General features: G+C 46.2%; 2 protein-coding genes and 2 long non-coding RNA genes across 11 annotated transcripts in view; 2 read left to right on the top strand and 2 right to left on the bottom strand.

The window, feature by feature from the left end:
* Positions 1–27,409: 27,409 nt before the first annotated feature.
* LOC112973404 lies at positions 27,410–38,804 on the bottom strand. The gene is made up of 3 exons (XR_003255962.1): positions 38,678–38,804; positions 37,763–37,886; positions 27,410–27,539 (listed from the first exon to the last, which is right to left on the bottom strand). It is a non-coding gene; the product is annotated as an uncharacterized LOC112973404 (long non-coding RNA).
* Positions 38,805–39,225: 421 nt separating this feature from the next.
* On the top strand, positions 39,226–50,929 carry CCDC167 (coiled-coil domain containing 167). Its single transcript, XM_026081288.1, has 4 exons — positions 39,226–39,418; positions 46,843–46,937; positions 49,612–49,664; positions 50,084–50,929. Exons 1-4 carry the CDS (start codon positions 39,260–39,262, stop codon positions 50,185–50,187), a joined length of 411 nt encoding a protein of 136 aa, XP_025937073.1. The 5' UTR covers positions 39,226–39,259; the 3' UTR covers positions 50,188–50,929.
* On the top strand, positions 41,551–46,834 carry LOC112973420. Its single transcript, XR_003255969.1, has 3 exons — positions 41,551–43,066; positions 43,712–43,845; positions 44,316–46,834. It is a non-coding gene; the product is annotated as an uncharacterized LOC112973420 (long non-coding RNA).
* A 1,989-nt stretch (positions 50,930–52,918) lies between the features above and the next one.
* CMTR1 (cap methyltransferase 1) overlaps positions 52,919–70,663 on the bottom strand; it is a 47,484-nt gene continuing 29,739 nt past the window's right edge. For 2 of the 8 annotated variants that reach the window (XM_026081277.1, XM_026081280.1), the window contains exons 11-30: positions 70,503–70,595; positions 69,678–69,749; positions 68,921–69,015; positions 68,745–68,838; positions 68,342–68,540; positions 66,135–66,253; positions 65,786–65,882; positions 64,429–64,561; positions 63,640–63,819; positions 63,160–63,216; positions 62,175–62,232; positions 61,407–61,475; positions 61,101–61,232; positions 60,555–60,713; positions 59,743–59,834; positions 59,175–59,243; positions 57,769–57,816; positions 57,002–57,114; positions 56,335–56,443; positions 52,919–54,455 (exon numbers count right to left, since the gene is read on the bottom strand). In XM_026081277.1, coding sequence (XP_025937062.1) covers positions 54,323–54,455; positions 56,335–56,443; positions 57,002–57,114; positions 57,769–57,816; positions 59,175–59,243; positions 59,743–59,834; positions 60,555–60,713; positions 61,101–61,232; positions 61,407–61,475; positions 62,175–62,232; positions 63,160–63,216; positions 63,640–63,819; positions 64,429–64,561; positions 65,786–65,882; positions 66,135–66,253; positions 68,342–68,540; positions 68,745–68,838; positions 68,921–69,015; positions 69,678–69,749; positions 70,503–70,595 — 2,121 coding nt within the window. In that variant the 3' untranslated portion in view covers positions 52,919–54,322. The other 6 variants (XR_003255964.1, XM_026081281.1, XM_026081279.1 and 3 more) reach the window with 6 other exon arrangements.

Genomic DNA, 70,663 nt, shown 5'->3' with positions numbered 1-70,663 from the left:
CCCACTCACCAGCCAAGATGAAGAGGTGGCAGGGCCAAGGACAAGTATAGATGTGGTGCTTGACTCCAGACCCATCTTGATCACCAGAAAGCTGTTTTCCTCTCTGTCATCCCCAGCAAACAAGCCTATTCACTGTCATATTCTCTCTCTGCTCTTTATCAGGCTTCAGGAATGGTTTCTTCCACCCCATCTTTTTATCCCTGTTGAGATGCATGCAGGAGTCCTCTGAACATATATCTGGAGGTTCTCCACTATCCTTGGCCAACCAGACAGCAAATCCAAGCAGCACTCCCTACCTTTGCTGGAAGCTGTCTCTAGAGATGGGGGAGAAGAGAAAGAAAACAGAACTAGCTGTTGTCCAGCCTGTTGTCTCTGAGTCAACATTGATGTAAAGGTGCTTTCCCTCCATTGTAGGTGTCCAGTCCCACACATTAATAGTTTAGGATGAAGGAAAAAAAATTTGAGACTGTATAGAAGGCTGTGCTAGGACAGACTGAACATCTATCTAGCTGGATATCCCAGCTCCAGCAGTAGCCAGGATTGCACTGGGAAGAGCAAAAGACCAGGGCAGCATATAACGGCACTTTCTTTATATAGTCCAGCAATTTTGGTTCAGAAAACTCCTAAACCAGATGTACTGTCTTTATATTTAAAAGACCTCTCTGGTTTTTGTTTCCCTGAATGTGTCCAATCACTTTTTGGACCCATATAAATTTTGGTAACTTAACATCCTCTGGCGAGGAGTCCCACAGCTTCACAGTTCCACTCATCTTCACTACTTTGGGTCAGTTTAGAGGAAAACAGATATTTTCACCTTCTTACAACTGCATAGGATCTGTAGGCCTCTGATGGATGAGTGAGACCACGGGGATTGTTCTTGAGTTGTTTCAAAGGGAAGGAAGGACTGATATCAAACAGTCAGGGGTGTAAGAAGACCACTAATTGCATGTGTACATCTAGTGGGTATGCTGACTTTGAAGAATGTCACTTTGATTGCATGGCCTCCTAGAACAGGGAGGGATCTGAAGGATGGTATTCAAAAGAGTCATGGCCAAAGCAGAGACCTCTGCTGCCCCTACAGTCAGTGCAGGATTAGAAGGAGAATTCAAGTTTTGCAAAAAATGCCAAGGGAGCTACATTACCATGCAACAGCCATGCCAAATTGGAGCATGATTCTTAGCTTAAAGTTTCATTTTTAACAACCAAATAAGAGCACAAAGTGCAAAGCGAGATTATTAAAACTTTCCAGTAAACCAAAGGGAGGGGAATTCCTGAAAATAGCTTCAGATCGCTCTCATTTTTTGGAAATGTCTGTACAACATGACCTGTGTGATTTAACTTAATACCTGTCACTGTCTTAAAGCTAGAGGCCTTAATGAAACTGAGCCAGGCACACGATCCTTGTCCTTTTTTGTGTTTGTATCTGCTGCTACAATAAAAACAGCTTTGCTTTCACCTTTCTACTTTTTAATCACATCATGCTGCCCCTTCCCTAGAAGGAGGAAAGAGGGGGTTGTGTCTCCTAGAAGAAGATGGAGCAATGGATGCTGAAGTTTGGAGGTGAGCACAACCCAAACGAGCTTAGCCACTGGCCGGGTGTTTGCTTGGTCAGGGGAAACAGATGAGGTGAGAAGTTTGTACATTGCTGGGCACAAGCAGAGCCATAGTGTTAAAAGCCCTCACCACAGAAATCAGCATGACAGTCTCCTAATAGCTAAATCCCTCCAATGCTACAGCCGTGCATCAGTGCAGCTCAGGGGGTCTCCAAGAGTGGTTCACTAGATAGAGAAGTTTTTAGGATCGGTCTCTAAAAGGTCAGTGTCCTATATAATAACAGCAGCTATGCTGGTGTTGGTACCCCAGGGCAGTGGTTGAGTGTTGGGGGTCTCCAGCAAATGCACAGTATACGCAAGGCACAGGAGCTGCCTACCCCGCAAGTGTTACCAGAGATCCCACTATTGTTCTTCAGGTTTTTAAAATCCATCCAGTGTTTTCCTGGAGTGCTGGCTGTGTCCCAGCTGCATGCCTTTTTCTTCCTTTGCTCAGATAAAGACTTGCACTCCAGTCGCTGGAGGCAGATGGGTTTCCAGTCACTTGTCTTCCCAGTAGGCAATAAAGCCAGACTTCTAGAAAGACGGAGTTGCAGGGTAAAATATCAGGAGTATCTCATCCCCCTGAGCTGGACTTGGTAGCAAGTAATAGCTGGGAGGACTCCACACTGACTTTGGCCTGCATAAGCTTTTCCCAACCCCCTGGAAGCCRGGTCCCAGAAATGGGTCTGGAACAGCCCTGCAAACACCAGGGGATTCACAGCTACAAACACTGCTTGTGGGCACATGAAGTGCAGAATAACTCAAATTAGCCCCCAGCAGATTTTCGGTGTAGACATACTTCCAGCTGAGATGACACAAAAAGGTCAGTTTCAGAGCAGTGTGTTTGAGTCACCCCTAATACTGTTTTGTTTGAAGTATTTCTTTTCTTTGCACAAAGGTTCAGAGCTGCCTGTTTCAAATGCCATTTGACTCTCAAACCAACTTCAGGATACCCTGGTTTCTAATCCGAGCTGCTTGGTCACACCAAGCCCTTCCCCTGAGAGACCCAGGGCAGAGGCTCCGCGGCGGCACAGAGAACCATGCTGGTATTTGAAGCGTAGCACTTCTGTAGCCTTGCTTTCCACCAAATGGTTGAGAAGTTTTTTATTTAAAGTTGGTTTCTATTGCCAAAGGCCCTGCTGTCTGGGTTGTTAGAGAATATTTCTCAAGTACCTACTGAAGCAGCAATCTCTGACATGCTGCCAAGACCTTATCTTTGCCAATTCTTTTAGATGGGGCTTGATTTTCCTCTCACTTACACCTGCTTCACAGCAGGGTAAATCCACTATAAAGGCTCCTCATTTACACCAGTGAAAGGAAGAGAAGAATCAAGGTTATCTCCTGCAGGAAGGATGCACATAAAATACTGAATGCACAATGTGCTATAAAAACAGTCCCCCAAATGCTCCACCATCTCAGCACAGAAACTCCTCTCTCAAATGTTGTTTTTAATAAAAACCTTACAGGAAGGAAACTGCCTTCCTGAGCCATCATGCACGGAGACTCATGAGGACTGTTGGGTTGGATCGTGACAGTATAAACTGGTTTATTGCCAGAACAAGCAACAGATGCCAGGAGTGTGACACGGAGCAAATATTTGGCAGTTTGTTCAAACATTCTGACAGCAGCAGGCATTTTAGACTCTGACAGATAAGAAATTGGCCAGTAAAATGCATTGATGGAGTATGTGGGCTGCGGAGTCTGCCCTGCCACCTCCCTGAAATAATGCAGGACCAATTCCAGAGGGAGCATGCAGCTTTCACAGAGTAAAGTTACTGCTGGATCCCACACAGCCAATAACTTAGTTTCTGCAAGAAGCTGTTGTTCAGAAAGATGGCATCTGTTGTATGTATGTTTGGGGGGGTTCAGAGATAGAAAATGATTCATCACCATATTTCATAGGCGCAGAGCATCTTCTGAGCCTTTTCTTGTGTAAGCAGGTGATGCCTTGATACTGTGATGGTTGCCACTACAGACACACAACTCAGAGACCTCACCATCGAACAGTGTAATGGGGCAATCCTCTACTAGAGAGAGAGGGATAGACTGGTGTGTGTGTAGAGAGAGGAAGGCTGGGATGAGAAATAGATATGATACATATATACACACATAGATAAATACATACAGACAGACATACAAAGATACATTCAACCATTTATCTTCTACTATTTGCTAACACCACCTTGGTAGCACCTGTCCCCTTCTCAGAGCTAGGTACCACCCACTGATAGGGCTAGGAGCTGGAAAGCAACTGGTTCAGCAGAAGCTGAAAGTGTCAGGAAACATCAGACCTTGGTGCATGTGTGTTTGATGTGTCAAGGACGGCGCAGTCCTGTGCTTAGCCTGCATCTCTTCCCAGTTAGCTTCAGTGTGGAAACAGAAGTGTGGCTGGCCTGGGCAATGGGCAGGGGAGAAAACTTAACCTTGCAGATAGAGGCTTGCAGTGGTCATTCACACACACACATACAGGTGCTAAGCCCAATTTACATTGCTGTATAATCCATTTTTGCTGGCACTGAGCGTGCACGAGGCCTGCCCCTGGGATATCCCCAGCATAACAGCCGACCTGCAGCAAGCAAGCCTGCCCTTGGAAATTAAATGAGGCCTGGAGCTGGTGTGCCTATGGCACAGACATTTCCTGTCTGGGTTTGGCCACTGCAGCATGGGAGCCAGGATGCAAATTAGGCACAGTCATAGCATTAGGGACTGAGCTGGTAGTAGGAGAAGCTACCAAATAGGTGGAGTATTAAAGTGCCCCATGGTTCCTGCACTGATGCTGACAGAGGGATGACTGCTGCCTTCCCTATGTAAATCTGAAAGCCACCCACTGGCACTTTCTGACAGATATGTGCTGTTTGTGAGATGCTGCACGCTCTTTATTCCCTCTCCCAAGTGAAGTACTTACCTTCATTAGGTCCTTCTGGCTTGAACCTGTGCTTCCCTGTAAGTACAAGGCCTTATGGGGCTTGTAGTTCAGACTTCATATTCTCTTCCAGTGGCTGAGAATCGCCCCCATCTGCGTTGGCCTGTATCTCCTGCAATGCAATGAGGACAGTCTTCAGCTGTGGCTGACAGGGTGCCATGGGAGCCACAAGGGTTGGTGGAAGCTGGGTCCCTAGAGGAGAACTAGGGCAGCGGGTTCTTAAAATACAATTCAGTGGGACAAAGAAGCTGGGTGGGAAAATACAATGWCCTACTGAACACAATTGTAGCAGTGTTTGGGATTGCTCCACCCTTCCCATTTTGGCTGTGTCCAGGTATTTCATCTTGGCAAAAAAAGGCATACCAATTCAAATGCTTTGTGGACCCTTGGTTCCCCTCAAAACTCCCCAGTTTTTACATTTCACCTCCACCTGGAGATGGAAACAACCACCGTAATGTCAGAAGTACCTGCAAAAGGTGGATGCAGGTTTTGCTCAACGCCTTGCTCTGCCGCTGCTGACAGAGGCTCTGCAGCCCTGCAGTGTGCCTGGATGATGTTTCCAAGAGAAATCAGCCTCTTCGTATGGCTGGGAACAGTGTCTGAAGCAAGACCACCCTGACTCCAAGCACCTCCCCTTGGTACCAAACCATCGCTTTCCAAGTTTCTCTGCCCTTCTTAGAAAAATCTCCAAGCAGCTCCCTGCATCAAAGCAGCTCACAAGATCCCTTCCCCTTGCACATGGGCTGCAAACAGCTCCTGTTCGTAGCAGGGGCTTTATTGTCCCCTGGCCCTGCAAGACGTGGAATAGGAGCATCACCTGCACTGCCAGAAGCGACAGCCTTTCCTGGCAGCACCTGCAGCCGTGTCTACCTGTTGCTGCCTGGGCTCAAGCGAGACTCCCTCGTCTCCTGTATAAGCAGGTTCCCCATCCGTTTCCCAGCCTTTGCCAGAGGGCGAGTGGTGTAGCCTGACACAGCAGCGATGACAGCCAATTACTGGCTTTAAAAATTAGCCCCTAGGTGAGTGGGCTGCCCAGCTGCTGTCAGGCTGATTTCAGGTTAGGCTGGAAAATTGTCAGCCAGCTGACAGAGCCCCCGTTCAGTCCGCTCTGCCCTGCAAGGACGCGCCGGCGTTTCCCGTGCAGCGTGCGCTCGGCTCCCAGCCGGAGCACACAGGAGGCTGTTTTGATGATCAAAGAGGAAAGGCACAATGCCCTCCCAGCCACGCTGGGAGAGTTGCAGAGAGAAAAACCTCCCTTTTCTCCCATCCAGACCCTGCCAGTGCTGGGTGAGCGCCAGGGAGGCTGAAAGGCGGTGACGAGCCAGGGGCCAGCACCAGGGAGCTGCTGCTGGGAGGGGCTTGGGCAGAAATGGCAAAGCCCTGGCCCAGGCAGCAGCCACATGCCACATTTGCTGTGTGGAGGTTTCCATTTCAGACACTGTGATCCAACTTTTCTCTCCAGATAAAGTTATTAAGGTAAATTTGATCAAAATGACACATGGATTACAGTGTGTGCTGCAGACTCTAATTCTGTTTACTGTTCTGGGGGAATGGGCAATTATTACAAAAGCCGGGACAGAGTGTTTTTAATAACATTTCTTGTTAAGATTTAATTACAGGAAATTGTATTTTCTTAATCACTGAAAACTCAACTGCCTGGGAAATTTTTTTTATATAATTTCTTTTGCAGTTTATTAAATCCTTAGATTATTCCCTTTCTGAGACTTTATTTTAGTCAGTCACTAAGTGCTGCTTAACATGTGTAGGAGCAGTTTGTTCAAAAGCACAAAGAAACCGAAGGGAGCAGAATCTGAGAGGCAGGGCTGGCCTTTGACAAAGCAGTCCTCTGAGTGGGATTTAGAGGTCAAAAGTTACTTAAACAAACAAACAAACAAACAAACGAATTCAACCAGTTTTCCTCCCAGTGATGAGTTTCTGAAGCCTGCTTCCCCTCCAGCCCACCCCACGCTCGGTACTCACATGTACCTGTTTCCCCAGCCTCCTCCCTGTCTCTCCCCCTCTCCAGCTGCACCTCTCCAAAGCAGGGATGATGCAGAGGATGAGCAGGAGGAGGAAGGACTGAAGAAAGGGAACAGAGGTCCAAAAATACACAACAGGGAAGAGGAAAGAAGGGGCTGAAATATGTGGTTTCCTGAGCATTGATGCTCTCCCAGCAGAGCAGTCATTCCACAGACTGGCTGGGGAGAGGGGCTGGGTCATCATTTGCCCTTCCTGAGGGGCAAATTGGCACCCTAGAGCAGCATTTCCAGGGTGTCAGGTCTTGGCACCCAAACCCAGTGAGGGTAGCCAAATTAAAACAGCCTGCTCTGCAGGGCTGCTGAGCATCACCGTCCCTCTGGTTTCAGCCACAGGGAGCTGCTTAGATCTCTGGGGAGGAGAAATGATGTCCCAGCTGAAAACCATGCCCTTGCATGAGGTCAAGACTTCTTCCCCAGCTGTTAAACCAGCAACATTGCCATTTCAGTGCTTTGGATGCTCACAGAAAGGAGCTGAACTGAAAGGAATTGAGCAAAGGAGTCCAGGAGGGGGCCGCTTCACAATAACCCAGATACCAACTCCCTCAACCAGCGCCTGAGCTGGCCAGGAGCATCCCAGCGCCGGGCACCTCATGGTCAGTACTGGGACCTGCTGCTCAGAAGCTCTCCTCCCAGCTCCTTCTGGTATTGTTGAGGGGAAAAAGCGAGCTGAAAGGAGTGAAAGAGGCAATTGTGCTGCTTAAAGGCCAGGCCAGCTCTGGCGCATGTGCAAAGGCAGCCTGCCTTTGTACGCAGGGCAAACACTGAAAGGACAGCTCTGGGGGGAGATGCGCAAAGTGCATCCACTAACAGGCAAAGCTGCCACCGCTTGGTAAATAGGACGCAAGCAGTATTCACCCGTCTGCAGCCTTTCAGAAAGAAGCTGAGTCCTGTCAGACGACCATGTTATCTCCCCCCATGAGCACAAGGCACCGAAGCGCTGGGGTGAATGGGCTTATCTCTGTCTTGTCTCCATCAGGCAGATGACAGTCTGCAGCAAGGTATTCAGGCCCCCGCGCTCACTGTCTGTGCGGCGAACCTGGTGATCCTATCTCCTTGCCCGACGTTGGCGCTGCCATCGCTGCTGGCCACCCGGGCAGGCAGAGCTGGGAGCCCACTGGACCCAGCGCTGGAGGGGGACATGGAGAGGGGGCTGCCCCGTAATCGCCTCTGCTGTGAGTGCTCAGAGGAGCAGGTTGGGAAGGAGGCAGGGCTGCAAGAGGGAACTGCGCTGGGAAGAGGAGCAGTGTAGGGCTCAGTGCGATGGGGAGCTGGGAGGTAGCACCACTTTCCCTCTGCTCCTTCCCAAAATCTCAGCTCCCTAAACAGCAAGGAAAGCTATGGCAGGAGGGAAAGGGAAATTTTGCTTTCTAAGAGCAAGAGAGACAGAGAGACTGGGACGCAGGTGTGTTGCCTACATACACACCCACACTCCCACTGGGCTTTCTGCACAGCACCTGTACAGGCTAAATGCCTCCCTCTCTCCCCCTTCTTGTTGACAGTACCTATGAATCTGATTACACCGTCTCTCTTTCCACATCTCATTCTCCAGCCGTGCCTTTGAGGTGTTGATTTTTTTAAATCTTTGAGGGACAGAAGAGACAGCTGTGCAGCTACCCTCTGCTGTTTGATGAGCTCCTTTGATAGCTTTTGTTTTCTGTTTGGCTTGACTGGTTGCCAGGCATGAGTAACCTGACTGGAGAGTCATGGATGTGGAGAGCAAGGGAAAGAGCTGGGGCCCAGCACTGAGCACGTCAGGTGTGCTCTGGTCCCAGTCCAGCTGGGCTCACATCCCAAGAGCTGCTGGGACACCAGAGCCCAGCTCAGCTGGGGTCTTGCCTGCAGAATAAGGAGCTCCTAAGCAGCTTGCACCTTGACTCTGACCAGGTATTTTGGGAGAGAAGGGGCTGTTCCTGACCAGGTTTCCCTCTCTTTGCAAAAGGTGAAGTTGCAGGGTTGACATCTGAGTCCATATGACTTGGAAATCATAAAAGTGGTGGCCAATCCATAGCCTTCAAGCTGAATGCAGCCTAAGCCTGCCCTTAGACTTGCCAGGGGACTGGGGAGGCTTCAGCATGTTTCCAAAGGCACAGGTGTTTTTCCTGTCTCTTCCAATACCAGAACTAGGGAGGAACATCAAATGAATGAGGAAGTGGCAAGTTCAAAGCAAACAAGAGGAGATGGTTCTTCACACAGTGCTTTGCTAAGCTGTGGGACTCCTTGCCACAAGGTGTTGGGGATGCTCAGCATTTACATAGGTTCAAAAGGTGATGGACCAAATTCAAGGAGGACAAAAGGATAAACAAAACAGCTCTAGCCAGGGAGTCCCTGAGCTGCAGATTGCTGGGAGAGTATTTTGGAGCAGCTCCACTACTCGCTTCTCCTCTTCTCACACTCTTCCCAAGCATGCACTGTTGACCCCTGAGATACTGAGCTGGACAGGCATTCGGCTGGGTCCCATACCTCTGGATGGCACTGGAGAATGAAAGCGCTGTTGTGCCTGCTTCACGGCAGCTGCAGTTTGAGCACTCACACTCAGCTCTGCTCTGCTGGTTGTTCCCGCACTTCAGGGCCTAACCTGTAAAGGAATAAACCTCTCTCTGCAGGTGCTGAACATCCCCTCAAGCCTGGAGCATGCCGGACAGACACTGTGGGATTAGAGTTGAGACAGAAGTGGTAAGGTGTAAACCTGCCATGTGGATCACTGGGGAATGCAACTGTAATGGGGTGGTGCTGGGAACTTCACRCTCAGACCAGCTGGACACTGCTGTTGTGCACCTGGTCTGACAGTCCCCTGGTCCCCTGCAATGCTCAGTAGGGAGCTGATGACTTACCACTGGCAGGGAGCAGAGCACTGAGCCAACTGCAGCAAGGAGGGCAAAGAGGTGCATTTTTCCGGTGCCATGCTTGCTGCACCCAGCACTGCCAGCTCATCTGGCCTTGTAACTATTTGCACTCCCTTCAACATATTAATTCTCCTCCCCCTTCAATCAGGCTCAGCTGTTTTGACGTTTAGCGGTGAGGGTGAGGAGGGCTAACTCCTCTGACCTGACCTTTGCCAGACACCCCACTTAGTGCTGAGACCTTCAGCTATCACCATTTTGAAGACTGTCCATAGTTTTATAGCAGCACCCCCATTGCACTTACCTCTGATTATTCTGAGCACCATTAGCCTGAGGTCAGCACCTGCAGCTCTGTCCCTGCTCCATGACAGTGACAATCAGTGACTTGCCAGCTTCCACAAAACACAGTGCCCTTTATTTTAGGACATAAGCTTTGCAAAGAAACAATACAAACAAACAAACATGCCAAACGCTCATGCTAAGCCTATCATGTAATGCTGGTCAGGCCAGCAGATCATGGTCAGTTCTGACACAATTATGTCAATTCTCTGTTCCAGCTCTGGCTGTGTGTTTTTCAATCAGGACTGTTTCTTTAAACCCATCACCATCTTTTTTGTCTGGTTTCTTAAACCAGAGTAAGTAATTTCTCCCATGAGAAATTTCTCCTGTGTTTGTGTATCAGAGATTTGCATTAATTAGACAAGGTGGGCTTATGTAGGAGGGACATGGAGAAAGAAGGGGGTAGAGCCCCCCCATCACCATTACCCAGTGCATTGCTTGCTGTAGGTGATATGAGGGGAGAACAGCTGCGCAGCAGCATAAATTCCTCCCTATCCGTAACCTGGCTGCCTCCAGCTCTGGTGACCCACTTCYTTCCCTCACCCCCCACCCTGCAGGGCTGCAGGAGCCCAGCAGTACACGGCACTGAGAACACTGATACAAACATCTCTCCAGTCATTCTGCATGTGCCTGGCACAGATCACATCTCAGGGTAATTGTCTTTGAAGGTTCCTTGCTTCTAAGGTCTTGCATCTGTCACAAGGAGTATTTCCCATCTGTTGGGATTTACTCTGGGTTCCCAAACCCAGCTGATTCCTTTCTACCCCCCTCCTCAGCCAAGAGCAATTGCATCAATCTCTAAACTGGCTTGAAGTAATATTCCCGGGGCGGGACCTGTCATAGGGACTTGCACACCATGAATCCCAGCTGGTAACTCTGCAGGTTACTTTGCAGAGGCCACAGCAGTCTTAAGTCATACAAGGTTTCCCCTCTGCCTCCAAACTTTGCCCTTCTGAATCAGTGGACTCCCGTTACACAAGAGGGTGGGTATATGCCATGCTGAGGAAGGCTGTGGCTCAGACCTGTGTGATGCTCTGGCACATGTTAGAGTGCAATACCTGCAAACTCTTTAATTTTGCAAAATGGAAGCATGACATTAAGAAGAGCCATATCCCAAATATTTTCAGATCAGACACCACCCATAAGTGTGGGACCAGTACTGAGGAGCTCAGTGGCCCTGGCACTGCAACACGAACACATTGGCTGCATGCAAAGACGGCACTGATTTACATCGAATTCTTAACTTCGCAGCTCCACCAGGTTTAGTCACAGTGACCTCTAAACACCCATCCCAGTCTGTCCTAGCTAGCTGGTCCTTCAAGATTCACTGCCAGACAGCAGAGATCACCCTCCATGCCTGTATCTTTGTCTTCTGGAGCCCAGGGAGGAAAGAGAAGTTGTTGATCAGAGAGTGCTGCCTTCTCCAGATGCTCTGGACTTATAGACCCCCTCTGTGAAAACCCTTGCTGGAAGACTGCAAGCATGCAGCAACATCTACAGAAAATCAAGGTGTACTGCAGGCTCTACAGAGAGAAGCGGAGCCAGCAGCAACAAGGAGCCAGATCAGCACTCTTTCAATATACATCAGCTTTCCACACCACCACCTTTCCATGCAGCCATAAATGTGAGACAGATCTCATGCACAGAGCAATAATTAGAAAAGGTGAAACTTGGGTTTGTTTCCATGTTTTCCATATCTCAGCTCTAAAGCAAGGGAGGCCTTGGTGCAATGAGTCTTGAAATATTCCATACAGTCTCCTGAATCTGAACAAGAAACATCTTAGCCTGCTTCCATGAGAAAAGAGGAACTAATGGGCTCAGTGCAACCAGTCTTTGGCTGGGCTGCTCTGCAAACTGTTCAACCAGTGGGGGGTGGGGGGAATAGGAGGTGAATAAAGTGTGTGCTAGAGGACTCATTATCCCCATTTTACTGACTGGAGGACTGGCACAAGAAAAGGTGATTGTCAGCCCTTGCTCAAGGGTATAAGTCAGCCCAGGAGCACAAGACCTCAAAGCCTCCTCCAACACAGCCTTTTCCAGATGACAGATACTGCCAGAATTACTGGCTGTGTCTTGGGTACCAAACTTCCTCTTCAGTCACGTGGCACATAGGGAGAGCTGGCACCTCTGAGTACTGCTCCGCTTCAGCCGCTGACTTTGATGGGGGTCCCAGAGCAAGGCTGGGAGAAGGCTCTGGGCACAGGCTGCACCTCTCAGTCCAGCAAGGCTGGCCAGGTGGGAGTCTGGCTTCCCTCCATAGCCACAAAATGTCATTAGTGATGGGAGTGAAGCGAACAGGATCCTTACTCATGTTTCTAACTCTGAGTGTTCCCAGCAGCACTAGAAAGCTGAACCGAAAACAGACGTCTTGGCCTCTCTAAGTCTGCCTCATCAGCTGGCCACATCACAGATCATGCTGAGAAAAGCTGAACGCATGCAGCATATTCACAGAAAGGAGACCATCTCTGAGAAATAGCCACAAGTGCAACTGCATCATAACTCTGAGCTGTAACATCTAGGCTGTGCCTGTAGTAATTTTTTGTTTGACTAGGGAGATGCACAGTGACATTGCTGTTACCTATGACGCAGAGTGCAGAGTAGCAGATCCCCAGCGTGTCACAGATTATTGTCTCTTAGCACAAACATCTCTCTGCTGTTCTTTTACTGCTGAAGCTGTCAGTAAAATACACACCTCCATGCCAGAAGAAAAAAAAAAAAGAAATGACACTTCTCAGCTGGCAGATACATCAGCGCTTTGTTGTTCCCTTTGCCTTGTGTTTAACTCTATGCCACAGCTCGTCCATTAACATAAAATAAGATGCAACATTGACCAGAACCTGAGTACTGGGCTAGGCTCTATAATACAGTGATCACATCCTTGCCTGCACGCAGGTGCATGACCTCTCTCTCTCCCTCTCCCTCTCTCCCCTGTGTTTATAAACTTCTGGCAATAAGAGTTTGGCTGCAGTGGCTGGTCTAGTGTTCATGGCAGAGACTGGTCTTGGTATGTCCAAACCTGCCTGGAACTGTTTTCTCTCTTGGAAATCTCACCTCCACAATGCACTCAATCTTGCAATGAGCTAGTTGGAGCACAGGAGGCCCTATGCTGTGAGCCACATGCTCAGGTCCATGCAAAGTATATACAGTGGCATGGCAAAAAGAGGGAGGGAGGACTGAGCCTGCACCTCTGAGTGAGGTGACAGCGATGGCCCTGGACATTCCTTGTCCCCATCTCCTGTCACACTGCAAGTGACACAGGACCCATATGTTGGTCCCTACACTGGTGTGAAGCCTCCACCACACTCTCTGCCCAGCATCCGCCCCTGCGGGTGACCCCGCTCTCTCCCAGCCCTCCCCACACTTGCCCAGTGATCTGGAAACTCCTTCACTAGTGAGCTGCATCCTGCCACCCCTATCAGAAAATCCTGCCTGTGGGCCTGTTTTATAGGCTCGGACTGTGCAGACCAGTGGAGGTGGTCCTGCGGTGCCAGCCCTCTCTGCCCATTGCCTGCTCCTGCATCCTCTGGGTTCAGTGCAAGGGAGAGGGCTTTGGGCAGCAAGGAGACAGTGACCCTCAGGCTAGCTGTGGGAGATGGGAGCTGGGTAGAGGAGGAAGCTTCCCATGATGTGTCGAGATTTAAYGGGTGCCTGAAGAGTATTTTGCAGGAAAAAAGAAGGACGCCTTGGAACATACAGAATGAAACCACACCAAGACCCTATAAGGAGCAAGGGAGAGCAGGAAGCCTCCTCCRGCTCTAACCCCTGCTGTCATGTGGAAAGGCAGGCTAGGGACAGCGCCAGGAGTACAAAGAAAGGTGGAGGCAGAGGGACCCCAAAAGGGTGATAAGTCACCATGCCTGAGCAAGAAAATTCAAAGTAGGGAATAAAAACAGTTGCTGGGCCAGTATGCAGAATGGGGAGGCTTCAGCTTACTGGTCATGCCATCAGAATGCAATTTTTCTTAGCAGGTTGCCCAGAGGTGCAAACCTGCTGAATGGAGACATTTTCCCAGAGAGCATGGTTAAAGATATTTGGTATATTACAGGAAAAGATAGTCCTCCAAAAACAGGAAATACTGCCCAAATCCCCAGCAGTGAGCCAGGAGCATCAGGGAGGCAACCTAGACCAATTATAATGACTCATTTGATTTCCCAAAACCTAGACTTAAAGCAACCTAGAAAAGCAAGGAAGACTGTATTATATCTCTGCTACAGCTGTACTTATTTTGGGAAGCCAACAGGAAGAGGTGAACTTTCAGCAAGGACTTAAAAATGGTAGTTTAGAAAAGGAAAGAATATAAAACATAATACCGACTGGCTATTGCCAAGGGACCCTCTCTGAAGCTTCAAGTTTGGAGAAATACCCTAAAATGTGGATTGGCCCTTCCTGGCAATTTAAAAATACAGGCTTGCAATTGAAACACCTGACTCCAGTCCCCTGCTCCTTCTGGCAAGCAAATGACCAATATATCTCTTACATTCTGACAAGCTCCTTAAATCCCACTGGAGCTTTTTCTCCCCATTATACCTGGAGGGAAACTACTGCAGAATTTCACTGCTTTCAGATGCTTACAAAGCCTTTTTCCAGACTACTTCTATTTGTAACCAGTCCTTCTTAGGACACTAGCAGTTCCCACTCTTTGCAGGAAATACCTTATTTGAGAGGACTGGCATTTGCCTTTCTCATGGCTGCACCATTTTGGCAAACCAATGCAACTCAGTAGTGCCCCCAGGATCTTTATTTCCTTGATTGTTTTAAAGACATAGGCCCCCAGTATACAGCTGAGGTTTTCATAAGTAGTTTCTAAGACTGGTTGGCACTGCATTTTATAGTATTGGATGTAATTAACTCTCTATTATTTAATTCTTCAAAATGATCCAGTTCCTTCTGCATGATATTCTGATCCTCTTCTGTCCTGCTGAAGCTTTCTGATCTCCTGACCCTAAACCCTAACCCTAACCTTAACCCTACCCGTAGCCCTACTCTCATCATGGCCAGACCCTAATCCCACCAGACCCGTTGCTGGCCCAAAGGAAAAAGTTCTCATGGGAGGCATCTTTCAAAAGCCTCGCATCTGCTTTGGCATGCCCCTTGCAACTCCACTCCACGTGAGGCTCAAGGCTTTCTCTGTCTCCTATCCCTAACCCTAACCTTAGCCCTAATCTCTGCGTGGCCAGACCCTGAGAACACCAGACCCATTTCCAGCACAAAGAAAAAAGTTGTAATGGGAGGCATCTTGATGCAGCCTCGCATCTCCTTTGGCATGCCCTTTGCAACCCCACTCCACGTGGGGCTCGAGGTTTTCTCTCTCTCCTAACCCTAACCCTAACCCTAACCCTAGCCCTAATCTCCACGTGGCCAGACCCTGAGAACACCAGACATTGCTGGCCCAAAGGAAAAAGGTGTTGTGGGAGGCATCTTGGTGCAGCCTCACATCTCCTTTGGCATGCCCTTTGCAATCCCACTCCACGTGGGGCTCGAGGCTTTCTCTATCTCCTAACCCTAACCCTAACCCTAACCAAATTTCACCAGGGAACACCTATGCTTTCATTAATGAAAATATTAGATCAGTCTTAAGATTCAGGCTTAGGTACACTGGTAGAGCCTTCAGTCCAGTCAGTATGTTCTCGTGAAACACAAYCTTTTGTCATCTCATCTTGAGCCAGTTTTTACCCTACTTGGCAGTTCTACTGATCCCCAAATCCTTCAGCTTCACTGATTTCTCAGTGGTACCCAGTCAAAAATGTATTTGAAGCACGGTAGATGTTCCACATCCCCTTTGTCTAGAAAATCAGTTGTCTTCTCAGAGAAWGATATCATATTGCTCTGGCACAATCTGCCTAGGGCAAAACCCATGCTTCATTGTATAACCTTTTCCATTTACCACTGATAATTTGTCTGTCCTTCATAAGTTGCTCAAAAGCTTTAAATATTGTTGAGGTCAGACATGCACATGTACATTCCCAGAGTACATTTATCATCCATATTAACTGTAGATATTACCTTCACTAATCTCTAAGCAGACACTATTCACAGTTTGAAAGATGTATCAAAGCCCCATGCTAGCTGCCTGTCATTTGCATGCAAGTCCTTTTGGAGTTTGGAAATGCTCATTACCTGTGCTTTTCCCAAACTCAGCACATCCAGCACAGAAAGTTGGCTTCCACCCCGAATGTGACCATTCGACTCCCTGGCACCTGGCACTATCAGGCAGCCATCAAAAGAGGGAGAACATGCTGATATTTTAATACAGCTGCCTCTAGCAGAAGTGCAAATTGAGAAGGGCCAAGGTGGGAATAAGAAGGCAGCACCTCTTGAAGGCTCATACCTGGTGGGTGCGGGATGTACAGGGACTCTCCCAGGTGGCACCAGGGCCTGCCTTTCCAGCAGGCGTCACTCATGGGTTTGATCCAGGGCTTTGGGGAATTTCAGCAATGAAAGAGATGTTTTATTTTATTCCCTGCACTAAGAAAGGTTATTCAGCTGGCAGATGGGTAACTGTTGTGGTGAAAGGTTGCGCTAGAAATAAAGTAGCTTAGGAGTAGCAGATCAAATTAAGAGAAAAACATGCTAGTAGCTTGGCATAGTGACAAATGAAGACAGCACGTAGAGTCGACAGTTAAAATTAAACACGCTGTCCTCATTTGTCCCTTAGCCACCCAGACAGAGGTTTTTAAATATTATTCCCAGATTATTTTTTATGCACTCACATAAAGAATGCCCAGAAAGTATCCGCATAGTAATACAATTCTCCAGAATTTGTGTCATCAGCATATTTCCCCAGGACACTGACTGTGTGTGGGCATTAGGTAGATGGATATAAAGGAGATATCTGGCACTGTCCTGGGGATATCAGAACATGTCTTTCTTTTCTGTGTTTTTTTTCTCCTCTCTTCCTCTACCAGAAATGCCATTGAGCAAAGTAGATGCTTATGCTTGTTCAATGCCTACCCCAATGGGTATCCCTAATGGAGCTCCTAAGGACTCTTATTTAAGTTTGACTGCTCTCTACAGTATTTTCAAATCTTTTCCTCTCCATATCCAAACTAAATTGATGTCATTCAGCAGGATGAAGATGTTCAGATACCATTGTCTAAATCCATGCCCTGAGATTAAATCAATGACTTTTGAGCAATGACTATGACCACTTAATACTTGAAATTAATAATTATTTTCCCATTTCAGACATCAAAAACAGGCTGCATTTAGCATAAGAGTTCAAGGCAACATATTTTGTCACATAGGTAAGCCATTCACCACTCTAGTATGGTGGTTCTGCAGATGCACAGCCTCCCTGGGCTGCCCCTCAGGGGACTGTGGAAGGAAACTCTGATGCTATGCAGCTGCCTACAAACATGAATGTCCTGTTAGAAAATATTTATGTTCCACAAATCAAAGCAGGTTAGGCTCCAGCTGCCCCACCAGAAGGGCACAGATCCTCTGTCTTATCTGTCAACCCAACAGATCCAACCAGCATGGGTCCCCAGATACTCTAAGGCATCTCAATCGGCACGAGGCACCTGCATTTAGGCAAATAAATCCTACTTTTGTCAATGCAGCCTGCAGAGCTGTTCTGCTCACTCTGATGCAGTCATTTCCCTCTGATGAGCTGCTTTGCCCTCCAGTCTCTGCTGACTGCCTTGACTCCATCTCTGCTGACTCTAGTGGGAGTGCTGAGATGTGGCTCATAAGCAGGTATCTACAGGTCAGCAGCTAATGTTCAGTGCCTTCTCCATTCCATCCCTGACCTATAGACAACTCAAGCTGGATGAGTTGGGTGCCTCTTGCAGAGCACAGCAAACAGTATTAAACTATCTTTCCACCTCGTGTGATTAGCTGTTATGGCTTATGTTGTGCCAGCAAAACAGAGTATATGTTTAAGTGTCATATTATGAGGTCTCAGACACTTATGTTAAAGTTCCTAGGTGTGACATTGCCAGGAAGAGGCAGGAAGSAATTTGCCTGGGGGTTATCTGAGTAGTTGTTTAGAAACCATCCTTGGATTTCTAACACAGCAGCCTACAGGAACTGAGAAGGCTATTGAAAGGCAGATGCATACACATACAAAATCAGTATATTAAAAGGCAAAAGGCTCATTTGACAGATAGTGAGCATGAGAAAATGAAAAGGAAATGGGATGCTAAAATGTTTTACGCTACATACTCATCACAGAAAAGGGAGTTGTGTTTTTAATGAGCAAAGATGTATCATTTCACTTACCGAGCCTTCCAGCTGATGATAGAGACATACTTTAGAGAGGCAGGATTAAACAAGGTGCAGATATGGATTATAAATTGCTACGTACCAGATGTGAACAGATTGCCCTAAAATGTCATTCTTATGTAGATAAATCAATCCTAGTTGAAAAGAGCAGTTCAGCATGGGGGGAGGTAAAGAAAAAGGCAATGACATATCTCCTCTTATGCCTCGTACAGGATCCATTTTTACTAAGAGATATGCCCCAGGCTTTATTCACCCATAAGCTCATTTGTAAGACCTCTGGCACAGACGTTACCTTCTCTGTAGTGCTGAGGGAAGCTAGACAACAGAAACACTCATGGTAGCCCCCAGCATAGCCTATGCAAAACTTCTTCAGCCTCCTGCATCAGGGCTTGGAGGTACCATGTACCATCCAACAGCAAAGACTTCTGTCTTACCCCCACAGCATTCACAGCACAGTCTTTCCCCCCTGCTTTGACCCCAGCAAGCCCTCCAGCCCTCCATCTGAGCTAGCCACCAAACTGCAAGGCCTGAAGGCTTCTGCCTCTGCTTGGCACTCCAGTCTAAGGGCAGTGTTGGAGGTGAGCAGTGTTAAAAGCCTGAAGGCCTTTTCTAATCTGGGGCTCTTGCCCTCACCTGTCAAGAGCTTGGCACTACCAAAGGAAGCAAGAGGCAAGACAGCAGCAGTCCATGGAGCCAGAAAGCGATTTTACACAGTTTGTCCTCCTTTTTCTCCCACTGTTTGAAACGCAGGTCATTCCTATACACTAGCCTACAGTAGGCCTGCTACCTCTGGGGAGGCTGCCCCGAAAGCCTCACAGAGCACCACAAAAGCATGGTCTGACAGTAGAGATGCAGCCTTGAAGAAAACAGCTTTGCAAAGAGGCGATTTGCCCCCACAGCCCTCAAGCCCTCCTTGGGGATATGAAGGGCAGTCAGGACCGCACACCATCTGTCCTACAGCTTATGTTTGGTATGCGGTAGTCTGCACCACCACTGGGAGAGCACAACGGTTGCTCCACAGGTCAAAACAGTTGAGAAACCACTGTTCGAGGTCTTCTCAGGAGCAAGAAGCATTGCCAGGAGTCAACGACTCTGCCAGACTGCAAAGGACTGAAAGGGGCTACTAGGAGAAGGAAAGACACTGCAGGGAAATAAGGTGATCTCTCCCTCTCAGCATCCACCCCAGTACATGCTTGGGGAACAGGGGAGTAAGGGAATGAGGCTATCCCAGGACCACTTTTTTTCAGGCAAAACAGACAAGGGACTGCAAAGGACTGAGAGGCTGAGAGAATAGGTGCAGGAGCAACCTAATGAATTCATAGACCAGGAAGGCACAGAGTCTCAGTGGTTTATCCAGGTCTTCTAATGCTTATGATATCTCATTAAAATAAGCCACTGTACTGAAGGAGGATTAGAGGGCAGTAAAATTATATCTATCTTTAAAAATGGCATTAGTGGTGATCCTGGGAATTACAGACCAATGAGCCTTACTCTGAATAGGCAAATTAGCTGAAAAGATCATTAAAATGCAAAGAATAAAACATCTAGCAGTGATATAACAGGAACAAATCAGCACTGCTTCTGCAAAAGTATTCAAGCCTCACACATCTACTAAGATGCTTTATGCATGTCAGCAAAACAGCAGATAAAGGAAAAGTGAGGTGGTTTACTTGGACTTTCAAAAAGCCTCCATCCACACTCCTTACACTGACTGGCACCATTTGAAAGCAAAGCAGTCAAAAATAAGATGTAAGCGGCTAATGATGATCAAAAGCTGCTTCAAAGAAATGCAAAAACACATTCAATGGTCAGTGACAAGCGAGTCGTAGCATGACAGTCAGTCTGGTAAAGGATTTCAAATGCTCCAGCACCTATATGGATAATAGAGTTAACAAATGATCAGAGAGGCAAGAAATATTTTGTTATCACCCCCTCTCTTTATGCTGCTCTRTTATCAGAGTACCTGTGCAACCTCTTAAAATCACACGAGAGTGTCTGTGTTCATCAGTCTTGGAGAAAACTGTGTGGAAAGCCAGTGGAGCCTGTGTTATCAGTCTTCATCTTTCTTTCATAAATCTTATGCTATTTAATGGATATGAAAAGGGGGAGGCATGTTATTTCATGAGCATCTCAGCTTGCTTTCTCCCTAGAGATTTTCTAGCCACATGGTTACAGAAAAAAGCTGGAAGTTGCATTCACTAAAGTCTTTTAAATACCCACTTAAAAGGAAGCTCAACCAAAAAAAAAAAAAAAAGGTCATAACAGCAACACGACCTTGAAGCCGATCTTGTTTTGGAGCTCACTCTTGCCTTGTGATCCGTTGGGGCGAGCCATCTGGGGACTTTAACAACTGTATGTGAGTGGGGAGCACAGAGCAGGCCCTGGCAGTGGCAAGCAATGCCGATAGGGAGTGTGTCTCTCCTTGCCAGATATGGCATCCCAAAGGGATGGGGAAAGGTCCATAAGGCCAGTGCAACCTGGCCTAAGTGTCGCCAAGGTCAACACAGTACCTGGCTACATAAAGGACAGGATAAAAATAATAGAAGACTGATAATGGCCTGTACCTGCTTCATCGTTGTGTTATCACACTTCTGTCCCAGTTCAACCCTATTTGATTGCTGCAGCATTCGGTGGGATGAAGCCTGGGACACACAGAGGTGAGTCCCATCCTCTGGGTTTGACTGTGGCCACTCTGTCTCTAAAATGATACAGTAGAAATCGAAAGTGTAGCAAAAATGATTAGAAGTCAGTAGAGCCTTCTGAATGGAGAGATGGGGAAACTGAGGCAGCTAATACAGAGAGAAGATGAGTAAAAGGCATGTGAAAAACAGATAAAAAAAAAACACATGGAAGAATGGAAGTAAATCATTCCCTCATATACACTCTCCCATAATACAGGAACAGAGGACATGCAATTAGAGTGACAGGCAATGCATTTCAAAATGATAAAAGGAGAGACTATTTTTATACAATGAATAATTAACCTGTGAAGTTCACTGCCACAGGATTTTACCAGGGACAGAGGCTTAGCAGCACTCAGAACAGGAAAAGCCATTGATATGAATAATGAAAATATCCACTGTTACACTTGACAGAATAAAATCTCTCTGTAAGGGTTTTTAACTCCTCCTGGCCCAGTCTAGGACCTCTGCTTTTTGACTAGGAAGGGACAGAAGAAATGTCTCCTGGGCACATGCTATATTCCAGCCTATGGATTCCCACTGTAGCAGCTGCGGTATCCTTCTCTGCAGCATTTGGTACTGGGAACAGAAAGGGGGTGGCTACTGGTCTGAAGGGACAGCAGAGATGTTCTCACATGATGATTCTAATGTTCCCATAGAAGTGATTTTAATTGCTTTTCATTTCCATCTCCACATTGTTCAGCCATCTGCTAGGTACCGCGGCTAAGAAGCTTGATGTCTCTGGAGGAAAGGAGAATTCTGCCTGGTTTCTGCCACACAAGACTGTTGCTTCATCTCTTACAAATCTGACCAAAGTAAACCCTCTTTGACAGAAGAGTTGGCCAGTTTTTGGCTAGTTGTGTTGACCTCACCCATACCTTCAGCATTTTCATATTCAGGTAAGTCAAAGTTACAAAATACTTCAGTTATGTGAAGCTGCAGAATAAACACTTGCGTGCTAATGAATTTTGAAAGGACGTACAGAGCAGACTGGATTTGTTTCTGTGCCATTTTGCATTCAGTATTTACCCTCTGTCAGAAGACAAGTTGCATTATCCTTTCTTTCCAGAAGGAGAGAGTGTGGCAGAGCAAAGTGGCTTGCCAGCTATTCCAAAGAGCAGAGTTGGAATAGGTCTCCTAGATCTTCACCATAAGACCACCTTTCCCTGCCTAGGGCTAATAATATGTTAGCTCTTGCCTCTGTGGATAATCTTCTGTCTGAAGCATGCAAAACATTTCATCATTTCATCAAGATTACCCAGGCAGCCCACATCCCAAGGGAACAGGTGGGTGAATACCATCTCCATTTGGAACTGAAATATTAACAAGGGATTTAAACAGTACATGTGAGCACAAAATGCAGATGCTTAAAACATCCCTGCAGAACCTACAAGCTACAATTATTGCTCCATGAGCAACTAAGAGCTTTGCAATACATAAATGAAGCATCCCTCCACCTGCCTCATTGACTCTGCTTGGCATTTTCAGAGCACAGCTGCAGGAGCCAGTCACCGTGAAAAGCACAGACAGGAAAAAGTGTTGCCACCTTCTCTGTGATATTGTAGCTCAGTAGGTAACAGGCACAGCCATGACATGGTAAGTCCAAGTGTGGTTTCTACCTCAGCTCCAGCAGGACTGGGGAATGACCCATTGCCACCAAGTCTGGTGTGCAGCTTGGTGGTTCCTGTGAGATTTGAGCTTGACTCCCCTAATACGCCCCTGGGAATTCAACCCAAATTTCCCCCAGTCAGGGCGAGGCCTCTAAGACATACCCTAAGACTGGCTTGGTGACACCAAAGCCCATCTAACCAATTATCTTGTCTTCATCAGGATTTAAAGTGGATGCATAGGACAGGAATAAAACAGGGTGAGCAAAAATGGTACTTTCTGTCAGTACTCTCTTAGCCTCCAATGCCTGAGGTTCAGGGATTTTCCTGGGCCAGACATGGTTTCTGCGTATTTAGTAAATATTTCTTCCATGAACCTATCCAACTTCCTCTTGAACAAATGTAAACTTTAAGCACACACAAAACCCTGTGGCAAGGACTTTTACAGCTGAGCTAGATGATGTGTGAACAGCAGCTGCTTTCTGTTTTGAACCTACCAGCTGTTAGCATGGTTCGATAAGCACCTGGTTCTTGCATTGGCTACATGAGAAGTGGAAGGCCAGTGTGAGAAGAGACTGTTTTGACCATTGCTTCCTGCTTTCAGGATAGGATTGCAGAGGCTCAAGGGGAAGGCAGTGTACAAGTCCTAGAGGAAGGCTGGATTAACTGTGAGCTACTCTCTCCCCATCAGAGAGCCAAGCTGCTTAATTCAGGGCACTGCRGGGCCAGGTGCATCTAGGTGAGGTATAAATCAGCTCATCTTTGCAGGTCCAGGCGAGTGGTGGGCTCTCACACAGTAAGCAAGATGGCACAACTGAACCCTGAACACCTGGCTCCCAGGTATTGCTGATGGATGTACCAACTAATATCACAGTGTCACCCACAGGGAACAAACCACCACTATGTGGCACTAGAGAAAAAAATTTAGGAAGAAACTAAGATCAGAATGTGAAGCAAATAGAAAGCAACTGTTTGCCATGGAGTGCTATTAAAATATCAGAAGAGATGCTGAACTTAGGCTCAAAGAACTGTACAGTATAAACCAGGCATGGGGAATAGTCCAACACCCATGGAGGTTGTGATAAACCCAGGAAATTATTAATCTGTCTAAAGAAAAAGGAAGAAAAAGATAAAAAATAATCTTCTTAAAGAGGATAAAGAGGCTTTTTATAACCCAAGCAGCAATGTATCAGTGCTGTTTTTGTGGATTACTATAGGTGATTATATACGCAGCTAAGTAGGATGAAGTCAGAAGAAGGTTGATCATTTTCTGGGAAAACACGAATTAAGGAGATTTTAGAAARTGAATAAAGAGCTCCAGATAAGGCTCTAATGGATCAGAGAATACTGCAGCCATGCTGCTTCTGCATTCAGGTAAAAGCTACCTGGGGGAAACATTTCATTGGCACTTAACCTGTTAGTCAGTTGATCTTTCTAAAACGTGCAGCAAAGGCATGGTGCCATCACACGGCCTACCGCTTGGGACTGCCAGCCCTTGAAATGCCACTTCTCGTGCTTTCTCGTGCAGCGCTGGGAAAGAAAGGAAAGAAAGCCCRTGGTTCATCCCAAAGCAGCTAGGGAAGAGCATTGCTGCGTGCGTGGTTTCCCCTATGCTGCCTTGCCTTGCATTGCATCTGGTCTTGATTCTTAAGGCTGCAGATCCCCAAAGTGGCTGGCTTCTTCACTGACTACAGGCCAGCAAGGGACAAGCACCTGGTTTCTGACAACTACACCCTAGGATGTGGGCTGAGACCTTACCAAACTCATTTCACACAGAAGCTGCCATGCATTTGTCAGGCCTTACTAACTTTAGTTGATGAGGATTTTGTAAAATAGCAAATAGACTCCCAAGAGGAGTTAGAAGACCCGAGCTTATCCTCACCTGAATGAAGCAGAGTACAATTAACCTTTTATTGCATAAAAGGTTTCCTTTAGATGATAGTGGAAAAAAGGAAAGCAAATAACTTCCAGTCCTTATCCTGTGACCAAAGTCCCACTGTGTCCTTCACAGCAGGACTCACGCTGGGTTGCAGGGTGACTATTTGAGCAGAGTCTCTGGACAAAGGATCTTGCAAAAGTGGAGTTCAGCACAGGGGAAGGTTGGAAATACAGTGTCTGTCACTACAGAGGTGAGAAAACTAAGAATCAAAAGCCAGGAGCATTTCTGCAAGAGAGACATATCCTCCCAGTCAATAGTGAGGAACAGAGCTCAGGGGAGAGGAGCAGAGGGAGCTGCATTTGACAGCTAATGTGTTTGAGCATCCCCTCAGCTGGGCTTGACACAAGGGAACAGCATGAAGTCCCATGGCCTGTTTTATGCAGACAGGATGAGCTAATGGTTTGTCTGGCCTATGAATCACTGGCTGTGCCTGTGAAGGTCTGAAAGACAGGCTCTAGAATGGCCATAAGAAAGCCGTTGCCTATCTCCTGCCCACAGGTCCCCCTCGCAACCAGGCCGAAGCACAGACCCATGTGCCTGAGGGACATACTCCAACCTCACCTGAAGACTAGTGCGTAGTCATCCTGGAAAGCGTGTTCCTTCTCCCAGCAATCTGCCAATTAAAAGCACAGATACGGCAACCTTTACATTTTAAAAAAAGAAAAAGAAAAAGAAAGGCCAGTCCCTGGCAGCAGCAGGGGGACACCTGAATTTGGTGTCTTAACTGGGCAGGACAAGGGGGTTTCTCTGTTGTTTCTTCTGCTGCTGTACATGCTGGGTTTGCAACCTGCCAGACGGAGGCATGTTGGTAAGTCCTGAGCTTGCAGCGAGAAGATTGAAGCTTGCACAAAGTATGCGCTAATTCTAGAGAGGCACCAGCTGCCCAGCAATGAAGGGTGTCTTCTCTTCCTCACTCCCACTTCCCCAGCAGAGGAGCTTTCAAAGCATTCTGGCATATCTTCAGTTCAGCCTGTGTTTCAATAGACAAAATATTTGTACTCACCTCTGCTTCCAGCTTTATGCCAGAAAAGGGGAGCCCGAGTATCCCAGTCCTACAAGCTAACACTACAAACTCTGGGACAGATGATGTCTCTGGAGATCACTGCAGATTGTCCCACATTATTGGCTTTCCCGCAATAGCCTGCTCTGAGAAAACAGGGCTGGTTGTTTTCCCCCACTTCTCCAGGCTCAACTGGGGACAGAGGGAGAACATCCCAGTGCTTCTGACCTATTTGTCTGCTGCTTTGTGCTCTCTTGGTGTCACGCAGGAAACTCATTGCCCTTGTGCCTCAGTTTCCCAAGGGGAAAATAAAAAGACCARTACTTTTTTTGCTCTCTTTCCCAGAGAGCTGCAATCCTTTACTAATTAGCATGTGCAAAATGCTTTCAAGCTCCTCAAAAGGAAGGTGCAAAAGAAGGACTAAATATCATTAACAGCTTTAAGGAGAAAATTAATGAGGTGTTGGCTCTTCATGAACTGCAACTGCCACCCTGCTGAAAAAATTCTGCTTTCATAGCAGGTATCACCTGCATCTCTGTTTCTGGAACGCTGTTGTTGCTTGAGACATTAGTGTCCAAACAGAACTGCTACCAGCTCCTGGTGTTTGCTCTCTTGCCAAGGCCTTTGGATCTGCCACTCAAAGCCTTTCAGTACATTTTCCTGGAGCTGCCTGGGATGCTGGAGACAGGAGATGGAGATTGGAGGGGGAGAGCCAGGAAACATTTTAAAGGGTGAGTTCTCTGCTTCCAGGTTCCTAATAACAAACGGCAATGGGAGGCAAAAGTTAGCTAATGTCATCAGTCTCTGAATCGGATGGCTTTGAAGGCCTCTCCAAGCAGCTCATCCAGATTATGTCTGCTGCCAGGCGCCCGTTGCCGGGATTTTCAAATGGCAGTTTTGGGTCCCTGCTGCTTACAGGGCTGGCAGCCACTCAGGGCCTGCAAGAGAAGTCATAAAAAATTGCTCTCAATAATTTAAAAGTCAGCTCTCCTGCTGAGTACACTTGGATTTGGAAGGAGTCTTTCCTCAACGCAGACAATTCACCAAGTGGGTCTTGCCTCAGCTGGTGTACCTGCTGCCTTGATATGCCAAACGGATGCTGGGGGGGGGGGGGCAGCAGCATGTGTCACAAAGTGTTTCCCTCAGCTGAGACGAGGACATGGGAGGTCCTAGCTGTGCCCCAGGCTCCTCCAGGGCAATGCATTTGGGGCTGGATGCTGGGGATTGCCCCCACAGCCGGGCTCAGCAGCATCCTCTGTGCACTCCTATGGATCTGTGCGCAGGAAACCCCAGGAGAAGAAAGGAGATCCCTCGCTGCAGTCCTTGTCTCTAATTCACTGTGAGCTCTGCTGCTGGCTGCAGCCTGAAGCAGGGGAATGGCATGTTTTTTTAGAGAAGGATCCAAASGATTTCCATCTGCAAATTTCCCCTCATGGGATGCAACCCACCTCACAGCAGCAGTGTGTCAGGAGGGAGTTCCTGTGTGGAAGAGCTATGGGAACCAATTCTTTCATGGTATTTCAGTGTCTTCAGTCCCCACCTGGTTCCTCCTTTAAAGGAAGTTACAGCAACTCTAACACATCAGAGACTGGTGCTCTGGCCCAAGGCCTCCTCACATTTCAGTGAGATACAGGCCAGTTTCTCGATAAAGGGCTCAAAAGAGCRTTCGCTAATATGTCTGTTGTTGGTAAAGCAGTGTGCCATAGCACGCTGGATTGCGTGTGAACCAAGGCAAAGCATTTCCCTCTGAGATAAGCAGCTGTGGTGAATGTGAACATAAAACACTGTGTGCTCTCCACCTGAGAGCAAAATATGGCTAAGCCATGTTTGTCTGTTTTAGCAGCAGCTGGTATACAAATTGTTTTTGTCTATTTGCTTCCCCTATTACTTTTAGACATCTCCTGTTTTATAACACCTCTCCAGCCTCTTCCAAGCCCCTGACAGCATCTCTGAAGCAGCATGCTTCATCTCATTTCAAGGACCGCCCACTGGAGGTTGAAGCTAAATAGTTTTACTTATCTCCTTCTCTTTCCAGGTTGTGAAATCTGGGAACAGTGGAGTCCTTTTGTAATGTCATTAAAATGCATTCAAATCCCACCTGCGTGTGCCACGCACAGTTCAAGTCCCAAATTAGAAAAGAAAATGCATGCCTTGTGCTGCAGCCTCTTTCCCCCAGCATTTGTCTTCCATGCTGTAGTCTCCCCACTGCCTGCAAATGCTGCACTCACAGCCAAGATGATGGCTGTAAGACGCAGCCTAGAGCAGCACAGCTAGTTGTATTTGGCCTCATCTTAGAGATGTACATGCTGTCCCAGTTTCAGAGCCATCAGAGGAGCATGGAGCAATCATATTCTTCCTGGAAAAGAAACAAGACCAGTCAGGGCAGCCACTATATTCCTAATCTGTGAGGCTGAAGAATCAGTTTCCCAGCTACTCTAGCTAGAAAAGACAGATGAGCTTTGGGGCCTTTAAACCTTTCCTCAGGTCTGAGGCAGAAGTAGAGAACATCAAGTTCTCCAGGTCATCGAGGACAGAATGGTGAAAATAGTACTGATTTTAACTTCTGTACACTAATCAGCCAGACAATCGGAGAGGAAAAGGCAATAAGGCTCTTAGCTTGCTGCACACAGCCACTGCCACTGCCGTCTGCAGAAGGAAAACTTGTAGCAAAGGGAACTCGCCTTTTACACGAGCATCCTGATGGTTGAGGTGTCACCCTTGAAACAAGCCACAGCATATCATACCATGCCTGAACTGCCTCCCAGCTGGGCTAAAAAGCCACCTGGACTGTGTCCACATGGCTCTGTCAGAGCAGCCTCTGATAAAGCCATGAAAAGGACAGGTAGCTCCTGCATCCCCCCAGCACAGCTACCTCCCAGGAGACTGCAGAAGCAGGGCAGGGGTGTGCAGACATGTTGCCTATACACAGGGCCCTGAGTGCTTGGGAGGATGTTCTCTGGCCATGCCCAAAGCTGCCAATGGGGTGAAATTCTTCTGTCCTTTATGTTTAATCCTTCAAACCAGAGTTTCACCTCCAGAGTTGATATCCAGAAGACATTTATCATAGCAAACCATGACAAGACCTTGTGGGCCAAGATAACCCTTTTGGGACACTGCTGGCCTTTCTGTGGTGTGGTGTCCCAGGCTAGATTGGCACAGCTATGTTGGGCCCAGACAAAGGCGATATAGTATCAGCCACAACCTTCCCAAGCATAAATTGCAGAGAATTAGCACCAAATAACTGAAAGAATTACAGCCTCTACATGGGCTCCCACCAGTCTTTAGACTGTGTTTAACCTGTATACATGCCTCCTGGGGGATCCCATATTTGAACACAATGTGGATGGGCTAAAAAAATTATACTGTCAACCCTGAAGCAATGCCATAGGGCTGCCTATAAGGGGAGAGCTGGAAGGGGCTCTCTGCAAGGGCAGAGCCCCTTTAAGCATCACATCTGAGTGTGGGTCCCAAATCTTGCTCCCACAGTCAGGACTGCTCTGGCTCAGGGAAGGGCAACAGTGCCCCAGCTCAGTCACAGCTGGTTGCCTGAGCCCAGCTCCCCCAAAGGGTCTGAAACACTGCTGACACTTTGTGCATCAGCAACATAGCCTTTGTGGTTCACCCAGAGCTGGTTCACTCCAGCAGGAAAGGGAATCTAATGCTCAGCACTGATTTTAGCAAGATGCATATCCTGGGAAGCACAGTCGGCAGTCTTGCTTAGTTAAAGGAGAGATGGGGGGCACTCCCCCACAGGCTGCTCTGACACTTCTGCTCCAAGGACTTGCAAAAGCTGAAGGGGGTGTGAAGACTCTCTGAAAAGAGGACAGCGTTGCATTGCCAGCAAGTAGAAGGACGTGGGACTGTGCACCTGGTGGAAACACAGCCTTTACTTGCTAGCAATTTCACAAAAAGTGTGTTCATGCTGTGTCAGAAGAATCCCATCAGCAATTGAAAGGGAGGATTTCAATCAGAAATCTATCACCTGTAAGGACTGCTTTTGGGGCTGAACTCAGAAAGCAACCTGCAATCTACTTTCTATTGCTGAGCAATAATGGGGCCAGCCCAGACAGAAAGCATGATGGAGAAAAAGTGAATAAGGCCCCCAAGCACTGGGGAGAGTGGAAACAATCGGAGCACTGACTACCGCAATATAGGCCAATGCCACTTCAACCTCCTCTGCAATAATGAGCCCCAGCTCTCTCTGCTCTCTCCATTTGCCTCACGACATTCAGCTAGTGAGCAAACATTTTCCTGACCACAGACTAGATTTAAAAACACTTTGGCTGCAGTTTATCTCAACAAATAGAGGACCAGGAGCTAGTCTGAGTGTGTGACTCTGCTCAGCTCTGCTGAAACACAGCTTGGTACACAGCTGCTTTTGGTCTCCCCGCAGGATTAGCGTCCAGAGTACTCACAACTTGATGGATAAGGTGCTTTCTGACCATTGCTCCATATAGTGCCTAAACCAGAGCCACGGCAAGTTGGTCAGGCTATTGCTGCCACTGACAAGAGGAAAGTCAAGGAAATATCTACAGGTGATTTGGGAAGGAGAGCAACAACTTAGTCACTGTGCACATCCCTCCTGTCACCAGATACAAGCAGTGAGTGTGGTTCTCCAAGGCTCTACCTCTCTGGCCTGGCCTTGACTCTCTCCCCACTCCTTCTCTCCTCCCAGGACTAGGCCAGCTCTGCTGTGACACCTCTACCAGCTGCCTACACTGCAGAGAAGCCCAGAGCTGCCTTTCAGTGTGTCAATTGGGGAGAGCATCACCACAGCTGGCTCTGCCCAGGCACTTTGAGATGAAGAGCCACATGCCAAAAGCTGCCTCACAGACAGACCCTTGCCCTAGAAGGAAGCTCAAAGGACACCACATCCAACACAGGACAACAACTCCCAGCTAGCACCTGCCAGCTTGGAAGAACATCTTTCTCAGGGTGCTGAAGTAGATGACTATTGTCTTTTACAATCAACTTTGTATTCAATGGAAATCCCCTGGAATTGATTAAATTCCCCAAATCCTTGTCCCAGTAGGTTCAGGGTTCTTTCCAGTGGCTTGGAAGGAAGAGAGGCCACAGTCAGTCTGGAGAAAGGCTGTAATGTATTTCAACTGAAATAACACAGGAATGGCTTCTTGGAGCCCAGAAGGATTTCTGGTGTCAAACCAAAAGGGACACAGACCAATTTAAGACTCTGGAGTGCCCCACGTGGGCAGGAAGTGGCATCCCGCTCTCCTCACTATGTGGCGCTCTTTCTCCATCCCCATTAGACACTGCACTTGCTGCTGGGTCCTCTTGAAGCCAGAGTACTGGTCTAGCTGGCCCCTTGATCTGGCCTGGTACCTCTGTTGTTCCTGAAAAGCTCTGGAAGGCCACAGTAACACCCCTGTGCAGGGAGGCAAAAGGGACTGTGAAATCTCAGAAAGTTTTATGTAACACTGGAACTGTTTCTCAGGCAGCTGTGTTTGTGCCATCTTTTTATATTTCAAGTCCATTCCAGTTCTTCTCTCTTTTTTTTTTTTTTTTTTTCCCCCAACAGTAGCAGCAGCAGTGTACTTAGCCTGGTAAATAATGCATACTGCTCTCGCTGCTATGCAGACAGACAAAGGCAGGTAGTGTATCAAAGAATAAAATTGTACAGCGAATTGCAGTGTAATAGCAGTAATTCAGTGCCCAGTGGGTGATCAGAGATTCAGAGAGTATCAGAGACCCATGCCCTCTGCTGACTGGCAAGGTAACTGGAGATACAGCACAGTGTTTGACCCTTGGATTGTTTCCAAGCTAAGTGGAGCCATAAAAAATTCAGGAGACCATGCTGTCTCCCAGCAAAATGGTTTGTGGGGTGGATAAATAGATGGATTTTGTGTCCATGCACACACAGTATATTTATGTGGACACATAGAGATAATCAAAGAAATACTGATCAAGACCCAGACTAGTTATATAACAGAATTGCCTGGGGAAGCTGGAGGTGTATCTGGGTTGTTTTTTATCCTCTGCTTCAGAAATGAAGGAAGTCTTCATTTCTGGACCCCAGCTCAGGAAATCTCAATTCATTTCACATGCAGGCTGGCGGCTAATGATGTGTGTGTGTGTGTGTGTGTGTGTGTGTCTGATTTCAGCTCTTTGGCTATCTCAGACTTGGGGGCATTCAGATTCCTTGCCAAGTTCCCATTTTGGGAGCATTTGCCTCCACCAATTACCCGAGAAGTCATTTGAGGAAGGAGAAATTATATCAGGAGAAACAATGTTATTTTCAGACTCCCTAGTAGACCCCTCGATCAGAGGCAGTGAGAAGCATTGAGCAGCATGTTCCCTTGGAGGTCAGTAGACACCTGGAAGGATATAATCACTGTCCTTCTACTTAAAGAATACAAACACATGCAGGGATGCAGAGGGCTGTTGCCTCCCATTTGCAGACATCTCAGAGTAGGAGCAAGCTCCTTTCTCCTGCCTGTTTGGAGGAGCCCCCAGCATCCTCCCATCGGCACAAGCCTCTGTCCCACCTTGCAGGGGAAAATAGAAACAGGCGGTCAGCAATATCTTCCCAGGAGCTCACCATTGCAAGGGGGCCTGCCCATAAGGCCCTGCAGTAAGCACCAATATAAGCAAGAGGGGGATCAAAGCAGGAGTGTGATTGGAAAGGACAGCACTTAGCGCTGTTACTATGCACTTTCTATTCAACAGCATCCTGTCATCTGGCAAACCACAGAATGCTTTACAGGGCAAGTCAGTCACAGGCCCTGCAGAAGGGGAAGGACACAGTCTGACTTCTCAGAGAGGTGTCTGAGCCAGGGAATATATTTACATGGCTGTCCTTTTTCATAACAAGTGACAGTTCTATTTGGATCAGCCAAGGCACTCAGCAGCCTTTTTGCCATATGACAGGCCTCTAGAAGAAACAGTGTAGTAAGAGGCACAGATTTGCCTTCTCCCCTCTCTGTCAGCAGTGCTACAAAATCCTAGAGCATTTCATTACTCTACCTGCACCTGGAGTCTTGTAGGACGAATACCCCGTAGGATCCTGATTGAAAACATGGGGCTTTTTATGAACAGTGGATCTGGCTCAGTTTCACCAACTGGGATGAAAGGAGTTCATAACCCTGGGACAAGGATCCGGAAAAATGCCACAATGAATGGGAATGTCAACAGGGAAACAGCAGACAATCAAGCACTGCCCCATTAACTCTTAAGGACTGCCAGGCAAGGGAGGCAAAACAGGTGAAAAGGAGGTGACTGGAGCCAGGAGCAGAGGCCGAGGGCATCAGATCACTGAGCCAGAAACCAGCTGCCCAGTGTGGGGTCAGAAATGCGATCCCAGCCTCTGCTGCCAACACAGATGCGTGGGTGAGCACTGCTTCAGCAAGCTAACCTTATGACTCTAAATCACTGCATCCCAGTTGCCTAGTAAGTACCTTCTGGCTCCAAGGAGCCCGTTCAAGGGGAAAAATCTCCAAGAAAGGGCTTAGGCTCTTCTGAATGTAGCTGTGGGCCCCAGTAAAACATGGTTATAAAGCCAGTCACCCTATTTTGAAGTGGCATGGAAGCCCAGGGAAGTCACCCCAAGAGACCCCACCCTCCCCCACACAGGTCAGAAGCAAATTCGTTCTGGGGAACTGTGATAGCCGTGCTTTTCCTCACCCAATACACACCAAGTATTAAAAGCAGGGCATACCATTGCACTCAGCCATGTCCACACAGCTCCTTGTGACTTCCCGGGCAGTCGGTGGGGCCCTGTGCTGTCTCTTTCCCACAGCTCCTGTCTCTGTGATGGATGCACCTCCACTAGACTGCAGAATAAGCTCAGCCCACAGGGTTGTGGCCCCGATAAGAGAACACTTCATAAAGCTGGTTAGGTTTCTCTCTCTGTTCTCAGATATTTACAAGGGAACCATCCCCACAATATATCTGAGTGGTTCATGCTCTACAATATATTTCTTTTTATAACTGTTCACCCTACTCTATAGATAGGAACTATGCCTACACAGCTTTTTAAGCACTTGAGGTGATGCCATATGCTCATGAGAGGCCAGGAATGCTTTCATAGAACAAATAATATAATTGACTGGGGCAGGCCTGGAAGAATGCCTCCAAACTGGCACCAGGCATAAGAAAATCTGGGCTGACTCGCCCTGGAGGAATGGGCAGAGACTAAAGTGGGGGGAATTCTCCAATTTTCCCTAATTCATTTATGTATATATGCAAATATGTACCCCAATTCCCAGGTTTGCAGAATGGGGTCCACCCTTTGGACCTTCAGATCCCTCTTGGAGCACATGTCTAAAGGCCTTTGTTTCTGTCCTCCCAGGTCCTCCAGACTAACACAGCGTGATTTGGAGTTCAGCATCATGCCACAGCAAAGCAAGATCTGTGACTGCACACTGTGTCTGCCTCTGTGAAAGGCAGGGCTCCATCTGTTCCCACTGAAATCACTGTCCTGTGAGGACAAGCCATGATCTTGCATAAGGCACACAACTCCACAGAGCCCTTCACATATGATCTAGGCATGTAGAACATGGGATTTTATCCAAACGAGATCTATCCATGAAAGCAGCCATCGGCCCTGGCTACAGAATTCCTTCTTGGCTGAACTGTGCACTTCAGTGATGCCAGTTTTGTCTCAAGGTAGGTTGTTCTGATTTTCATTTAATTAATTCCATAATCTCAAGCTGTTCCCAAAATCTGTATAGAGCCTGTCAAGGTGGGAGCAAAGAACATGATGCACACACATTGAAGATGCAGTCCGTTGCTTCTCTATATTTATCTTCCCAGAGGAAAAAAAAAACAACATCCAACAAGAGCATCTTTCATCTGTAGAAGTCTGATAGTGTTTTCTGTCACTCTTGTGTTCRCTGGTGGCATTTAAATCTGTAGTTGTCCCAGGTCTAGCTAGGGGCAGACATGACTGCATTGGAATTTGTGTCCTCTGGTCATCATCACAAAGATGCAATTTAATTCCTGCAGTTAGAGGGCAGGCACTGGGAGAAAAAAGGGAATGTATGTGTTGGTCCTATAGCAGGGAGATGGGGGGAAAACAAAACCCTTGACAACACAGGCAGCTTTAAGGACAAGTTATCTGCCCACTGTCTCAGTTCAACATGCCTTACAAGCCACTTATCAGGTGGCCTCCAGCTCCCCACCCTCCTGCTGCTCCATAGCTCAGATCTAGCTCAGTGCACCTCTTGACTTACCTTCTGCCCCTGGCATATTCAGCCCTTTCTTCCTCCAGAAAGCCAACACAGGACTTCTGCCCCAGCCCTGCTGACATTCCCTGCTTATTCCTGTATGCTGGGATTCGTTTCTGTCCCAGGGATCTCCCCTCCTTGGCCCTCACAGCAGCAAGACACTTCTCTCCATCTCTCACACAAGTGTCTGACCAGAGCACTGATGAGACAGTTCATGGAGCACAAGAGTCACTTCTGCCTGCTTTCACCTCTGCTTTCCCCTGCAGACAGCTTCTGTCTCCACACAGGGCAGTGATTTCCTTCCTTCTGTGATCCAGTGACTGGCTGCATTTGGTACAGCAGGGCTGGGATGGGAGAGGAAAGATGGGCTAAGCTGGAATCGTGCTACATTGGGGGCACTCTTTCTTGAAATGTCCCTGGAAGCTCCCCTCCGGTATCATGATTCATGAGGCATTGCCTGACAAGCTGAGAAAAAAGATGCTTGGGGGATGGAGGATGGCTACCCATGGTAGAAGGTGAGGGTTCAGGCCAACTGGATTCCATGCTAGCCCAGCTACGTACTCACTGTGGAGACTGGGCCAGATACTGCCTTGTTCTTTGCATCTATAAAATGAGATGTCCAGCCTGAGCTTCCTCTCAGACTTGTCAGAAGACTGATTCATTTATGTTTACAAAGTACAGCGAATCTTGCAAATGGGAAAGGGAAAAAGAGGTAGGAAGGTAGTAAATCAGGAGTGCCTGGGAACATGCTCTTGGACACATCCTGCAAACTAGCACAGAATGGCTCACATCCATATTATTAAACTCTCTTTACCTCCAGAACAGAGTGACCTCATGCAAAACCCTACTGAGAATGGTCCTTTGCCCATGATAGCTCCCAGGCTATCAGGCCTGGAAATTGTTTGGGACAGTCCTAGTGGGACTCAGTGAAAAACATGCCAAGGTGCATGCTGACACTTAACACAAATGATTGAGTTGCTGTTCTGGGAACATTCCCTGACATTGTTTAATTTGCTAGTAAAGACTTAATTACTAGCAAAGACCAAGTGCCTGTTCTAGTAAATTACCCTCCAAGTTAGCACTGCCCTGATAAAAATCAGCAAATGTCCCTAAACCTTCTTGAAAACTTTGATTCTTCAGCCCTCAGTCATTATCTTTCCATCTCCAGAACAATAGTGGAACAAATTATTAAATAATCAATTTGTTATCACCTAAAAGATAATCAGATGATAAGAAAAAGCCAGCAGAGAGAAAACCAAAACAAATCATGTAATTTAACTTTCTTTGCCACAGTAACTGAAATAGTGGAGAGAGCAGGTACAGCAAAACAAGCTATCTTGATAGTAAGGCTTTTTGAAACAATTCTGTATAATAACTTTTATGGGTATGCACTCTGAAAAGACCAGGAGGACATATTGAGATGGGTCCCAGGGATGCCTGACCACTTCTATCAAGGAGTTTCCTCAATGATTTAGATCACAGAATAAAGTATGTTTACTAAATACATTCCTGGCACCAAGTCTAGAAGACCTTGCAAGACTGAAGGCAGGACTGGAAATCAAATGATCTCGACAAGTTGGAGAATTGCTTCACAATCAGCCAGATAACATTCAGTAAGGACTAGTGCAAAATACTGCACTGAGAAGGAAAAAAAAAAAAAAAATGCACCAGTACAGAAATGGGGAGCAACTAGCTAGATAGCAGCACTGAGGAAATGGACTGAAGAGTTATAGAGACCATGAACTGAATATGAATTGACATTGTGAAGGTGTTGCATAAAAAGTTAAATTTAATTCTTGGCTGTATTACAAGGGTATACTGCATGTAAGACAAGGGAAGCACTTTCTTACTTCCTCCATACTCCCAAGGCCTTAGTTGGAAAAGCTTAGCCCAGATTTGGACTGGAGGAAACTAACAAACAGGTGTAGGAGGGGGGAAATGCATAGGGTTGAAAGATGGGGGTTTAGTCTAGAAGAGAGAAAACAGAAGGGGGGGCATAATAACAAACTTCAAATATGTAAGGTCGTTAGAAAGAAAATGCTGATCAATTGCTTCCCATGTCCCCTAAGAAAAGATGAGGATGTCACAAGTTTAATTACGTTATAAACAGGAGGGAAACCTTCCCACCTGTCAGTCAATGAGCAGTAGAACAGGTACCTAGGGTAGTGGTAGCATCCCCAGGATGTTTTAAGGGCAAGTAAGGCAAACACCTGCTTGGGTAGTGTCCACATATCTGACCCTGTCTCTGGGCATGTAGATGGACTAAGTGACCTTTGAATGTTCCTTTCAGCCTGATATTTATGTAATTTCTGTAGTCTCTAATGTCACTCCCTCACTCACTTTGTCTGCAGGGATGCTACCCCCATCTCAGTGGGAGATAGCCTAATCAGAGACCCTGAGCAGGGTCTCACCAGGGCCTTATTCAGTCTCATTACTGGTTGTGTTATTTGGCGTTCAACTGTAAGTCATCATAGCCAGTGCCCTCCTGTGTTAGACCATCCCATTCAAGTGCTTACTAAGTCTAAAAACTATTTCATTTTTTACCTTTTACCCTTCTTATGTGAAGAGTGTTCCAGAATCTGACTGCTCTCACAGCTAGAAACCTTCTGATTTCCAGCTTAAATATACTTGTGGCCAGTCAGCAGCCACTTGATATGGAGTAATTTTAATTCATATTCATGTCTTTAGATATTTAAAATTACAAAAGCTGATGTCATTGCATACAACCAACTTTCAGATCTGTTCTTCAGGATTCAGAAAGGAAAAGATTATAAATTTGCTAAGGAAAAGGCACAAGTTTCTTTTCTTCTTACATCAGCACAGAGAAGGCGACCTAAACAACATTACAAAGGAAACAAAGATGTAACACAGGAATGGCTTGAAGAGGTGCCAGTTCAGGGCAGAACCAGGAGATCCATGACTGGGTGAATGGCATATTGAGGTCATCAGTTTGATGGATCCAAAGGGCCAGCAGAAGCAACGCTTGAATTAAAAACTGCTGCTTGTAGTGGTGGGAGTAGTGGCTTGCCTGTGAGGAAGGAACCAGCTCCCCTTTTCTGTCTTCCCAAAATATGGGACAACAACAGTCACACTCATCTGCCATAATACGTGTGTGTCTCTATGTGGAGAAGTATGCATGTGAGAACTGACAGTCCTCCCCTGAATCAATACTCAGCTTTGTAGAGTAGAAATGATTTCTGCTGAATTGATGGCTATTTCATCCCATTGCAAACCATAACAGATGGGTTTTCTTCAGACCTCTGTGCATTTTAAAATTGTATTTACACTCACTAAGTTAGTCTTCTGTCTAAGAGGGAAAAAATAACAGTCTCCTGCTTCATTTTTTCCCTTCCCTGGTGCTGTGCTTTCCTGGGGCTGCTGGCTGAGTCCGACTCACCTCCTTTCTTCCTTTTGATTGTTTTCTGTTTCAAAAAAAGTTATCTGGTCCTCATCTTGGAGACAGGAGTTCAGGCTCCTTTGGATTCAGCAGAGTAAGCTCCATAACATAAGCAAGCACTGGACTGGGAAGTGGAGAGATATAGGTACTCTTCAGTTTCTCCACAGAGAAAAAGAGACTGATACTGCTACACCCCCCCCCCACACACACACCTCCTATAGTAAAAAATGTAATTTTTTTTAAAGAAAAGTGAAACACATAAATAAGGTATTATCACTCCTTCTAAGACGGACATCTGCAGTCCTGCCACCCTGGCAACATTGCAGTCAGCCAAGGGTATTTAGCCAAAAAGAAAATTCAATGTGTTTCTAATAAATGCTTCTGCTGCCCAATTTCCCATTTTTTATCAGCAAATCATTCTGCTGTTCTCTGTCATGTAGCAGTCATGTCCCACCTCAGAGACAGATGCATTTCAGTGGCATTTTTTTTTTTTTTTTAATACAAGATAGCAATGCTTCATAAAAAGCTTTCTGGGATCAGGACAAAAGCTGCCATGGGTACCTAACAGTATGCTTGGTATCTTGCAATGAACTGGCTAGCATGCACATATGACTAGCTCCTGGTAGATCAAATAGCTGGCTTTTCCTAGAGCTTCTTTAGCTTAAAGGTTTGGGAAGGAAGTCCCAAGAATAATCTAAAGTTCTCAATTGTTGTGGCATGCAACGAACAGTAGTCTCTTCTTTTTCAAAGAGATCATACTCTTTCTAGATGAGCCTCAACCCACAGCAATACAGGAGCAGGACTGGAACGGACTGAGCAATGCGAAAGTCCAAAATGGGATCTAGCTGGCTCCTCTGCGGGGGGAAAGTGACTGATCAGTCTGGATTTGCCCTCTGACAAACCCAGAGGGCATACCTTGCCAGACAGCAAACTGGCGACCAGCACCAGGACCTTCCCTGAGAGAGGAGGGTGCGGGGATCTTGAGGGATGGAAAGGCAGGACCAGGCTCAGCACTGAAAGGTCGCAATGGGACTTCGCTCCCTGCTGGTCCCTCTGCACCCCACATCCCCTTCCCCCCCCCCCCGTCACTAGAACCGGCAGAGCCAACTCCAGCCAGCACCGCCGAGCTGCGCCCCACTCTGCTCGCCACCGGCGACCCTGCCATACGTCCTAGGGCTGTTCTCATCTTCCCCGATATCCCCGCGGGGTCCCTAAACCGCAGCTGCCTGCCCCTCTGCCGTTTCCCGCCGAGGCCTGCACCCATTGCGTGCCTGCCCCCCCTTCCCTGCCGCCACCCCCAGGGCGGCCGGGTCGGGCCGGGCCGGGCCGGGGACAGGCCAGGCCGCGTTGCCCTCTCCGGGGCAGGCAAGTGGAGGCCAGGCCGGTGCCTGTCCGAGCCCCCGGTGCGCCAACATCGGCGTGGCGGGCACCGCCCCCAGGACCCTGCTGGGCCAACGGCCCTGCCCAAGGGCCGGGGCGCAAACGCCCCTCACAAAGATGGCGGCTGCCCGAGAGCCCAGCCCCTCACAAAGATGGCGGCGGCGGCGCGGACGTGGCCGCGGCCAGGCTGCGGGGAAGGCACCGTGCGCATGCGCGGCGCGTCCGGGGCCCGGCACTATGGGCAAGAAACGAGAGGGGCTGAGTGTGGCCTGGGAGGTGAGGTGGCCGTGGGGTGGCTCTGGGGTGGCCTTGCTCTGGGATGGGCTGGTTACGGGGTGGCTGTGGAGTGGGGTGATGTGGCTCTCGGGTGGACTGGTTATGGGGTGGCTGTGCATTGGGGTGAGGTGGCCGTGGCGTGGCCTTGCTGTGGGGTGGGGTGGCTCTAGGGTGGCCTTGCTCTGGGATGGGCTGGTTACGGGGTGGCCGTGCTCTGGGGGTCGGGTGGCTGTGGAGTGGGGTGGCCATGGGGCAGGGTGGCCGTGCCAGGCAGAAGTGTTTCTCTGGAGCAGCAGTGGGAAGGGGGCCGCCCGGCCGGTGCCTGCCCCCCAGGTGGGGCAGGGACGGGGCATGGGGCAGCGCTGCCCTCCTTCCCGCTCTGGCCTTGCTCCACGTCACCACGGTTGGGCGCAGCTGCTGTTTTCCTGTGTGAAGGCCCTGTGTGGGGCTCTGCTGGGACCAACCTTTGCTGGGCTCTCCTGCGTGCAGAAAGCACAGCGCTGAGCTTAACTGTGACCATGGCCATTATTTTGGTCTTATTAAAATTCCCTGTTCAGAGGCTGTGATGTGTTGATTTAATAAAGCATCTGTTAATCGGCAGAGTGCAATGCAGCCCTCACCTGTGAGAAATTGTCTGATATGAAACCAGGCACCACAAATCAGCCTGCTCTATGGTTGTTTCCCATCAGTAGCAGCTGCTCTCTAGCCTTGCTCAGAGACAGGTTTGCTTCCCTGGAGAAGTGCTGGGTTCTTAGTCCCAAACACTGAACTGAGCAATTCCCTTTGATGCTTTTGCAGAAGTTTTGAGAACATTAAGAGGCGCTTGCCCACAGTGACCTGTATGGAGAGGCAGTTCAGCAGGTGTTTCAGTGCAGGGTGTTGGAGTAAGCTCTTGCTGCTTGCTACCGCATCCACGCACAGCCCAGTCTTTGAGGGCTGTGATTAAATGAACAGTGTGGTGTGCTCAAGCTGTCTCTTGAGCAACTCTGCAATAGTAGGTAAACCAGTATGCAAGATGGAGGAGAGTGCCAATACATCACAAAAAGGAGAAAGGGAAAAGACTTACTTTTAAAAGTATGCCTTCCTTCTAAAACCATTTTTATTGCTACCCTTGGGTGTTTCATAATCTTCAGAGTGGCAGGAGGTCTGCTGTCATAGCAGTTAATTTGTATTGACAAATGGGGTACATTTGTTAAGGTCTCTCTGAAGCAGACTTCGTTCTGGCTCCTGCAGTGACCGGTGCTATCTTGACTGTTAAAGAGGTAGCAGGGGAGAGCCCACAGTTCAGGTCTGTGGGTTGTAAATGCTTTGGGGAGAACAAAAGTCAGAACCTTTCTAACAAATGGCAGAAATGGGGCAGAACCAATCCAATGAATCTTGTTGATTACCTCTCTGTCCCTAAGTCTTTCCAGTGAGCTTACACAAAACAGACAAATGCAACTGGGGCAGAAAGGCTGAGAAAAGGACCTGGGGCATGCTGTGTATGCTTCATGTGCTGCTAATGAAAAATGTGAGTGTCCTATTGTGCCATACGACTGGGAGTTCAGTTTATAGTAGTGTTATGCTCTACTTCATCTAGTTAGGCCTTCATTGGAGAAGACAGACATTTCTGGGCACTCTAACCTAAATGCAGCAGCCAAAAGGTGTCCAGGGGGGAGTGTTCTGACAGTCCAAGCTTCTCCTCAGTAAGCCTAGCAGAAAGAACTGAAATAATGAATTTTTAGTTGTTGTTTCTGGAGATGTGACAGCCAAGGTGAGATGAGATGTTACCTTCCAGAAAAAGAGGTGGTAAAAAGCATAAGCCCTTCTCTGAGATCTCCTGATCACAGAATGAAAAGGGACTGGTTTTAGTTGCCACAGAAAATTACTGAAAAATATTTGGGGACTTTTGTTATCTTTAGATTTTTGAAAGTTGTCATGATAGAACAAGCTGCTTTTGAAAGGACTGTAGAACTACTCATCTTGGGGGTGTTCTAGGTGAAAATTTAACCTCTGTACAAAATTACTACTAAAAGATAAAATCCTTTCGCTTGCAGTGAAGGGAAGATTACTGAATGGAAATTGGGGAGGAAGAAAACAAAATTACTTTAAGCCAGAGGAAGAGAAGTCTCTGTTTTAGGTATATCAAATGTCAGAATGCTTGACAACTATGATATTGATTTTATAATTTAAACTTTCTTTCAGTTCTTTATTACCTTCTGAGCTGTTATGATTGTAAAGAAAACTTTCCAAATGAGTCTTAATATGACATGATGCATGTCTATCTCTGAAAGGCCTAATCTACGCAGTGTCATGCTTGTTTAACTAAAGTCATGATGCTAAATGAATGCAATTTTCTACGTGGACGCTTATGTCTGTTTAAATCTGCATATCCATTTAGCTTGCACTTACAAATTACAGGTGCAATTAATATGACCTGGTTGAAACAGATATAAATGTGTCTCTGTAATATTGTGGTGGTTTAAACTCATGCCACTTTTGTATAGCTTTGTTGTCTTCTGACAAGTGGTCCCATTGACAATACTGAACTACCCAGAACTTCCTTGATGAAATCCATCAGGAGAATGAAATTAGGAAGACTCTGGTCAGTTCTGTGACAATGTAGGAAAAACTGGGAAGAGCTTAAAGAGTAACAAGGATGATCAAAGGTGTGAACAACTTGTGCAAGAAATGACTAAGTAGAGAATGTTCCTGTAAGCTTGAAAACAAATGACTGAAAGGGGATCTGATATAGGTCTATATTCTCTCTACACTACTTGTGATTTTAAACAAAAAATGAATGTTCATTGTCTCTTCAGTACAAAAATTAGGGCTATCAAATGAAACTAGCAGATGCAAACTCAAAGCAAACCTGTGCCATACCTGTGCAAACCTTCCCATAACTTGTGACTGTGATGTGAAACTCCTTGTCATGGGATGTTGTAGCCCTTAAAAATATACTTGGGCTTAGGCAGCACCTGAACATGTTAATGGAAGGAAAAAAATTGCGGGATTATTAAAGGCAAGGAGAACACCTTGTACTCAGGCAGTCCCTGACCTGCAAATGCTCAGTATGTATTTGGAGAAAGCATTGTTACATGTGTTGCCCAAGTCCTGTTTCTGACAGTGACTGATCAGTGTCTAGGCAAGAGTATTAAGAATAGGGGGAAAGGCGCATGTAGTCATTACTCAATAAAGCTGTTATAGAATTTTTCAAAACGCTGTGGATGGTGCTGTGTGGTCACATCTGTGTGACATCCTGCAATGCCTCTGATACAAGCTGAGACACAGAGTGCTAACTGGATAGGCTGTGAAGGAGAAGATGCAGGTGGGATCCAGCCCTCTCTCCTTTACCTAAACAGAGGGTTGATCTGCCGGATTTATCTTAGACTTTGCTGATTGATTATCTTCTATTCTGTAGTAGCTTGCCTGGCAAATATTTCCAAGCATGCTGTGGGCACAGCATTTATGAAATGACTTGTCAGTATGCAGAATGGTTCTACGAGCATGGTGAAATGGAAGTGAGTCCATTAAGCACAAGTTAGCATGTGATTTTAAACAAAACTCATCTCTGCTGGACTGATTTTAATAATCCAGACAAATTTGTGGATGCAAGAACCACTAATTTCCTTGTGAAAAGAACTGCTCAGGTGTACTGGCAGGTGACAGGTAAGCATGAGGAGACTTCTCAGTGAAGGTTTTTTTTTCTTTTTCTTTGCCCCCACCTCTTCAGTTGGCTTTGATCTGTTTTATGTGAGGGTCAGGAGATGAAAACATCATTACCTAACGCTGCTGGATGTCAACGTATGTGTGATATGGCTCTTTGCCAGCATCTTAATTAGGGAATTCATAAAAGCGGAGGGAGGATGCCAGTTCTTGAAAAGTGCTTTTAGTCTTTCTGCTGGAAAGAAAGCTTTTATTAATTCATTACAAAATGAATTAAAAGGGATCCAGCTCAACTCTGTAAGCAAAGCTCCCTCCCTCCCTCTGTACTAACCATTTTGGATGGTCCCAGCAAATGAGATTTGTAATAAACATATAAGTCAGTTTGGACTGAAACCCACTCTGTGTTTCTCTGGTTTGAAGAGGCCTCTAGATTTTGTGCAAATGTTGTCAGAATTCAGTGAAAATGATTCTGTGCCTAGTCATACCTTTTGGAGTAAGGGAGGCACCTGGCCTTAGATCACTGTGTGTGTACAAGGCTGCTGGGACTTGATTTTCCAGAGTGTTTCATGGAGAGCGGAAGGGCAGTTCTATATGCCCTGAACTGCTATCTGGATGTTAAGCACCTGTTACACTTCCTCCTTTTAATAGGCACTACCTAAAGATGTTGCTGTGAGTAAAGTCCTTTATCCCTGCTACAGAGTGAGCTGACCCTGAAGAGTTGTAGTATGAGCTTTCCACATGCTGCGCTTGAGCTCTGTCCCAAAGGAACATCTTCATGGAAAGTGTGTGTGTGTGCGCGGGGTGGGTGGGTAAGGAGAAGAGTTTGTTCTTCACAATTTATTCACAACTGTGCTGAGATTGCCACTAAAAAGATATGTTAATGTGAAGTGCAGTGATGGTTCAGCATCCTGCTAGAGAGCTCAGCTCTTCACTTTCATGCAGACCTCAGACAGGCCTAGGTTTGTACCCCAACTAACCTCTTAGTGCATTTGTTAGCATGAGGGAAAGGTTTCCATCCACAGTAAGCTCAGGTGTGCACCTGTATTTAGAACTGCTCTCTCTTGAAGAGCTGCCCCTGGGCATTTTGCTGAAGCTTTACAGGTTCCYTTGAGCTACAGCCGTACAGGCTGTGGGGCCCCTAGGAGATTCCTTGGCAGCCCTGAGAATAAGCAGCAGAATAATTCTCAGACAGGTTGCTCTGATTTCTCCTCTGTGTTTATTTTCTCTTTCTCTATTTCCTTTTGCCTTGCAGTGAAGAGTTGCTTGGATGGCTTAGCTGCTGAGAGACTCCTAGCATGCAGGAGCAGATCCCAAATCCCAAGTGAGGCAATGACACTGGCATATCAGGATACTGCTCTGCCCGTWGTTCGGGCTATTGTCTGGGGCTCTTCGTGTAGATAAACCACCTCCAGAAGGCAGATAGTGTTTTCTTAATTTGCAAGTAGGGAAACTGAGGCACAGTGAACGAAAAACATCTGGTAATCCTTTTGTATAACCCCCTTATGTCCCAGACCAGCCTGAAGAAAAGAAATAATGGGATGCCAGAGAGAAATGTTTTGTTCCTTCAGCAGTTAGTTCCTCCTTCCTTGCATTTGTTGTGATTATTTTCTGTCCCTTGTGTCCCCAGCTCAGCAAAGCTGATGGTGCATTCTAGGGCTTGTAGTTAGTTAGTGAATTACTGTTCTCTGGCAGGGGAGCCAAACTTTGGTTTTGATTTAAGGGCAGAAAAACAGCTGGAACTTTTAAAGTATTACGTGGAATCTGGAGGGTTTTAGTCAGCAGAAAGTAAGCATATTGGCAGAGCTGGGTAGAATATCCCCTTATTATGTCTCATGAAAGCATGGGCAGAGAGCGTACTATAGAGAGCGACTGCAAACTGAGTGGGAGACCCAGTTCTGGAGGAGAGGAGGAGGAATGCATTGACGTGGCTAATTTAGTGGTGGGACTGGCAGCTGACTAACCAAAGCTCTTGTTAAATTGTATTATTTAATATGATTTTTAAAAACTGTCCTGGAAAAGGCATGATGCTTTCTATAAGTTCACTGGCTAAGGAGGAGCCAGGTAACATGCTGAAGTACTTCTTGCTGTGTTTGTGAGGGTTTCCAACACATAAGGAAGCAGACATGCAGTCATTTGCAAATGGTAGGAACTGGTGATGGAGATAATCTGTTCAGGGGACTGAGCTTTGAGATTGATTGAATGAGCATGCCTCCTCCACTCTGCTGCACTTGGCCGTTAAATTAACTTGCTGATAAATGTGGTTGGAGCTGACTTGGGTGAAGTCCTTGGTTTACCCTGAAGCAGATTGGGTTGTGGTCAAATAATGCATCCTGCTGACACAGAATGATGAGCAGCTGGGGTGAGTAATATTCTTAACTGGCACAGCTGGATATGGAGGAAAACTATCTTCATCCTGAGTCAATGTGTTTCAGGTAACATGTTCCAAAAATATCCCCGTTCCCAGCCAGGCAAACCCAAGCGTTGCCAACCACAGACAACATCTCTTCCCTCTACCTTGGGTTTGGGGAATGTGACTTGGTACCAGTCCTTGGGCTCAGGGGAAGCTGGGTGGGTTCCTCTGGGGGTCTTGGGATCTCAGCAGCCTTGGCAGAGTTATATAATAAATAACAAATGACTTTAAAACTGCAGTCTAGCAAGATGCAAAGATTTGAGCCTTGTTTTATGTGCCCCCCCCCCCCCAGCTCTAATGTGATCCTTGCAGTGAGACAGTTCAGCTGGCTCAACTGCTCTTTGCAGTCTACCTTGCTCTCCCCTTTCCCTTTCCCATCCTGCTTATTTATAACTCTTGCCTGCTTTTTCTGAGTGTGTGTGCAATTGTGGATGAGCTGAGGACAGAGCTCATCCCCAAAGCAGTATGAATTAGGGATCAGGGCCTTTAATTTTGTTTCTTGTTTCACTGTTGCTGGGAATGTTCATGCTCTGGGCCATCTCAGGTTGATGTCCAGGCAGCTGGTGTGTCATTCCACCTAGTTGCTTTAACCAGGACCCTGCTGTCTCTTAGCTTCTGGCTTGTGAATGCTGCCACCATAGAGAGGCTGTGCTGCCAGCAACCTTGCTGGACTTGGCCTTGCTTGGCAAGCCAGACTCAGCAGGGGCATTGTGGTAAGTAGCTGAAAAGAGAGGTCATTGCCACCTCAGGACATCAGGGCCATTTTCTTCAGGCTGGGATGTTGTGTTCATATTATATGATTAGTCCCACTGTTTCCCTGCTGGAAGCAAGCCTAAAAGACAAAGTTTTCCTTGTGATGCCTACACTCTGGTTGCCAGACATAAAAGAGGAATGATTCCCAAGAGAACTGTTTGGCCACAGTACAATTCCCTCTTGTGCAAAGGCTCCCCACACCCAAGCAAGTAGATCAACTAGCCTGTGTTTATCCAGAATTACCCCCTCTCCATCCCACAGGAAAATACTCTAGTGTGTGTGTGGGGGGGGGGGGGTAACCTGCCAGGAAGACAGCCAGTTTCTCTCTGCTGTAGCAACATGTTGCTGCCAAAACTTGGTGCAGGCTGGAGGTGTGTAGGCAGGGTGGAGGCCGTGGTGAACATGTCTTAAGGATTTTGTGCAGAGTGCTGCAGTGACCTTTCTGTCCAGCTCAATGTTGTCTGTGTGTAGCTCAGGATCTTTCACCCTGCAGGCCTTGTAGATTTAGCTGTGGAGGTAGGAGGTGGAGTGGCTGGACTGTGATCTTTCCCTTCTGAGCAGGGGTGGATCCATATCAGCTAGTAGAAACAATGAGGGTGATTGATGTGTTTTTCAGATCGATGGGCTGGAGGAGAAGCTGGCACTCTGCAGACAGAGTATAGAAGAGGTGGATCTTAAACTGCGCAGGGAGAAGCTCAGCCCTGAAGGAAGGTATTGATGATCACCTCCTTTCAGAGCTATAGCTGTGCACTTCAGTTAGCTGCTGTCCCATTGTGGTACTCAGCAAGGGCTCCTGGATGGATTGGAATTTGTGTGGTTTCCCATGACAAAACTGTCTTCCTCCAACTTGGTGCTTAGTTGGGGAACTTACCTGTGTGAGAAGTTTAGTGATATATGGAGAGAGCTGATCTTACAGAGAGCCTCACTCAAACCTGCAGTGCACCCAGCCAGGCAGTGCATGGACCTCCCGGTTTATTTGCAGAACTAGCTCCAAGCCTGATAAGGAAACAGCTCTATAAGACAGGGAAAGGTTCCCTATGTGCTGCTACTCAAGCCTTGTGGGGGGCTGCCTAAGTTGAGACAGAGAAGATGGGTAGCAGCCACTACTCAAGGCCAAACCCAGACTGGGATGCATTTGGAAGAGGGCTGAGGGAAGTGACTCTTAACTCTGCCTGTGTTGCAAATATGCCTGGATGTAGGGATGCAATGATCCACTGCCTTTCCTTGGGAAAGGAAAGAGAGGCAATTCCCCTGACATCTGTTGCTGACATAGAAGAGGCAACTGTAGTCTTTTGAGCTGAGATTCAAGCAAGGACTTTAATCTGGACTTTTTCAGGAGACACAGGCAGAACCTGACATCTCTCTGGAGCGTGAAGCAATAGAGAAGTCTTCAATCCTTAACAGGGTGCAAAAGCCAGGGCTTTCCCCAACTGGAATCTCCAAGCTGATTCTCAAATCTGTGAGCCTGAGGACATGCCTTTCCTCCAGTCATCAACATCCTATTGCTCTGCTCCTAACAAAGAGTCTGGAAAGCTCAGTTGTAGACCCAGGAAGGGAGCGGTCTTGTTGGTCCCTGTTTTCTGCTCTACAGGAGCATGTCCTATAGAACTCATTTAGAAATGGCCCCAGCAGTGACTCACACACTGAGATTTTCCAGCCTCAATTTATGTTCTTTGCTCTCCCTTTCCCCTCTGTTATTTTGCTCTCCAACTGCCATGCCTTGAACCAGTGCATCACTCTCTTTTCTCCTCCTTTACTGGAATTTTATATCCCCATTCCTATTTGGACAGGGGCCTCTCTCCTTTCCCTCATCTCTGTAGCTCCACATCTCACCAATCCTTTACCTAGGCCTAAATTTGTCCCCTTGTGTTACTTTCTGGGCTCTTTGTCCACTGCTGAGGTGGCCAGCCAACCAGCCTCCTGTTGCAGTAACTTGACAGAATGGAACATACCCGTATGATTTCTCTGTGAAATGTTGGACCTAGAGCAGAGAATTAGGATTTGGGAATTCCTAGGGCATTTTCTGAATTTCACAACTTGCGTGCAGATGGAAAGAGAAATCCTACTGCCCTAATTCAAATTATTCCTAAACCATGGAAGAAAGTCCTTGTCCCCTGATCAGAATCATTGATCTAGTGAGTACTACACAAAGGAGAGCTCTGCTTTCCCATTTTGAAGTTCAATTATCATGTTTTCTTCCTTGCTTTCCCCACCACCCCAAAGCCCCCCCCCTCCTAGATTCCCAGTAAGCTGCCCACTTGTTCTCTGAGCTCAGAGTCCTTGAGTCCTGCACACTTCACCGTGTTTTTTTAATAAGGTCTCAGTTCCTGAGTTCCTAAGTTATCAAACTTTCTCCCCTTGACTTCAGAAGGCAAGTTTCTAAGTAGCAGCTCAGTGATGTTGGCAAATCTCTCTTCTCACTTCCTCCTGGCCTGCACTGTGCATTTCTTTTCCTGTGGTAGTCTCTAAGAGCCCTTCTTTCCTCTCCTGCTGCCAACGTATCCTGCTTTCCTGCTGCCTGTCACTTAACCAGCTGTATGCTTACGTTTGGATCTCTTTCTATTACAGTTTCTTGCTTTACCCCAAGGGGAACAACAAACGCTATTACACTTACTGCCTTCCCTGTAATACTACCATCTGCTCTGAACAGGGAGATAATTTGTTAGTGCATGTTTGTTTATATGTACACTGTCTGAAAGGAGTGACAGTGCCCTCATTGCTGTAATGGAAATGCTGCTTTCAGACAATTTGTTTTGCTTTTATATTTTAAACTGTGAATTAATTAATCATCTTGTGCAGTTGAAGACACAGGCTGGGTACGTGGTGGCATTGACCTGATTTACTTCTTATCCTGAATCTTCAGTCTAGTAACAGGTTGTTTAACTATTTTGTTACTGGGCCTGGGTTCAGGAATTTGTATAAATCAGGTATCCCTGAGAAAGGGATCTCAGCTTCAAAGGGTCAGAAGAGTTACAGTCTTTCAGCACAGAGCCAAGATATGCTGGAAGGGCAGGATCCAGCAGAAAGCATGTATGCACCATACCCTGTCCCATATCTACTGCAGAACTTCTTACTCCACCCAGGGGAACAGGATAGGGGGATCTCTGACTGACAGAGACCTTTCTAGCCTGCTTGCATACAGTGGCACTGTCCTGAAATGAGATACAACCTTTTCCTTCCCCAAAACTATGTCATTTAACTGCTGCATCTCTCCTCCTGCTCAGCTGGGGGTTTCTAAACTGTCATCTCTTTGCAATGAAGGGTGAGGGGCTCATTCTGCAAGCAACTATCCCTGCTGGTGGGGCAGAGTTTCTCTTCCATCATATAAGCAGAGAAATAGGCTGTGTTGTGCCTCATAGGTAATAAACTCCTCTTCTCATTACAGAAAGTCACTGGAGAGAGAGAGAAACTTACTAATGACCAAAGCTGACAACTATGGTAAGAGCTTCATTAAAAATGGTCCCTCTGGGCTGGATGGGATCAGTGCTGCAGCTTAGCTTCCTGTTCAAGCTCTTGCCACCTCTGACTTCTGCCTTTGAATTTGGGCTCAACCAAACAGGGCAAGGCTGAGGGAAATCTGGTCAGCATTTATAAAAGGAATCCAGATCCTCTGTATCCCTCTTGAGCTGGAAAAAAAAAATTAGGTATCAGCTGATGGAGGGGAGTGGGGCAGGGGTAAGAGGTCTTTCAGGTCTACTTCCTGCACAGCACTTCCCATAATTATCAGCTCTGCATACTGATCCCAAGAGAACAGCCCCTGGGTTAAGGTAGCCTTGTTCCTATAAGACAGCTTTGAAAGGAGAGGTGAAATTTCTTTGGTGCTGCAGCTACAAGCAAGGCTTTTGTTTGTTTCCCAGAAAAAGAACTGAGTGTGATTCGTAAGGAAAATCGCAAGAATGCTGCCCTTGCTGTGGCTATGGGCTTACTGATTGCTCTTATTTATGCCTGCTGGATGATGTGATTGCACTCCAGAATTCTCCCTGCTGACCAGATGGCTCTCCTGCAAGGAGTTCTTCCTTCTCTCACCAACGTGCCTCCCCGCCATGGGTGTGAACGAGCATTTCACATTGCTGTTCTTGTTTATCCTCCCCAAGCCTCGTTGCAGGGATGCTTTCTCTCCAGGAACTGAGGGGTTGGGAGGCAAACTAGAAATCAAAGCACACTTGCAATAAGAAAGGAGGTCAAGCAGGGTTCAAGGTGGAGCCCTCTTACCCAATATGCAGTCAAGACCCTCCTGGCTGATGCAGGAAAGCAGTACGTTCTCCCTTTTGAAGGCCTCTGGGTTGCAGACAAGTGCTCTCTGGGTCACCTTGTTGGTTGCTGTGCCTCAGCAATAAGCTGAGGAGACCAAGCTCTCTGGATCAAAAGGGAAACATGGCTGTTGTGCCCTCAAACACAAATACATCCCCTGAGCTGATGCTAAATAGAGATCCTCTCTTCCTCCACACAAACTTACAGGACCAGAGGAATCCTACCTCCACAAAATCAGATGGGAGGTGGGTATCTCTCTTTCTGCAAGCAGGTAGCAGCCAACTTGAGATCTTGGTGCTTGGACTTTGAAAGATCTGCCTACCTCTCATGTACATCAGAGCTTGTTAACCATTCTGTGCCTCCGAGAATCAGCATCTGTATAAAAGAGTTTGCTATCAACTCCCAGGTATGGAAGTGCCTCTGTAGGCTTTTAAATAAAGTAATTAAATCTAGTAGCTTCCAGCTTTTCCTTTTTGTCCCCTCCTCTCCCCTCCCACCCGTATTTTGTAACAGGCTTCTCAGTCACTGTTCTGCTCTGTTCTTGTCCTACCACTCCCTGCTGGCATGCAGTCCACCCCAGTAAGCCTAGAGAGGACTACTTGACATTCCTGGGTGGCAGCTCTCAGTAATGGGCTATTGGCTTATTGTGGCCTGGAATCTGCTTGAGCATTTGCTGTCACGTGTGCTTCCTTTGAGTGGAAAAGCAGCCTAGTGCAAGGCAGAGGAATGCCAAAGGCTGTAGACGGTGTCCTGCATTCCCTTCTCATTCTGATCTAGTAACATACAAAGGGGAGCCCTGAGGAAGCTCTTATTTGTCAGGAAAGCCTTTAAAAGAAAGGACTACCTTCAAAATTTAACTATGCAAGGCATTTTTCTCCCTGCACTAACACAAACTGCTGGCTAGGATTTTGTGGGAAACAAAGTAAACAAGCACCTTTGAGAACTAAAGGGGCTGTATTGATAATAGACAGCAAAAGCAGAAAAGTCAACACAAAATGATACATGGCCAATACATTGTGCAATTAATGTACGTAAACATTCCCTTCAGCAAGACCTTCCTCATCCCCCTTCCCAGCATGCTCCCTCCATATTCAACCTGCAGCAGGGAAGCAAGTAGCTTGGTGGCTCATGCTGCCTTCTTGAAAGGGAGTTGAGAGTTAAGGTTCAGTGCGTCAAAAAATAAAAGCAAATTAAAATTAAGAGGAGCTAGAGACAACAGGGCAAATAGGAAGCATCTGTTCATAAAAGCTAGCCTGCAGGAAAATTGGGTTTCTTTTATGCCCTCCAAGGCCTACACTTACCATGGTGTACTCCCTAGTTACCCTCCTGTCTGCCAGCCCAAAGGGGAGACCAAAGCCCTGAGCASAGGACAAAACATTTAGCAAAGGAGCCTGGTAAAGGGAACAGCTTGCTTTGCTGGCATTATAACAGCCTCAAGGCAGTCAGCAGAAGTGCCAAAACTCAAATTACTGATTTAAAAAGCCAACCGTACACAGGCCTGGAAACCACTCAGCTGGAGGTGCTTTCTTGCCCACTGGGAGAAGTTCCTCCCTGTCCCTCATGGAAGTGCCTTTGCTAAAACTGCCAGTGACAGGGTCTTGTCCTCTGAGGGGAAGGCCACAATCTCTCTCATGTTTTACCAGGGCTTGAGAGCACAGGGGGTTGCAGTTCAGTAACAGCACACAGTCCCACAACTGCTCGGGTAGACCTACTGGTGTTTGGGGATTAATAATTATCAAGGGAGAGAGGGGGAACTAAAAAAAAAAAACAAAAAACAAAAAACAACACTTCGGCCCACTTCACTACTTTTGGCTGGAGTTTGAACAGAAATATTCTGCGCACTATTCAGGGCTACCTATTTGTAACCTAACCTCCCACCAATGCCCAGCTTTGCCTCCTCCAGTTTCCATACACCAACAGACCATGCCAGCTTCTGTGCTGCTCCCCTAGCCAGGGTTTGTGGTTCTGCAGTGTTGAAGCCTGTATACAAGTTTCCCTAGTACAACGAACTGTAGCAGCTAAATTCATTTATGCCAAACAGTAGAGAACTAATGCACAGGTACATGGACAAAATTTGCTTGTGAAGACATGGAAGTGCTCCAGACTCAGAGAGCAGAGCCCACTCACATTGACAGGATGACATTCAGTGCATGTGGAGATTCAGCACAAAACCTATGCACAACATTGGGCCTTAGAGAGTGGAGGTGGGACTTTACAACATTCTGTCCTTGTTCTGGCCTCTTTGTGAGGGGTGCAATGCACCCRTGCACCTGTACTCCTGCAAGAGCCAAACTTTCCATGTCTCATTATACACAGCTTGTTCAAATCCTACATGTGGGGATGGGGAGAAAGAAATAAGAATCTAAACAACTGCTATAGTTTCTGGGAGAACTATAGTTTTCTTTAAGGCACAGTTCAGGCAACCCCTAAATAAGTTTCTTCCCTACTGCCAACCTGTGTTTAAAGACAGAAAAAGAAAAAAAAAAAAGAGAAAGAAAGAAACTGCTGTCTGGCCATAAGCAGTCAACTGTGTGTTATCTTCTGATTTATATGGAAGACCTGGCAAAAGCCACATGGAAGCCAGAAGTGAAGGTAAAACATGCAACAGAAGACAACTTTGAGCCCAGCACAGAGTGCATGGAGAAGTCTGTTGACACACAATCATGCTGAGAGTCACAGCTCTGTGCCTTCACACTCCAGGTGCAGCTCCAGGGTCAGATCAGACATGGAGGGTTTCAAAGACCACGCTGTCATTTAAAAAGGAAAGTCTAATATCCTTTCCAGTGGATATACTCAGGCGATAGGATTTCTTCTGAAAAACCAACATGGTCAAAGTCAAGATCTCACTTCATCAAAGCCCTGGGTCTTTGTTAAAGTCAGATGTTCCCATCATTTCCTCTAAAGACCTCCAGCGTCACAAACTTCCTGTGTCTTCCCTCCCGCATCTGCTTTCCTCCCTGAAGAAATGGGTAACAGTACCAAGTACTGAGTACCAAGAAAATCAAAGCACCTTGGTCTCAGAAGTACCATGAGGCATAGACACATTCACAAATTAACACCAGGCTGGTGGCTCAGGGTCAGTCACAGACCCGGAGAGGGGAAATCCTTGTCACAGCATCTTSTAGAGGTCCGAGAAAACCCTGGCACTTTACACATCAAAACTGTGCCAGGAACTCTCCTCTTATCACCTGGGTTGACTTTTGTTCACCAGAATACCATCACATAGGAATTGCCAGTGGTCAGCCAAGTGCCTTGACAGCACAAGTGCTGGAGACACCAGCAAGAATACATACTTGTGTCCCAAAGCTAGCGTTCCCTAATGAGTTATACCCACCACTGGGTAGCAAAGGCCCTTGAGAAGGCCAAGGATACAGACAGCTGCTAGGAACAATGCAGGGCTACTTGAATGTGCTGTTCCCCAGCTCTGTCACCATCTGCTCCTTCCCACACTGCCAAGGAAGCACATGCCACCTCCGAAGAGTTCTGGCACACACAGAGCTCCACAAACCTAGCTGAATGTTTGAACAGGAACAAGGAAAGCTGCCAGCCCCTTGGCCTTATGCATGCAGTAGGTCAGGACAAAAGGGCATTAGGCCTTGGCTCCAGGAGTCTCCATGGGTACTCCTGCAGCAGGCACTACCTGGGCCACACACTTACATACACTGCCATCCCAGGCTAGAGCCTTGTCCTATGCCTTCTGCATACCGCCCCTGGTTAGATCACCTCCAGGAAATCAGCTCTAGAGAAGACCAGGGATAGCAGTTGTGGAGTCTCCCCAGTCCAGCCAGTCCTGAAGAATCCAAGCGAGGTTCAGCACACCCCTACACCCCTCCTGAGTGCAGGGGTCAGGGGTAGTGCGCTTGGATGAAAGATAGGACATCCTCCTTTGATAGCTTCTCTGGATCTTGCCTTTTCTGAGAGTCATGCACTTTGACACCTTCCCCCCACTCCCAGAAGAGGCGGCTGTAATGGCAGACACTGTGGGCAGAGAGGAGAGCAAGATTAGTATGGCAAAGGGAAGGGAATAGGAAAACACTGTCACTGTAGCCCCAAAGTGCACTACAAAGACAGTTGCCCTGGCAATGGGAGGTACACAGACATGGTCTAAGGGGTACCTTAAAGGCCAGTACATTCATTCACCTGATAAACTCTAGAGCATTTAAGGTACAGAAACTTCCAAGCCTAAAGATTTCCATGGAAACAAACAAGCTCCATTCAAGATGGTCAGTTTAGTATTTGCTGGAAGGAAACAGGTCATTAGGGAAAACCTACCTCCCCCCAAAGGTTTTCAGAGGATGAAATTCAAAGAATGTTGTTGCAGGCAATGAAAAGACCTTAGAAAGTCTGACAGCAGCAGCAAACAGCAGTCTGATCACTTACTCACCACAATCCTACTATAGTCCAGTAATACCTGTCTTACGGAGTTTAGCAAATGAACAGAACTTCATGCTGTAGAAAAGCACCTGGGATCACCCCTTCTTTCCCCAAGTGATATAACCAAGCCCCACCTGGCTGATAAGACTTTGGTCCTATAACACCACCTCTCACTCCATCCATCAAGCACAGCCTTCCCTCAGTGCATCAGCATAGTCCCAACCACAACAAAAACAGCTGCTAATTGCTGCTGACACAGCAGGCTTTAGTTTTGTACAGTTACTGACACTTAATATTCACATAGCTTATTTAATGCTACTGTTCTAAGAAAGCAGTATTAGCATAGCGACAAGAGCACATGTCAATGGCTAATTGCACACACATTAGCACTCAGTAATGACAATACAACACATCCCTTCTGGAGTCCCACACAAGCTTTCCCCATCCTCATCCATTCATGCTGGTCTACTTTTGAGAAGATGAGTGTATAGGCAGAACTAACCCCATCCTGAGGCAGGGAGAGAAAAAGCACCATGTACCACTGCTTTTGCAGTTTTAAGCCTCTTCTATTTAGCTGGTTAAAGGAAGCTTACAGATTCCTAAGAGCACTGCTGTAAGCTAGATAAGGAGATTCAGAGTGGGAGATCAGGACCTCTGTTTCATGTGAACATATACCTCGGAGGCACAGTCAGGGAGGGAAGGAAAGGGGGGAAAATCTTTGGAGACCACCTGAGGCAAGGTGTCCAGAGCGTCTCCACCCACAAGCCCTGAGCTGCCAAACAGACTCAGAATTTGCTGTCCTTAGGTGGCCTTGGCCTAGCACACAATAGATACAGACTAGTTTCAGCAGCCACAGCGTTAATGACTGTCTAATGACAACCCATTTCCATCCTCTCCCAAGGAGCTGCTGCTACTTTTTTCTCACTTWCTCATTAAACAACTCCCAGCTAGCTATAACTTGCTCCAGAGCCCAGCCTAAATGAACTGGGATTTGCTTTTAAATTAGCAACTTCCAACCAAGGATCTTAAGATACTTTACAGTTGCTGGACTCAACTTCCATTTCTGTGGATGCAGAGAGGTTCAATAACTTGCTGCAGACAGGGAAATTAAAAGGGAAATGGAAGTTGCGAGAAGGTGTGTTATTCATAGCAATCAATGGCAAAATCCACCACAGATCAACAGTGTCCTAAAACGTGAAGATACCAGCTTCTGCAGCACACCCTGCTGGTGACCAAGCTGTGCTTGCACTACAATTGACTGTAAGAACAGAGCACAGGCAGCCTGGACCCCCTTCTCAGTCCCCAGAAACAAGGTCTAGAGAAGCACCAACAGTCAGGACTTTTTCACCACTTGACACTACTACCTTAAGACCTAAGCACTGGCCTGTTAGAGAGAACAAGGCAGTATACATGGGATGCATGAACCCTTGTGCAGTATCCTTCCATAGCCTCAGCTCTGGCAAATACTGAGGCTCGTACTCACTGAAAGGGTGCAATAGATTCAGAAGGGAGATCGTATGTTGAATTCTTGGTTATCTTGTTGAAGAAGAATTTTCTCCTGGATTTTTTGCTGTATGCCATTGTCCAGGGATCTCGGGGAAAAAACACAGGAACAAGACAGAAAATGGAATGGGGGAAAAAGCACAACATAAACGCGTATAGTGAGAGCAGGGAGCAGCAATCTATAAGAATATATTACGATCCCTCCCTTACTACCTTTCCCTTCCCTCCCCAACAAAGAACCTGTTGTGCAAGTTGTTCTCTATTCACTGAGAAAGTTCCCTACTCCCTGCATTTAAAAATGGACATTCTAAGCAGGATATTTCCATGTACTATTACTTTGGAAAATACCTTCTTGGTGAAAGAATATGAACTCAAAAAAAAAAAAAAAAAAGTCATCAGTCATGTAAACAAATGGAACTCCCCACACAGTAACTAATCAAACCACAACAGAAAATCTTATCACAAAAAAACCTAAATCTTATCCCAATCCAAGCTACTCTCATTTCAAACAGATGTAACCAGTCTCTAGCTACTGGAATACTCCCATTAATTTTTATCAAGTTACAACAAGAGCAAGCCTGGTCACTACTTTTCACTTGAAGATAAGGAGAAAAGGAAAATGAGAGCAGGGGACTCTCTCTTCCTACCATTCACAGTCCGTACAATGTAGAGTCCCGTGGGCACAAAGTGCCGGTCATCTCGGCCCGTGTAGGATAGCCGGGGTATTCCCCCTGAACTCTTGATGACTTTCATCTCTAACCTGAACATTGAGAAAAGACAGTGATAGAGATTGCCAAATGCAGTATCTCTTGTTTCTTCCTTCACTGTCCTCTTGCACACAAAATGCACCTGCACACCCTCTCCAGAATGTCACACGGAAAACTGACAGCACCGCACGTGACAGGACAAATCATCACATCTCTGGAGAACTCAGTCTCTTGCCTCACCCCCACGTCTAGAAAAACCAGCCAGAAATCTCCATATAAACAGGCAGCAAGTCAAGTGCTGGAATGAAGGATCTATGATGATTTACCATACTTAATCCAAATGGGGCTGCCATTTCAGGTGAAAACTCTTAATCTTTCAAGCCACTGGCACTTCTGCACACAAACTCAAGTGAAGCTTTCTTCTCTCACACATCAAGGGAAAAGGCAAAGGATCCCCGGTGACAAGAGCTAAAAAAGATGCTGCTCCTACTACTGTTAAGCACACTGGTCACATCTGTGCATTAGAATTCAGCAGGATGGTTCTCTGAATAACCAACACCCCAGAAACAGCAGCTATCAGCTGCAAGAGCTCTTCCCCCAGGGATTTGCAAGCAGACAAGCACATCCCTCCCACTCCTGTGCTGCCACACATGGTGGCTGATGTCTTCAATACGCCCTGAAGTGTCTCCCTTGCGCTGGTCACTTACCTCACAAAAATCTTCTCCATCTCCTCCAATCTGTAAACTTCCTTCACTCTGGAGAAAGCAAAAGCATGATGAAGCATGGTTAAAAAGTCTGAATTGTCCTCTTTTTCTCTCCCAGCTACTGGGAGCAGCCAAACAATACATTTTGTACAGCATAAGGTGGTCAAGCTTGACTAAGATTCACCTTCCTCCTCAGTCTTATGCCCCAGTGCCTTGTTTCTCCTGGCTTTCTTCCTTTCAGAAAACCTGACACCTGCACACTCACAGCTGGGTTGCTGTAGGCAGTATACAAATGTCCTCACTGCTAAAGCAGCTATGTATTTTTACCTCAGGCTAAGCATACAGATGAATAACAATGAAAGCCAATCACTTTTGCTTTCTCACAAAGTAAATCCACCAATACCAGCCCCAGACAGGAGATACAGTTCTGGCTTTGGCATGCTGGCCTTGCAGTAAAACTAAACAGCCTAATCTTTGCTGTGATTATCCTCAGGGACACCTCAAACTCATTAGTAACCCTGGGGTATAAAAACACAGCTTTATTTTTTTTAAATCATGAAAGATAAGTTGGAATCATCATTCTATGACAATGTCAATCTGCTTTTATTTTTATTGTTCTGAGACACACAAAGATAATCAGAAAATTTCAGAAGCACTGCCTCTGACCAGACATGCCAACCACCTATTTCCCACACACACCTACGAGCACCAGGCTTCCAAGGCACAGTTTGAACAGAAGAGCAGCAAGAGGCCCCTCTGTAACCATTTCTACAGCCCTCTTTCTCAGTTCCCCTTTGGCCCTCCCCAACGCTTTTGACTCCAAGTGCTGTGACTGTCTGTCTTGAGGTTGAGATCCTACTCATGATCTATAATTAAGCCATTAAGCAGTGGTTCCACTTCCCCTCCCTCCAGCTTATTTCACAGTATCACAGCACTTCTAGCTAGACTGATAGCCTTCTGAGACAAAAATTGTTTTGTACGCAATATCTATGTGATATCCACCACAACAATGCTCTGATGCTCCACCATAGCAAAATTAACAAGATGGAAAGTCAGAAGGCAACCAAAGCTGAAGCCTCTTGTCAGGAACTTTCTTGGGATTATAACTAAAGCCTTCTCCTCAGATTAACCCTTTGGAGATTGCAAGCGCTGGGGAACATTTCATTTATCTACTAACAGCGATTAAGCCAACTGAGTGTTAGACCTACTATAGCATTCATTTGAGATCGGCACCAGCCACTGCACCTATGATGAAGGCATGACTGCCTGATATCTGAAAGGAGGGGACAACTCCTCTTCTATAAACCTTATCTCGGCTTTCTAAAGGGCCTTTAGCCTCTTCCCAGTGAAGAGGCTGAAATTCATCATTCTGTTATGAAGTTCAACTGAGGAAAAGAGGAGTCACTCACCGAATGGGGTTCATATCTGGCCGGCTAGGTTTAGAAACAGCTTTGACAAACTTCTCCGCAAGTTGAATCCTGAACCAAAATGAAGAGAGAATCCTGCAGTTTATCTAGACTTTTGGGCACAATAGGGAGGTACTGGATCCAGCAAAACAACTGATAAGACACCCTCATACGTGCAGATAGACTGACTCCACCAGGAACCAAAAGGGTATTGAACAACACCTTTCTCACCCTGCCCTTCCAGTGCAGTGCCCAGTGAAAATGGCTATTATTCAGTAAAAATAGGTTTCCATAGCTCCTCCGCAAAACCATGTGCTGCTGAACACATTACATTCACGCACCAGCAGGAAAGCAGGACTGGCAGAGACATCATGCCACTGAGAAAGGAAAGACAGGGGCTCCTCCCTTCTCCTCAGCCAGTCACCAGCTGTGTTCATTCATATTCCCAGGATGATCAGTTCACCCAGACTCTGCCTGGCTCACCCCAGACCCCAGGGAACTAGACCTGCCCTGATACACAGAGAAGGTACAGAAGCTCCACAAGAAAGAAGCTTCTCCAGAGCCTACATACCTCTGGTTGAAGTGCTGCTTTCGAACATCATTGCCATTCAGCACCAAGACATCCAGGATGTGGATGGCACTGATTTTTCTCTGAGCTTTCCCCTAGGAGAGCAATACAGAGACTTACTGCTCAGACTGTCTGTTGCTATTTCAGCTTTGCTTTGTAGTCCATTTTTTGTCAGCACATCATTCTCCTCTAGCAAGAAAGCACCTCTTCAGATATTAGAAGTACAGCAAATTCCCTGCAGCCTGTGGTACAGTAACATGTCATCCTCCAAGAACCGTTATAGTTCATCTACACAGTTCCAGCTCAGGGAAGGGAAAGAAGGCAGGGCCACAATTGCCTGAAGGTGCTATCACCAGCTCTCTGGCCCAAGTGCCTCATCAGGTATCACAGCGCAAAACTCAGTGCAGTGCAGCATCCTCACCTGAGGTGCCAGAGGACAGTAAACACTCTGGCAGCAATGCCTTACACTCCAGGATCTTTTCCTAAAGCCTATAATCACTACCTAGCAGTTATGCACCCAAAAAGTCAGAGAACACATTAACTCTTGGTAACAATGCCATCTCTTGCTGCACTTAGGACAAAAGCAAGTCATCTCCAAAGGGGGGGGGGGGGGGTTCGAAATGTTGTTAAAAGATCATCTTCTATAGCCCTAGATAGAAAGAAGGGAACTTAATCCAAAATAGTTTCTCTAAAAATCACACACAAGTGTTGCACCTGCACAGATGGAACATTTATTCTGCAGTACCCTATAGAGAATGAGTGAAAGTGTTAATTATATTTTCAGACCCTTGGCAAAGCAGAGAATAACTTCCTACCTCTCCTTTCAGTTCATGAACAATCTCCACAGAGAGAAGGGTATCTCGTGGCAGCTCAGTTTTCAAGTCCAGCTTTGTCCAGCGATCTGACTGGCGACCATCCCAGGTGTAGATCTGTGATTTCTGTGTGCAGAAGGCAGAGTCAGATTCAGCCAAGGCCTGATGGGGAGAGTGGAGGAGGAGAGACCTACAAATTTAAAATTAAACCTAGAGCAGAATTTTCTTGTCCTAGGCTGTCAGAGGTAGTTTCTTTGTGGGAAGTTTTAAGGAAGAGCCTTAATCTCTACAGCAAAGGAACGAAACCCTGATTCTAATCTGTCAGTGACTTTTCATACCCAGAACCAGAAATAGAGAATTTTTAAAAGGACAGTAAAGACAATTAGAGATACTAGTGAGCATACAGCTTTCCCTGTAGGCTGGGATTAGAAAAACAGGGTTAATTAGTGTGAAAAGCAGTGATGGGATGGATCTGCAAGGCAGAATAATAGCATTGAAATGAACCAGCAAAACTCCCCGGTGTAAAGTCTGACTGTTCTCAGTACTTACCCCTAGCCCCAAGAGGAACTTCTGTTCACTTCCAGACACCATACACCGGTAATCTAACACTTGGCGGATCTTTTCCAGTGTACTGGAATTGAGAGGAGTAGGTTTGTAACTGAAGATATCAATATCTGTGCCCTGAAGAGCAAAATATGAGAGAGGCAAGTTAGACACAGTCCATTAACAAGTAGGTAAATGGAATTTCTACATAAACTGGTAATACAGGTCTAACTTCTTCATCTCTTAATTGCTAGAGGGGAAAGGTCTATTTGTATGAAAGGATTCAGAACAAGCTTCTGGGTAAGGTCTCACCTGGATCAGCTCAAAGAACTTGGACTTGGGATCTGAAGAAGAGGGAGCAACACGGGCCTGATCAGGAATCTGGAAAAAAAACATCCAAAGGATTGACAATAAGTTTTACATGTTCATAGGAACTTTTCTGGTTTCACTACAAGGCAGTAGTGCCTTCTGCCCCCTGAAACTCCTGTTCTTAGGACTCCAGGTGTTGGAAGGCTCACCTGGCAAAGGAAAGGCCTAACACATACTGCAAACATAATACAGTTATACCATGTCACAGGAAACAACAGGCAATTTCAAAAGGGTTCAGGTTAAATATTTGATTCCATGCGTGTTTTGGAAAGTGTCACATGCTATGTGAAGAAAACATGTACTAATTGAAACAGTACCTCCATAGTGATGAAATACTCTTTCATCCAAGACATAAAATTAGCCCATGAGACTGACTGCTATATGATCTCACTGCAGTCAAAGGCTGAGAAATGAAAAACTGCAGACCCACGAAGCTACTAGCTGCTGAGTTCACTGTGTGTACGATAAAATATCCTCAACTGCAGTACAACAGAATAATCAGAAGGCTGCTCACTTAAGCCATTTACATAACCTGTAAGCAACATGATGTTTACTTACTTGAACAACTTCAAGTGATCTCTGATTTTTCCAAAGGACAACATTAAACATATCAAACCCCTGGCTAGAAATTCCTATCTGTACCCCAGCTCCTTCCTTATTTCACCATAGCAAGGATACCTTCACAACCTCCCTGCTTAGCAGCCTACTTACCCCCCATAGCTGGAGACACTCCTTTCGGATTTCAGCCTGTCGTGGCTCAATCAGCGTCCTTGAGAGAAAGCCAGCACACAGTTAAAATGGTGAAACCTCTTTGGTCTTGCAGCGTTAACATATCCCAGCCCTACCCAGTCTGCATCTTAGAGTTTCTGGCTTGGCCAGACACATGCAGTGTTCCTCAACAGGTTATATTCAAAAGAGGATGTTTCCCCACCCCGAGTCTAGCTTTGTTTCATGGTTTGTGCTACCGATTAGCGGCCACTCCTCTATCTCAGGAATGTACTATGGAGACATCAATGTCTTCACAAAGTGATGTATTAGTATGAACTTACTTTAATCTCCAAGAGCTTGGAAGCTGGGTACATAGCCCTATTTACAAATAACAATGAAGTCTTTGCTGAAAGGCTCACACAGAATGGTCTCAGTGTTAGGATTAACTCTTAGATAGGACTCCTGGCTCCCAGGCTCATTCAGTTTTCTACTACATATTCTCTCTGAATGACACCTGAACAGTAAGTCATGCTAGGAAAATGCCTATATATTGCAATGACTTAGGTAACTCCTGGTACGTAACTTAGATGCTCTGAATTGCCCCTGGAAAATGACGAGCTATGAAACACACCTAACTTAGATGGTTAGAGTAGAATTGAGAATACCAGCCAGGAGTTGCTTTTCTGCTCAGATTCCCGCAAAGAAGCAGGCCCCCTTTTGGTAACTGGAAAGCATGCAATCCACACAAGCCTTCTCAGCAAAGGTGGTACTAGACCATCAACTTTCAAGATCCCTTCAGCTACCCACATATTTCAGGGAGCAACTCAGACAGAGACAAACTGACCTACTTAAAAGCACTATTCATTTTCCTGGCTCCAAACACCAAGTCAAGTACCTGCTCAAATCAAAAGCACATAAAGAAGGACAAAGCAATTCATTTATAGCAGGTTAACTCAATCCTCACCCAAAGTCAGAGGAATATACTCACGTGTCTTGAACAAAGGCACGAATTTTGGCTAGTGCCTTGATCTGAACTTTGCAGTGGCTGAAAGAGAGGACAATTTTCAGTCAGGCAACAAGCTAATCACCACCAAGATTGCTTTACTGTTCAAAACAAGGAACAGTGTTGGGGCACCAGGAGGAGGTCTGACTGATCCTCAAAGCAGTATTGGATCATCGTGGCCCAGTATTAATCAAAGTGACTGGAAGGCCATACTAAAGAACTAGGCAATAGCCTCCTTTCCATTCTGTACAAGAGGACAGCACTCAGAGGCCAACCAGTCACTACAGTATAAAGCATTTCTCTCTGCAGAGGGTCAGGCTCTGCTCTGCAAGCCTCTCAGAGAGCAAAACCAGGGCCATCTAGCAGCAATCAATGAGTACCTCCAAGAGCGTAAACAGCTATAAGTGAAAGCCATGTTGGCTGACCTGCTACAGCCAGTGGCCCTACTTGCCCACAGACACTCACTTTTCATTAGAGTGAACAATGTAATCATAGAAATCCTGGTCGCCTTTGATCACGTTCACCGGGACAACAAGATTTACATCCACGTCTGAGTTGCGCAGCTGGTTGAGTCTGATGTTCACCATGAAAAGGTAGTCCCGCACATCATCAATCCCTAGCTTTAATCCTTTGCATATCACATACCTGTGGAGCAAGTCAGAAAGATCATGTGGGTTCAGTCCTGCTACACAGCCAACTTTCCTGCCACACTCCRACTGTTAGGGTAGCTTTGGTTTCCCAAATCCCAGAAATTCTTTGCCCCTGGGTTCCCCCAGTAAGGGGTAGTCTCACCTATCACAAAATCCTTATACATCATTTTCTACTCTCTGAAAAGACTGGGAAACTCAACCCTATTCAAAAACCCAACAGATCTTCCTAAAGTGAAGTAGTAAATCAACTCAGCTAAACTCAACAATAAAAAGAGGTACAATAACATACATAACATGCTCTAGCTTCTCTGAAAACTTAGTTGTTTCATGCAAAACATGATTTGTTACATATTCAGGTCCATTGCTTTTCCCCCAGAAGGAAGTCAGCAGAGGCAGGAAAAGACCATGATAATCTGGTGAATATCTTCTTTACCTTGTGAACCGCCATCATTTGCTAAACATCTAAAATGTTTCCTCCTCCAAGAGGAAATGAGTGAGGTCACAGAGTTTCCACTAAACTTACCCAAATCCAACTATCACTGTATAAAACAAAAACAAAAACAACAGGGTTTCTTTAGTAATCCCTCATGCTCTACAGTCTCACCTCTCTGAGTTCGCAGGACGGCTCGTCACAGGTTTAAAGATACAAACTCGCTCAAAGCAGCAGTACAGCAGATAAACAAGCCCCACACTGAATGGGGTAAAGAGGTCAAAGGTTTTGCAGACAAAATGTCCTCCTGGAGTGAAGAGAGGAAGCACATCAACACCAGCAGATTATGAGGAAACAGGGATATACCAGGCACCTCAACAACTTTCCCTCAGAAATGGGGGGAAAAAAAAAAGTTTTTGTACAGTACAATTAAACAGTATCTAAAACACTTTCATAAAGTGGATCAGTGGGGCTGCATGAACCGTCTTCTCCATATTTCTGCAGTAAAGAGAAAAGTAGTTCCCTGACCAGGATCAAATCAGTCCACTTACTGTCTCAAGAGCAACCCTTCTGCCCTCCCCAATGAGACCAAACTGTGCAGTATGGCAGAGCAGCATGCTAAGCAAAAGCCCTGACAGAAGAAGAGCTCTGATCTGTCCAATGAGAAGCTTCAGGATGGAAGAGAAAAACCAACAATTTTTATCTAAGCAAAATAATTTGTCATCTAGAGAGAAAGTGTCTATGCCCTCCGTCTATAGACAAKGCTTCCAATTTCCCTAAGGGAAAAGAGGGCTGTGTCTACCCAAAGAGGAAAGACTTACAGAAGGTGGCTCCCTTTACCATATCAACTTTGAGATGCTACTGCTAAGCAGATCACTGCCTCAGATACTTTTGAGCATAGCACAAGGTAAACAATAACTTGATGAGATTTTTTTCTCTTCTGCTCTTGTGCCTCAGTGCCAAATGCTAACTAAATTCAGCACAAGAGAGGAGCCATCAAAAGCAGATACAGCTGTTGTGTCCATCATTTGGCAGCAGAAGTAGTACAACTAGGACAACAGGAGACATCATCTTGTTCTGAGCCTAGAGATGAAAGATTCAAGGGAGAAAAGCCACAAGTTAAAAGGAAGGATGAATTGCATAAACATCGCTGCCTGTTCCAAACAGCCCGCTGAAATATTCAGGAAGCAGCTGGTTTAGCTGAAACCATAAGCTCAGATTTACTGTCCAGTCATTGTACCAGCGACCTTAGTCCAAGACAACTACAAAACATAACACATCAAAAGAACTTTAAACTAATGTATTTTACCTCATGTTTGTAATTAAAACAGACATAAATAATCTTATTTTTTCTTTTCTCTGAACTTTGTGATAACCATCTCGGGATGAATGGGAACACACTTACTAAATTCTGTGCAACTCACCCTCACAGCAGAGGGGACTTCATGGCATGTTAATAAAATTCTAAAGCATCCATCTGCAAAGCCACCCATGCCTTAAAGAAGGAGGAAGATCAACAGATAAAACATACCTGTCCGGACAACAGACAGTGCTGTAAGGAATTGGCAAAGCATCAGTTGTTTGCTTAGGATTTCTTGCAGATTCTCCTGACCCTCCACAGAGAAGCCCTGCAATGCACATAGGATGTGATTAGCATCTCCACAAATCTGTTGCTCAAGCAAAGGATTCTGTACAACTGCATCATGGAATCATGACAATTTCTGCTTTTTAAGATAGAAAGCACTGCCACCAGGAATTTTAGTGGCAAGCATTGATAAATCTCACTTTGTAAGTATGGACTGATGTTAAGTTGCCTACTATATACAGACAGATGTATCAGTTTCAGTCATTAGTGCAGGAAGAAAAAGAAAGGGACCAACCCCATCAGCCATTAAGAAATGCACTCCCTTCCGATCAGTATTGTCCAAAACAAAATTCCGGAAAGCAGTGATGTTCTCTGGGCGGGTGATGTCTCCATCTCCATCAATCCCTCCTTCTCCTAAGAGGAGAAGAGGAGGCGGTTACTAACATGTTTGCAGAGTACTGACAAAAGACTAGTACATACAGGTGATCTATTTACAGGCATTTAGTCTGCAACTACACAGACCTTGGTAAACGACTAAGCATTAACACATTCTCTTGTTCACCAAAGATGTTCGTTAACTTAAGCAAATTATGCAGATTGTGTGGTCAGAGCTAAACAAAGCCATGTTTTGAGCATGGTTATTACATGAGTTGTACAGTAGCCTCAGCAAATGACAAATCATTCGCTGCCCCCCCCCGAGACAGGAACTGACTACATTACAACATAACATTCTCTCATCCAAGTAGGAATGACACAGAGCTGAATCTACTAAAAATGTAAGAATCAATCTCATTGCACAGCTCACCTGTAAGTAACACATTTTACAGGCAAAGCAAAATTATTTGTATTGTGCATTGGTAACCTTCTATTAAGAATTAGCATCATTCCAAAGAAACATAATGATCTATTTCCAAACATAGTGTAAACTAGAATTAAAAAAGCACCAAAAAAMCCCAAAACAAAAAACTGTCCACGTGCAAACCAGTTTATAATGGGAGTAGAGAAAGGAAAATAGGGTTTGTACATGAAGGGAGTATTTCAGTTTTCTGATATGGCTCTTTAAAATCAGATGTATGTACTCATCCAGGTTGGCATTTTAGAAAATTAGTCTAAGTTGTATTCTAGAGCTCACCAATTCTGACTTTTGAGAAGTCTGAACCTCTAGTGGGTATTAGTCCCTATAAATCTTCTGCAACAACAGCTTCTATTAACTGAACAACTGGATGACTAGGAAGTAGCAGAGATCAGGATGCATGATAGTGCTTTGAAAACTAAATTCCTCATCAATTATCCTGTCACTAAGTGAAGTGACGCTAGAATTTGTTGCCATTCTTCACAGCACAAATATCAAGGCAGTCTGCTTCCTTTCCATTGCTGGAAGAAAGTTTGTACATGCCTCACTAGACTTTATAGCATAATAGACAGAGAGAGAAAGGGAATCAAGAAAATGCATCAAAATCATTGGGCTATTCATTTCTGCAGGTATCTCCTCTCTCCTTAAGAGCACCAGTCTACATTGAGTTATGAAGATCCAAATGCTGCAACCGCTAGAACAATGTGTTTATCTGCCTCGCTGCCCTTGTCATGAACTTCGTCTTTAATTGATCTAATCCTCAACTGCTAACCACTCTCTAAGAGTTCACGACCAGGTGTCAGAAGCAGCAGTTGGCAAGAGTAACAGTGATGGGGAAAAATAAAAGTGTGACTAAGTGGAAAAGCAAGCTGGCTATTGCCTTCTCTGCAAGATAGTCACACTTGACTTCCCTTTACACAGTCTGAAAGAAAAAGCAGGAAGACTAGCCATCCTTCTTGTATTTCCCTTCCTACAGACAGGCTACACAGACAGAGGGCTCAGGCATATCAGCAAGTTTAGCAAATTACCATCCATAAGGTGAGATGCAGTAATTGTCTGTTTACATGTACTTAGTCTGTCACAAATGCAAGGTATAATATGTCAGTTTAAACCTCTTTGGATTAAAAAGTTCAGTAAGACAGAGATTCAGTCATGGCTTCAAGCCCAAATCTGATTTATTGGTCTTTACTAAGAATCCAGAATCAATTATCAAAGCAGAGTTAGAGACACCTGATACAGAAGCAGACTGCGAGTCAGGCAAGTAAGGTTTCTATTTCTGGCTCTGCTCACAGATCTTTAGGCAAGTCACCTCACCCACTATGCTTCAGGCCAACAGCAGTAAAGTGGGAGAAGTATCAGCAAGCAACCTTAAAGCATACTATAATTTTCAACTAGTAACTCAAATACAAAATATTACAGTGGGACACATTCCCAGGGCAGACTGGAAATAACTGTGGAAACATGACAGTTTGCAGGCTTGCCAATCTCAACCCCTTTCTCAGGCAACAGCCCCCTTCTATCTCGCAAAGTGGTTTCCAGGAACAGATTTCTTAGATCCCCACACTGGTATCAGTACCAGCCCCACTCCTGATACAGAGGTTGCAGCACAAGCAAAAATATGAGGCAACACTCACGTGCGTGCTACATACCATAGTAAGGTTCAAAGAGCTCACTGGAGGCAGAATAGAAATCCTCTAGTTTAAAGTCATTTGGTCCTTTCAAGGTCATGCCAAATCCTTTTGCATGCCACTTCCGCCTCCACAGGACGTACTCAGAGAAGCCCCCGGGGCCAGCACACACGTCAGCAAAGTAAAGCAGCTCTGCATCTCGCTCCTTTATCAAGGGCCTCTGCAAAAAGGAAGCTGAGGAAATTCTACTGACCCAGTAACAGCTCACATCAGTCAAACCAGATATACCATCAACTGCACCACCAAGACTGTCTCTTTTAAGCACCTGCTTTCTCAGCTAATATCCTATGGACTCTCCTTTCTCCCCATCTTCTCCATTCTSTGAGAGAGCACTGTTGTTTAAAAGTTAAATAGAAGCCCTCACCCCATGGAAGTCCTTAGGATTTGTAAACATGTAGTCAAAGACATGGTCCATATTTGCCATCTTCATTGCAGCTCTGTGAACACACAAAAGGGACCTATTAAGTTTCAACCTTGGTTCCCAAGGCTGAAAGTGGACATAAATAGGAATGGGGCTATACAACCGTAAGTTCTGCAAACCTGTTCAGGAAGAAGACTCCACGAATCATCTCATAGGGATTAGATCTCGTCCGGGCTCGACGCATTTCTTCTCCATCCAGTTCATCAAATACACTCTGCACAAACAGAAATAAAACTGAGCTGGTGTTTGCTACAGGCTTGAGGGACAGCTAAGCATGAGCATTTCCTACCCTCACACTTCTCTCTTCTTGGACAGCTAATTCCATACTAGGTTTGGTCTTCATAATACAGAATGTTTTTCAGTCACATAATATCCAGGCTTCTAAACCACCTAATCTCTCAACTGAATTTAGCAATACTGCAGAATTCTGTACTGACAGCTCCACAGCCTGATGGCCTGGTTAGCCACCTAAAAAGCAGTCACAGCCCAAGGGTTTTCTCAGACACATACACACACACTATCTGCCTTTCTACCGCAATTCATATGGGCATGATCAAATCTAGGAGGGGAGATGGAACACACAAGAAAGGAAAGGAAGTTTAGTTCCTTAGCTCATTCAAGTATTCAGGCTTCCAGTTGAACTGGCTAAAAAAAGGGAGACCACTGGTTTCATTCATCTCTTTGAATGCTGAGATGCAAAGCAGGTCACAGAAGAAACAGTAACCACTAGGATTCTAGGTCATACCAGTGGCACAGAGGTGAGAGAGGATGTCCTGAGCACTTACTAATCACCAAGTACATTACTCAATCCCCTCCAATTATTTATTTCACTTGTTTCCCCAAAGTCTAAATTCCTCTCTAGAGAAGGGAACTCACCTTGCACTGCAGGACATTACGTAAAAGCTCTTCACCACAGAACTCCGTTTCATCTTCAATCACCATCTTCCTCTGGAGCAGAATGAGAACACACAGACAGCACTTAGCACACATGATATCAGTCATTTCAGAACGCAACATGCACAGGGATGGATGAAGCCTGCCAACCACATACTGGGCTATATTAGCAAGAGYGTACCGAGCAGGATCAGGGACTATTCCCCTCTATTCAGCATCTTGAAACCGTATCTGGAATACTGCATCCAGTTTAGGATTCCCCAGTACAAAACAGACATTGATATACTGGAGTGAGTCCAGCAAAAGGGCCACCAAGACGCTGAGGGAGCAGAAGCACATGACATATGAAGAAGCACTGAGAGAACAGTTTGTTCAGACTGGAGAAGCAAAAAGGGAGATCTTGTTGTCTACTACCTAATGGCAGGTTACAGAGAAGATGAACCTAGGCTCTTCTCAGAGGTGCACAATGATAGGACAAAAGGCAATGGACACAAGCTGCAAAACAAAATATGCTATATAGATTTTTTTTTTTTTTTTTTTTTTTTGCCAAGATAGTAGTCAAACACTGAAACAGATGCCCAGATAGGCTGTGAGATCTCCATCTTTGGAGATATACAAAACTCAATCAAACAAGGCCCTGAGAAACCTGATCCAGCTGGACCTGCTTTAAGCAGGAGGTTGCACTAGTTACCTCCAGAAGTTCCCTCTAGACTAAAGTATTCTATGATTCTTTGACAAGGCAACCATTCCAGGCTGAGCACTCCTGCATCTTCTTAGGCTGGTAAGTACTGGGATCTAGAAAATTACCTTCCCCACGGTCATCCATTCCTTCAGCTCCTGGGCATCAGGGATTTCCGTGGTGCATCCTCGGCACCAGTCCACCTCCTCATAGGCACTGGGCTGCAAACACAAGACATGGGAAAGGTGAGAGAATTTTTTGCTAATAAAATATAATAACTAAGTGCTCC

The sequence above is a fragment of the Apteryx rowi genome, unplaced genomic scaffold (genome assembly GCF_003343035.1).
Source record: "Apteryx rowi isolate R43461 unplaced genomic scaffold, aptRow1 scaffold_54, whole genome shotgun sequence".
Classification (NCBI taxonomy): domain Eukaryota; kingdom Metazoa; phylum Chordata; class Aves; order Apterygiformes; family Apterygidae; genus Apteryx; species Apteryx rowi.
The sequence above is the reverse complement of the archived record's forward strand: the minus strand, read 5'-3'. Positions and strand labels throughout refer to the sequence as shown.

Excerpts from the sequence above, each read along its gene's own strand:
- CCDC167 (XM_026081288.1), top strand. The coding sequence starts at position 39,260 with ATGGCGGCTGCCCGAGAGCCCAGCCCCTCACAAAGATGGCGGCGGCGG. Across the intron at positions 39,419-46,842 it reads GGCTGAGTGTGGCCTGGGAG|ATCGATGGGCTGGAGGAGAA; the intron begins GTGAGGTGGCCG and ends TGTGTTTTTCAG. Across the intron at positions 46,938-49,611 it reads AAGCTCAGCCCTGAAGGAAG|AAAGTCACTGGAGAGAGAGA; the intron begins GTATTGATGATC and ends TTCTCATTACAG.